This window comes from Mytilus californianus, unplaced genomic scaffold (genome assembly GCF_021869535.1).
Source record: "Mytilus californianus isolate M0D057914Y unplaced genomic scaffold, xbMytCali1.0.p SCAF_4, whole genome shotgun sequence".
NCBI lineage: Eukaryota > Metazoa > Mollusca > Bivalvia > Mytilida > Mytilidae > Mytilus > Mytilus californianus.
Window position 1 is genome coordinate 61,311,467 of NW_026262690.1, and position 72,089 is coordinate 61,383,555.

The 72,089-nt window shown below is 32.2% G+C and overlaps 3 protein-coding genes across 3 annotated transcripts; 1 reads left to right on the top strand and 2 right to left on the bottom strand.

Moving 5' to 3' along the window:
* Window positions 1–17,987: 17,987 nt before the first annotated feature.
* On the bottom strand, window positions 17,988–37,768 carry LOC127698577 (DNA repair protein RAD51 homolog 1). The gene is made up of 10 exons (XM_052202091.1): window positions 37,581–37,768; window positions 32,255–32,372; window positions 31,276–31,413; window positions 27,617–27,734; window positions 26,881–26,972; window positions 24,503–24,597; window positions 23,361–23,474; window positions 22,818–22,947; window positions 21,622–21,746; window positions 17,988–18,779 (listed from the first exon to the last, which is right to left on the bottom strand). The coding sequence occupies exons 2-10, from the start codon at window positions 32,342–32,344 to the stop codon at window positions 18,656–18,658; spliced, it is 1,026 nt and encodes a 341-aa protein (XP_052058051.1). The 5' UTR covers window positions 32,345–32,372; window positions 37,581–37,768; the 3' UTR covers window positions 17,988–18,655.
* Window positions 37,769–42,122: 4,354 nt separating this feature from the next.
* Window positions 42,123–46,942, top strand: LOC127698588 (uncharacterized). Its single transcript, XM_052202107.1, has 3 exons — window positions 42,123–42,206; window positions 45,614–45,763; window positions 46,797–46,942. The coding sequence occupies exons 1-3, from the start codon at window positions 42,164–42,166 to the stop codon at window positions 46,919–46,921; spliced, it is 318 nt and encodes a 105-aa protein (XP_052058067.1). The 5' UTR covers window positions 42,123–42,163; the 3' UTR covers window positions 46,922–46,942.
* Window positions 46,943–48,978: 2,036 nt separating this feature from the next.
* LOC127698584 (cdc42 homolog) lies at window positions 48,979–52,570 on the bottom strand. Its single transcript, XM_052202099.1, has 4 exons — window positions 52,312–52,570; window positions 51,496–51,554; window positions 50,002–50,199; window positions 48,979–49,673 (listed from the first exon to the last, which is right to left on the bottom strand). Exons 1-4 carry the CDS (start codon window positions 52,460–52,462, stop codon window positions 49,473–49,475), a joined length of 609 nt encoding a protein of 202 aa, XP_052058059.1. The 5' UTR covers window positions 52,463–52,570; the 3' UTR covers window positions 48,979–49,472.
* Between the last annotated feature and the right edge of the window lie 19,519 nt (window positions 52,571–72,089).

Consider the following 72,089-nt stretch of genomic DNA (forward strand, 5'->3'; position numbering starts at 1 on the left):
TTGTGTATCAGCATGAGACATAATATGACTAGTTACAATATGATCCAATAGTTTGCATGATATACAGGTGAGAGAAACTGGTCTATAATTAATTGGATCGTATTTCTTCCTTGGCACTTTCCCTGTAAGATATGAGCGGCGGAATATAGTTGTCAGGATTGGTGCTATATTTGATGCAAGTTCTTTAAGGACTCGTGGTGTTATATTGTTTGGTCCAGCTGCCTTGTTTGGATTTAGGTTTTTCAGAAGTTCGTTCACACTATTTTCTGTTATATTGATGTCGGAGATGTTTTGAAAGTTTCCGGACATGTTACACTGCTTTTGGAATTCTTGGTTTGATATGTCAGTTTTGTCTGAAAGGGCTTTCTGAAATTGTCCGTTGAGTATACCTGCTTTTTCTGTTGGCTCTGAGTGTAAAGTTCCATTTGATTTTAGGGGTTAGCAGTGTTTGGAACAGATACAGATGAGAAACTGGTTTCTTTAGAAGGGTAACTACTAGTATATTTTTTTTTAAGTTAAGTTATACCAATTATGTAATAATATAATAAGTACAATTAAGTACACATTGTTAATATTTTTTATTTATAATTTTAAAATATTATTCCTGCATCATACTCCTCATATCACATTTACTTCTAAATTATTAATTTTAACCCTCTTGCTGCCGGAAGGACAGATATGTCCATGTTTTAATTTATGCAAGCTTCTCATCATTGCTGTATCTCTTTCAAATAAAATATCAAAAATTAAACAGTGTAATATTTTTTCTTCAATGGGTGCATATTTTTAGAAGAATTGTGGGTTTGATGATAAAAGCATGAAACTTTGCACAATTGTAGATCTATATATGATAGTCAATTTAAGCTATGGACCCACTCTGAAAAATCCAATATGGTGGCCATTTTCAAGATGGCTGCCAATCAGTCAAAATTTTACCACCATGTATAAATGAAAGCAAATAATATTTAAATCAAATTTTTGAAAATCACATAAAATATAATCTTACGTTTCTAGTAAGTCATAGCGGTATATTAAGACTTTAAAAGTTTTTTTCAAATGGCGGAAAATTTAAAAATTGCCACCAAAAAGTGAAAATGAACTAAACTAAGACAAGGCTCTGCTTATATTCATTTCTTTCATCGGATTGCACTTTGCAGTTCATACGATATTTTAGGGATTGTGTTTCCATGATGCATTGATGCTGCTTGCAAGACAATTTAATCAAAGATCCCTTAAATGGAAACATTCGGACGTTTTTATGACGCGTTTAGGATTTGTTTGACTGTGTACAATCTGAGTCACAAATGATAATTTATATGTTCCACTTCTCCTTGCCACAATCATTTCTTTTTCATCACACCCTTCTGGAACTCCTGTGTTGACCCCTAGTTTTGATGAAAAGGAACTCGTGTTGTTTATGTAATCAATTTTGTGTTGTTTTTCTTTATTTTTCAATGTCTGTGTTGTCAACCAGTGAAAGACGTGTTTATTCATCGTACAGGCATGGAAAACCTTATTTCATTTCAAACTTTCACATCTAGTCAAGTTTTAGATACTTTACATAAACTAACATGTTTTAAATTTGGTGATACTGGATATGACTCATCAAGCTATTTAAACAATAGCACCTAGGCAGCTGACCCTTCTTGAGCACCTGAGATCATCCCCTGTTTTAGGAGGGGTTGGTGTTGCTCAATTTTTGGATTTTGTGTAGCAAGAGATGTCTTGACTGATGCGAGTCTTTGCGTTTTTTTTTATTCATGCTGTTGTCCGGTTTTGTTTTCTAATGTTTTTTGAGTGCCCAAGTGTCTTCGTCATCTTCTTTTATCATCTAAACTACAACATATTTTCACAGCAGTTTTCAAAATGTTTATTAAGGACAGTCTTTTAATCTTTGGACAACTGCTCATCACATTTTAAACAGCACTGTACATAACATCATTGTCCTCGCACATTTTTATCTACCGTTTTTATATCTTTCAACCACATTTTATTAGCTCATTCCAAAATACTGATACCTTTGTGATAAATGTCCAATAGAGTGTATGCCATCCGCATTCACTCGAAGTAGTACTCCGGATAAAAGGCCGAAACAGCTTTCATATGCTTATAGGGTGGATTAAAATTTGTTAATTACTATAGCCATTTCTGGACAAGACACCATAATTATATGCTGTATTTGTGCGATATTAACAGTCAATTCGATTGCCTAACCGTCTCCTTTCACAAGAGTGTAATTCTACTCACACCTTGATCTACATTTACATTTTTTTCAAATTACGTTTTAAAACTATTGAACTGTATAGTTAAATCGCATAATATCGCACACGGGTACTATAGGAGCCATAATGAGGATGGAAAAATGCAAAGAACTACTAATTAAGAAGTATAATGAAACCTATATACACCCAGAAGGAACATTCTCTTAATATTAAGATCTCACATCACAATGTCAAGTTCAATCTTTAATGTTACAGACCAGTTGTTGTAAAGTGGACTCAATGTCCCCTTATTATTTCATTTTTTGAATGTTACATAGTTCTTACCAGGGTCTCGTTCCTCAGTCAAAACTATGTTAGGATCTTTGTATAAGAATGAGAAGTACACCTACTGTAACATCATGGAAATGTCTTGTTCATGATGAATGAGAGCCTCTAAAAAAGAGTCTGTTCATGAAGTACTATGTTTCCTTGATTGGACACTTGTTCAATTACTATTTTCTAACCAATCACATAAGGTGCTCAACAATGTTATTTCTGTACGAATACCTAAAGCAAAACTTCTCTTTGTTGTGCTAAAATATGTTTGCCCAGTTTCACTGTTCCAATTTGGCAACAGCAAAAAAAAATGTTTGATCACAACTGATAATTGTTACATGTCTCGGAAAACAATCAACACATTGCTGGATTGTATTCATGGAATGTCGAATCGTAGTGACATATTTGATCCCTTCCTTGTTCAATGCGGACTGATACATAAAGGTGGATGGCCATTTGTCTTGGCTGTATATGCGTGGAATGATGTCCAGACATACTTAATGTTTTCGTAATCATCTGCTTCAAGCCATCTGTGTTATCATTTTGTTAATTTATGTATACTATGTAAGGATAGAGTTGCACAATTGACTAATCATACCAGGTTGGCAAACATGTATTTCTGGTTAAACAATTGACAGAGTGCATGTCCATCAAACAGTTATTACTAGATGTAAGTATGAAACGCATGGTTATATTTGGTTAGTGCTAGGATATATCTCTTATATTATTAGTTACTAAGTTATAGCAATAATACGGACAGTTTTGCTGGCTCGTAATATATTGGAGTAATAAATATAATAGTATCAGAGAATGTAAGAGAAATGCATATATTTCAAAGCATAAGTTATGACGAATTAGCCAAAATAGACTAAAAATATGTCAAAATATGGAAATGTTCGTACTATGTGACGATTTTTTAGCCGTAGTTGAACTCCTGTTGTTGTCAATATAGTCCACTCGCCGGCTGCTGTTGTAAAAGCACTAGGATTCGCGAAAGTATCCACATACTCAATACTGAATGTTTCATAGATGAAATCTTCTAGAACTGTAGATAAATGGATAATTGGATCATACATAAACGACCAATGTAAACTGTACATTTTGTCATTTAGTACCTCCTTTACTGGTCCTAGCATCTAGTAGAAGGGTCATATACATTAACAGATGGTTCTAGTTGAGTTGAATTTAGTATTAAAGAAGAATAAAACAGAAGCAACTTCGAAATGGATAGCGTCGTAATTGCCTCAATGGAATAATTCGATTGCATCTGAATATTTGCCCAAACGATAATCAAATAATGTTTTTGATGACTGTGGAAAAGAGTTTTACCTGCATCTTGTCTTTTGGAACTACCTGTATGTGCAGCTTATTCACGTATCGTTGTCATGCAAGCAGATTGTTGCGGTTTCCTGCTTAATTTCAACACCAAAATAATCATTGAACAGAAGAAGTAATCAACTGCCTTGTTTAGGGCATGGCAAGCCTCAGATTGCTGCAATTTTGTTTAGATCATTACTATGTCCTCTTCCACCTGATCATAAAGAAAACTGTTTTCATTCCAGTTAAGTCTAGCTTAGATATTGTAATAACGCCAGTATATATACGTGATCCCTCGTTGTAGACTACATTTCTGAAAGAATGGTACCGTAGTTACGATTTTCTATACCTTCTTCACTAATGTTTGGCTGTAGTATAAAAATGTGGTATACACTTGGTATCATAGGGCACTAAGTTTTACTGAAGGTACGTCAAAACAAAACACTTTGTTACCTTATATAAGGGATAGTTGTTGGTTTTGATATCGTATGGCGGCCATCTTGGAAAAAGCTGCCATTTTGAAATTTCAACTTGGGTCCATAGGTAATATTGTTCGAAGCATCCAGCAATACTAACATTCCAAATTGAACTTGTATAAGTGATATTTGTTGATTTTGATATTTTGAGACGGCCATCTTGGAAAAAGCCGCCATATTGAAATTTCAAGATGGGTCCATAGCTTATATTTTTCGAAACATCCCCCACTACTATCATGCCAAATTTGGCCTTGAATTTGTCCTTATATACATAGTTGATTTTGGTATTTTATGGCGGCCATCTTGAAAAAAAGCCGCCATATTGAAATTGCAAGATGGGTTCATAGCTAATATTGTTTGAAACACCCAGAACTACTACCATGCCAAATTTGGTTCTTTTATCATCAAACCCACAATTGTGTCACCGATCTGCCGGACTAACATATCGAATGACCGTCATTGTTGGACATGTAACGTCACAGACATCCAGCTGTCGTATTTTCTGGCACACGAAATGCAACCATTTAAAAATACCGGCAGCAAGAGGGTTACTACTAGTATATAAAATGTTTTGGATAACTTTGGAATGTCAAATATTAAGGACAAAAAAAAATTGAAGACCAGTTCACACAAGTATGTCTGTCTCAGATAGTTATTTTACAGAACTTTTTAAGACTATTTGAAATCTAACAACTATCTTAACAAAATTATTTGCGTGATGCAAATTTAAATGCGATATATTCACCAATATTACCACCAGAGACGGAAAATGGCAACGTTTGTACCGAAACGACTTATTTTGTCATTTCTTCGATTGACTCAAATCATATCAGTACAGGTGAAAAGAAAAATATTGTCCTATGAAATATTGTCCACCAAACAATATTTCATGATTATGGATGATAATATTTTGTCCCCTTGTATGGAATAATGTCCAGAAATGGACAAAATTTAATATGAAATTTTGTCTGTATTGGACAATATTTCATAGATCGATAGTAATGACATTTTGTCCCATTAACAAAACTTTGGGAGGTTATATTTTGTTGACAAAATTTCATGGATGGAGTGTCATAAAATTTTGTCTAAAGAAAGGAGGTTATAAAAATTAATATTTTGGACAATGATAAAAATTTTGAAAAGCCGAAGATTTTGAAAAGCCGATGATTTTGAAAAGCCGAAGATTTTGAAAGCCGAAGATTTTGTAAAGTCGAAGATTTTCAGACTTTTAAAAGCCGAAGATTTTATAATATAATAATCGGCGGTGAATTTTGAAAAGCCGAAGATTTTGAAAAGCCGAAGATTATGAAAAGCCGAAAATTTTGAAAGCCGAAGATTTTGGAAAGCCGAAGATTTTGAAAAGCCGAAGATTTCGAAAGCCGAAGATTTTGAAAAGCCGAAGATTTTGAAAGCCGAAGATTTTGAAAAGCCGAAGATTTTAGAATTGATAATAATCGGCGGGATTTTAAAAGCCGAAGATTTATTTGTATCCATGTATTTTTAAAAGAAAAATAATAATAATCGGGGGGTTCACTGTGGCTTTCCATAATTAACATATTCGACTTTAATCATTTATTTAAATGCAATTTTGAGATTAGCTTCTGATAAATATGTATGTTTGTTTGATACACAAATTACTTGCCTTACACAATATTTTCAGTTTTGAAAATTTGAATGCTTCATGCTTGTGTACAATAGATGAGAATTATTTGGTGCAGCATTTCACGGTAATAGTATACACATCTTTTTTAAAGGGGCATTAGCTGTCAAATTCATGTTCACCGATTTGACTCAAATTCTCATATTCGACTTATAACATATAATAAAACATATGTCCAAATTACAAAAATTCTAAAATAAACAATTTACGATGCATGGACTCGATAGTATGTATCAGTAGTTCGTGTGTATTTTAGTCTAGACGCCATCTAATTACCCATCGAGTTGACCTCCGAAGATTGCCGACGGTCATATAACCCTGTATAAACATAAACATAGATATAAATAGATAGCGAACGCGTGCAAATGGATTTTTCTAGGTCTGCTTGATTTCATATTTTTGGTTGAAAATATATGTTAATAATCGTTTTTTACCTGTATAAGAACGATCGAATCAGTCAACTAAATGGTTTACCCTCGTTTCACTTCCAATGTTGACATTCTTTTCTTTTAATAACTGAACACGCCTAGTTCATGCGTAACCCATCTCTAGCTAAGGCGTTCAATTGAAGTTCACATGAATATGGATTTAATGAGGTTGAATTATTCACTTGCAAATGAATAATTCATTAGCGATGTTTTTGTTGTTGTTTATTTTGACAAAACTGAACCAAACTGGCTGCAAAAGGCGAATTATTATGTGTTCACTCTTTTAATTTCATAAGTGATTAAAAAAAAAAAAAAAAATTATTTTTTTCTATATCTCGTAGCTAATGGGGGCCTCGGTGGCCGAGTGGTATAAGTAGTCGAACTACTATATCACTAGCCTGTCAACACTGATGCTGTGAGTTAAAATCCCGCACGGGGCAGGTGCACTCGACTCCAATCTTAATTGACTAGGATTGTCAGTTTTCCTACCGAAGGTCGGTGGTTCTCTCCGGGCACTCCGGCTTCATCCACCAATAAAAACTGACCGCCACGAAATAGCACAACAGTGTTAAAAGTGGCGTTAAACACCAATCAATCAATCAATCAATCAATCGTAGCTAATGCCCCTTTAAGAACAATATTTCAAAGATTCCAGACGCACTGCGAGTCACAATTTCGTGGAGGAGGATCCTCGAGGAAGACATAATTTCATGGACAGTATTTCACTGTAAAATATTGTCATGGAGAGAAACCGACAGTAGAAACATTGTCAGGAAGAGTATTTCACAGCGAAATATTACCCAGAAGAACCTTACAAAATTCCACAGAGAAGGACACTATTTCATCAAGAAATATTGTCCTGGACAAAATTTCACCATAAAATATTCTAAAGTATCAATCAGTATACATCCAACGGATTTTTTTTCACATTTTGTCATGCCGGGGCCTTTTATAGCTTAATATACGGTATATGTGTTGCTTAATTGTGGAAAGCCGTACAGTGTCCTGTAGTTGTTTACTTTGTCGTCCATTGGTCTTTTGTGGTCGATGATAGTTGTCTCATTGGCAATCATATCATATATAGATATAAGAAGATGTGGTATGAGTGCCAATGAGACAACTCTCCATCCAAGTAAAAATTTATAAAAGTAAACCATTATAGGTCACAGTACGGTCTTCAACACGGAGCCTTGGCTCACACCGAACAGTAAGCTCTAAAGGGCCCCAAAAAATTACTAGTGTAAAACCATTCAAACGGGAAAACCTCCTTATTTTCATATTAATTCGATTGCGTTGATAATATGGAAAGAAAACGATGAAAAAGATAACAATTTAGTTATCTCCTGGATTTGTTTATCAGAACAATAGAAAACCACAAACAAACAAATCAAACACATGAAAAAGTTAACAATCCCAAAAATTGGGATAGATAAAAAATTGCAACGCAAATATTTTGAAATTTCTAATTTTCAAAATAGGAAATTTAACAAATGATACAAAAAAGGTCAAACTCAAAGTATCGTCTAAAATGTTAAAAAGTGTCGAAAGAATGTCTATTGATCAAAACGAGTCAATTTGACAAGATTTGAAGCAAAAAAAAAAAGCTTAATCTTTCATCATTATGTATGTCACTGTCTGTCTAAAAAGAAAACCAACGGCCTTTGCTAAAAAAGGACAAGGCAATCATCAACCGACAACAACCCCTATATTACAAGCTCCTGACTTGGGACAGACACAAACAGAATGTTTTTGTAAGGGCGCTCAATTCATACCATAACTATGGCCAGTAGTGAAGCAACACAACATAAGAACAAACTATAAAAAAAGTTGGAAAATGCTTGACTCATCAGATCGACAATAAGCACACAAAAAACAATTCCAAAAAATAGTACCGTTAATGTTATTATCAACTCCACAAATCGGTTCAGTGTTTGTTGCTATTTTCTTTTTCTTTTTAGATTTATAGATCTTTAGACTAAAAAATGGGGCATTAGATAACCACAACGACAGCATTTTGTCTCAATATGTCTAGAGAAAAATCGTGAGTTGTAACAGGCAATAATTTTGCGCTTAATGAACCAATATGGATGAAGGCATTAATTGTAACTAAAACAAGTTGTTTGAAGCCATATATAAAATGTGTATCATTCACTGTATTTATTGCCCGCATACGATAGGTAGAGGCATTATGTTTCCGATCAGTGCGTCCGTATGTCCGCCTCATATATGTAAGGTTAAATTTTTAAAGTTGGTTTACCAGAAAGTTGTGGTCATTGTTAACTTGGAATATGTTTATTTCGTTGTGAACCTTTTAAAATATGTGCCAAATCAGGGTTTTGATCGTGATTTGGCGATTCAGTAAACATTGAAAAGTGAAAATGCGTGGGATATGGTGTCCTATAGGCAAATATTATTGTTTATATTCTAGTTTGTAAATAAGTTCCTTCAAGCAACATCCGATAATTACCTCCCTTACCGCAATAGTCACAACGTCATAGTTGTTTCAAAGGATTGTAGTACATTGGCAACGTCTTGCAAAAATTGGAAGCATTGTACACTTTGTTTTTGCTTCTGCTTAGATATATACTAATGGATTTCCTACTGGATCAAGTCCATCGTTTCTTAACTAGAATAGGACACAGGACAGATCTTGGTAATACTACATTATCGACTATCCTCGATGCATCCTATTCAGACTTTAATCTTGAATCGAAGCTAACAGCAGACGACTACATCGAATATGCAGCGACAGCGTTAGGACTATCAACAGCTGCATTCATGACTGTACTGTGTTTTAGATATATTTTGGACAAGTTGCCAAAAGCCAATGGTAAGTTTTGTTTTAATTGTAAGTTTTTGTTTTTGTTTTTGTCATTAGACTGTGACACTTTTTGGCCATAAATGAAAATATGTTTTAATTTAACAAAAAAAAAAAAAAAACAAACTGAATAAATGAAAGTGTGGTTTCTTAGATTTGATTATCATTATGTATCTTCGAATTTCTTGTTCAAAATTGAAAAAAAGAGAAATATCTTTATCAAGTGAATAAGGTATAAAATTGCATGATTGAATCAGGTTTTATATATATGTAGTATTAATGGTTCAATTTGTTGATTTTCTAGTTCCAGAAATTGAAAATGAGCCGACTGAAGCAAAATGTATAGATCAAAATCTTCCGATGGTATGTATTACTAATACCGGATTATTCTCTCTCTCTCTCTCACACACTTTATTGATAAATCAAAGGTTTTACTTGTAATTTTAAATCATATTAATATTATAATTTATAAGTATTTATGGAAATCTTATCATATATTCGATGGAGAAAACAGGCGATAAAGATATAGCTTCAATGTTTAGCATATTCTCCATAAGACACTTTTCGACAAGATTTATCATGCTTAGGACTATAAGCAACACTTTGTAAATTATAAAAGGAAGGTTAATTTGAAAGGTATGTGAAATTCTGAAACTAAAATTATCAAGGTAAATTGTAAAAAAAAAAACACAAAATAACTACACAGGAGCTCTGAAACTACTGCAACAGTCATCGGACTTGTGGACATGTCTTATATCCCCTTTCATCCCTCGATATGAATGTCGCATTTCCGAGTAACCAATGACACACATAAGTCAAATTTCGAGAAATCATAAAACACGACATTGGCGGTTGTGGGGAGTTCTTTCAATTGAATAATGTAATTTCAGCTTTTCAAATTCGTACATTTGTCAACACCAAACTATATATATTTTTTTTTAAATAGATATATGTATGAGAAGTGAAAACAGAGCTTACGTTGTATTGTTATTTAACTAACCGACTTAAAATAAAACTTACTTGATTTGGTTGATTTGAATATGGAGACAACATTCGAAAATAATTCATTGTACCGTTTTTTATGCATTGTTTGCAGATGCAAGAACCAAAACATGTAAGACCAACACATAAAGTAATAAATATTATAAAGTTATCGAGCAATGAACTAAGAAATTTTGAGAATGAAGCTGAACTTGAAAGTTTTTATTGTTGGCGTGAGAGTTTACCGCCTCCACTGATCCCAGATGAGATAGAGTCCGATGGTTCCGGAGAAATAGAGGAAGAACCAGAAGAACCAACAAACTATACAAGAAATGAAGTTGATGAAGATGAACCTACTTTTGACAAACTTTATCGACAACACTCTTATTTACCTCCATTCGTTAAAAATCATGCTGCTGTAGAAAGATACACTGAAACAATGCTTGCTGGGCTTGAAGCAGATAAAGAGAATCTGGCTATTCAGTATACAACAGACTCGTTAACATTCAACAAGTTGATACGGCTGTTACATAACGATGTCGTTCCCTTCGACATTTCACCAGAGTGTGTCACAGAAGTTGTTGTCAGAAATAAACATCTTTCAAACGAGGAATTGTTGGATATTCTCTGTAGAATATATGACCTGTGCATAGCAAATAAGGTAATATATAGTCTCCATGGAAATCTCAAAACACATTGTAATATATAGTCTTCATGGAAATCTCAAAACACATTATAGTAATTGAATGCCTAAAATCTACCTGTTAACAATGACATACGAAACATTTTGATCATTTTTTTCTTCTCCAAATTTAACATTTTGACTTAAACTAAGGTTCCACTTCCTTCTGAAAATTAGAACGCTGACGTTTATTTTTTAGATCGCTCGTGGTTCCATTACCCAATAATCTCCAATGTAAGATGTCTGCCCATAGTGCTCCTGCATAAGATAAATACAAGAAAATCACTTGAACTTATTAATGTGACTTGATCTATATTTGGGTCAATAATTTAGTAGAAAAAACAAATGAACACAGTGACATCTTGTGTTTTCAAAACAAACAAACAAAAATATGTAATTTTACTCGATAAATCAAAAGTACAGACTAGCAAACTAGCAAAACCATATAATCAATTGAAATTACTAGCTACATTAAAAATATCTCGTTGCTGCCCTACACGTTAATGGCGACCAGGACAGTAAATAAGTTAGTATTTGAAAATATAGCATACTTCTTTTTCTCTCATAGATAGCAGAATGGTCTCTGCATTACAGAAAAAGCGTCCAGCCATACTTTAGAAACAGACATTACAGAAAGTAAGTATAACAAACAGTATTTACACTCAATCTGACCACGACTTTCTATTAATGAGGAATAAAAATAGAATTAATGCAACAAACAAGATTCTTTCGCAATTCTCAAGCGTCAAAAGATTTTCTTGTGTATTGATTTTATGTATTGTTTAATTTTCTTTTTGTGGAATTAATTTTTTGTTTTGTTTACTTCAGACAATTCCAAACTCGCCCTGTCAATGATCTGCTTCAAGACATACAGAATTATTACAACAACCACGGTTAGAGTTAGTAGAAATCTACAGCTTCTTTGCAGCATGGTGCTGTGTGCTGATGGACTTAATTTCTGCATTTCTATTTAGACACTAATATATCAATAAAATTTTCTACAGTGTAAATGTTTCATTTTGTTCAGGTATGCTCAAGTATCTCAAAATAGTATATTCTTTCCATATAGAAGCCGACTATTTCGGTATTAACACATCCAAGCTAGTTTGCATTTCCAAGACCTATCCATAAAGTAGAACAGAACCGGTCTCGTTAGATTCGACATCAAGAATATGTTGTTAAGAGCTGCCAAAGAATCGATACAATGAGATTGCAATCCTACAACAAAAAACAATCAAAATATGTAGAAGTTATCATATAGTCTCTAGATAAAATAAATGAGTAAAACATTTTAAATATAACCTCATAAAATAAACTGTTAACACAGAGATATGTCTCGCCTATTTGTTATTTTGATAATGCAAATGTTGAAATTTAAATAGCAAAACTTTAACATGTAAGTTATGCAAATATTCAAAGTCAATGAACCATGACTGAAGGTAGAGGGCTAAACAATCTCCATGGAAATGAGATGTGCCAATGCTAATACAACTGCAAGCCAAATACCATTGACTTTTCATAAGTCGTTCCCTTTAAACAAACCTAAACACAAACATTAACTTGTAAACTATGTAAAAGTTTCAAAGTCAATGAACCATAATTAGGAGATGGGATTATATAATCTCCATGGAAATGAAACTTGCAAATGCCAATACATTTGTATACCGAATATCATTGACTTAACATTAGTGGTTCATCTTAAACTGAACTAATCACAAACTAATACATGTAAACTAAGCAAAAGTTTCAAAGTCAAGAAAACCATGACTGAGGGGTAGGGACCAAATATTCTCCATGGAAATGAGATGTGCTAATGCTTATACAACTGCATACCAATTATCATTGACCTACCACTAACGGTTCCCCTTAAACTGACCTAATCACAACACATGAAAACTAAGCAAAAGTTTCAAAGTCAATAGACCATGAATGAGGGGGCGGGGCCAAATAATCTCCATAGAAATGAGATATGCCAATGCTTATACAACTGCATACCAAATATCATTGACCTACCACTAGTGGTTCCCCATAAACTGACCTAATCACAAACTAATACATGTAAACTAAGCAAAGTTTCAAAGTCAATAGACCTTGACTGAGGGGGCGGGGCCAAATAATCTCCATGGTAATGAGATGTGCCAATGCTAATACAACTGCATACCAAATATCATTGACCTACCACCAGTGGTTCACCATGAATTAGACCTAATCACAAACTACATTGTTGACGCCGACGCCGGAAACAGCATACCTATGTCTCGCTTTTTGACTCCGTCAAGGCGAGACAATAATGTTCAAAGTTACTATAGCAAATTCAATTTTCTTATTTGTTCTGGATATGTGTGAAATAATTGACACTGTACGGTAAGCAAATAACAGACAGTCAATCAATCAATGTACTTAATTACTCTGTTAACCTTCTAACACTGTAATAATAACGGCTGTACTTTCCAGTTTTCATTCAAGAAAATTCTGATCTTGTGCAATACGTATATCTGTCATCTGGACTCTCCCTTGTGTTTTACTTTATTTTTCTGCTTATGAACTCTATCATGCATTGTACATTATGTAATTGCCATGTGTATTTATTCTTGCAAAATCATTTGGTCAGTGATGCTACTGGATACGCTAAAAGATCAAGAAGCCCTACCCACAAATATTATGATGTCCTATGCCCTTTTTTTCACTCCTAATTTTGAATTCAAACTGGCGCGTTGACACCAAATATGAAAACAATGGTGGGGAATATTTATGATAGGATCTATGCCTGGCCTACCATTGACCAAGTGTTAATGGAACTGCTGGAAGATTATGAAGTGTTTGGTGTCAACTTCTCAAGTCCCTCAACTTTTGTGGTCTCTAATAGTCTTGAGAAATACATTTTGAATACCAAACTAGCTCTTAGAGCCATCCGTACACATAAAAACAAAAGGTTATCTATTGGATATTATGATCAACATAATGATAGATTATTGATAAATAAGGCATCAACAATTCATCTTTCTTCTTTTGGGGAGACATACTTTAACAAAACGTTTGATTCTTCATTTCTTAAAGAAAAAATGTTTTCAGAAGAGAAGTGAAAAAGTGCGTTTTTATTCAAACTTTAAAAAAAAAAACATAAAATCAACATTGATTTGCAAGAAGAAATCTTGATCCTGTAATTTATTACATTTCTTTTTTATTATAGTTGAAAAATAGGTTCGAGAGCGAAAGATCATGCTCATAATACATTCCTTGGGTGATTGCTCGTGTATTACTTTAGATTTATTTTGTTGATAACGATACGTACACTATTAAATAAAGAGTTTATATTTGAGGACAACGAGAACGTACTATTATCTGTAGGGTTCACAATATCATAACTTGCATCTCTTTATTTGTACTAATTGTTTTTGATGCTGTTATCAATTTTTAAATCCTATTAAAAGCCAAAATTGTTTTAATTTTGAGAAGAAAATCCGAATGTCGAACTAGAAGTTAAAGCGACCAGTTGGATATTTGATACTGAAAAACGAACGACCAGCAGCTCATTTCACATTCATTAGTATCAGATGGAACCATTCATATTCTGACTATAAACTTTTTTACTGTCATCCTAAGACCCTAGCATTGGGTCATGACAACTGAAGTTCTATACGTTAAATGAAAATTATTTCAGTATCCGGAGCGATCTTGGGGTATTAAAAACAAAGCATTTTCCAAATTTGTAATAGATTCCCGTCTGATCATCTTTGGCCTGTCATCTATAAAACATCGACAATTACTAATGCATAAGCGACAAATTGTAACCATATAATCTACTAAAAATTGTAATAAAACAAATCTTTCTCCACCCCAACCAGAATACAAAATGGTAATATTGAATGTCATCATATAAATAGCTATGCTCTTGAACATGACAATCAGTTTATTCTAGCACAACTTTCACTCATTTCAATCATATGATATAACCTTCTTTAATGTGGTGTACATCATACAACTCTTTCAAATATAACTAATTGGTATCAGAGTGACACCAAACGTATCCTGTGTTTTATGGTAAATACATGTAATACACAATGTAAAGATGCATAATGGAAACCATTTGTGTTGGATGGATAGACAGACAAAGCAGAGACTATATACTGTTCTAGTTTATTTTCAAGGAATATAGAAATACACTTAGGGATTCTTGGAAGTATCACCCCTCCTTCAAATTAGACTTACTTACTTAAAGATTGAAAATCAAATAAAAGACATGAATCTTTTTTTTATACTAGTATACTTGATATCAAGTAATGTTTGTGTGCGTGTAAATAAGAGAAATATAGATTCTACCACTGCATCGAGTGTGATACGATATTTATCCACTCGAGACAGTTAAATTTTGAAATTTAAAACGCGAGGCTCGCCGAGCGTTTTAAATATTTAAAATTTAACTGTCGAGAGTGGATAAATATCGTATTACACGAGATTTGGTGGTGGAATCTGTTTCTCTAATGATTTTCAAACAATACGCAGGCAAATGTATTCCTTCTTTTCAAATGATCTGCAAAAAGATGTGTTCTTTCTATGTGACGTCATCAGGCATGGTCGCCTTTTTTCATGCCGTCACAATAGGAAATTCAGAGGAAAGCAAGAAAATTCGACGTCATAATCGGATTTTAACCAATGAAGAACTGAGATCAAACGAACCACACATTGATTAAATTTTTTTATACAATGGGTGCAGAAAGGGATAAATTGACGAAGAATTAGAGAAACTGTTATATAACATTCCGTCCAATTAGATGTTTGAATTAGGACTACCTGAACTAGATATCAGTTAATGTTTGTGTGTGTGTGTAAATAAGAGAAACTGTTATATAACATTCCTTCCAATTAGATGTTTGAATTAGGACTACCTGAACTAGAATGAACAGTTGCATCAGGATCGCATCATACACCTTTCTTTCTCATATTGAAAATATTACAAGAGCAAAAAAAAGTATTCAAAAGATTTTTTAATCAGAAGCCAAAATGACAAATTGTATGCACAAAACCCCAAAACAGTGAAAAGTTTGAAGTAATTTGTATATTTAGCTAGGGCATGACCTGAAAAATTACTGTAATATTCTTGGTTAAAGTCCAATATCTCAGGAATAAAAAAATAGAAATTTTCAAAATCAAGATAATACTCTAAATTGGCTTTAAACTGTTAAAACTTGTGTCTTGGTATGACCTAGAAACTGCTTAGAAATGGATACAGTATAAAGGATCAGTTGCAAGAAAGCATTGCCAATCATACCACATCTCCTTATTTTTATATGTGTCTTCAAAACTTAACTTAGTCTGGAAGCTCCAAGTGAGGACTAAATTGACATACTAGCCTCCTTTCAGGGCATACTATACAATTTTGATCCAACGGTGATTTTTTTACAAAAATTTGCATACAAGCAATTTTTTACCTTGAAAATTCAAATATGTAATAAAAAATATAGATATAAGAAGATGTGGTATGAGTGCCAATGAGACAACTCTCCATACCTTCAAGTGCTAAATTTAGAGGTAAATGGGGTAGAAATTTTGGACATTTACTTAAAATTTTGGTTTCTTGGACATTTCTATCCTTTGGACAGACATACTTAACTTTTTTGTTTCAAAAGACAAATACATGAGGATTTTTGTAAAAAGATTTGGAATATCTTCGTTACAAAATTAGGCTCTTAATTTGTGTAACAATTCTTTGTAAATTATTCATTTTTATTAAATTTTCACAATTTTAGAAAAAAAACAGCATTTTTTTGCTGTATATTTATCTAATCTAAAATAAAATCATCATTGATTTCTTCATAAAACTTGGAACAATCTTCATACCGTATCAAGTCAAATGTCATTTTAAAAAAGAGGAGTCCATGCACTCATTTTCAAGCTAATGATTAAAATCCTTTGAAAAATGAGTCTTTTCCCCCGATATGTTGCAGTTTGACGTCGCGAAAAATAACATTTTACGTTAGCAACGTCATTATCTCCCCTGTAACTGTATCGCATGCCCTTAAGGCAATGAAGCAACTGTATTTCTAGATTTTTTACCTAGAAAATTACTTCCTTAAAGCTATGTGAAGGTTTGTTTCAGGACATCATATATACAATATTTATTAATATTTAAAAGAAAAAAATTCAGATTTGAAAAACAACATATTTTTTCAGACTGTTGCCTCATGTCCATCAATCAAATACTCTTCTTCTGCAAAAGATGAATATATTTTGTCTTTTAAGGTGTAGAAATTTAGAATACATCCCAATGTCTAAGGTGAATTTTTTAAAAGTTGGACGTTTATTTCAGAGTGAATTTCTCATGATCAAAGTACCTCATCTGACTTCATTTCAGATAAAATGTGGCTTTAAAATAGAACGAACCTTTCAGTTGCTGTGTCCAATAATTTCCACGTCAAGTTTTCCTGTAATCATTATGATATACTGTGCCCTTTGTTAGTCTGTGTATTTGCAATAAGTGTAATGATATTGTCTTTTCTTGGACTAACTAATGACCATGATGACAGAATTTTAAGAATGGTAGTATTAGTATTCTTATATAAATAACTTATTACGGATGAAAATGCATTTTCAATTACACATATGTAGTGGTGTTCAAAACCCTTCTTTATCCTGCTGCTGTAAGATGTGATAACTTATTTCCCATGAAAATATTCAGGTATCTGTCAAAGATGAAGAACAGCAAAAATGATACCTTTTCTATACTTTCCAGTATTTTATAACAATATTGCATCTTGCATAATATTTTTCAAATCTTAATAATACAATTTAGACTAGAAGACAAAGAATCTAATTTTGAACATTGTTTGTAATAGAACTTTAACTATATCAGTAGCAGATTGTCTACCTTTGCAGCAAGTGATACCATTTTATTATATCAAATTAAAAATACAGCTAAGCTTTGAAAATCAGAGAGTAATGAAATATGATTATAATTAATAAGAGGAAATGGAGAAGCACATTAATAAGCTAGAAACCAAATAATAAATCAGAACATTATTTGTGTTAGCAATGGAGAAATTTGCTAATAACTATCTAGTTTGTAGTAAATAAAATAAGAGGGAAGATGATTTTCGTTCTTTTCACGTTTATTTAAAACAATTATATATTTTTGTGTATATAAGAACATGTTATAAATTTTTCACAGTAAAGCAATTTAAATGTTTATATTTTAACATATCTAAATGAGTTTTCTATCTAATTTATGTTTCTGTTCATTTAGATTTTTCAAGCAATTGAAATATATACATAGTCTTCAAAATCTTGACCTGCAAAGAGGTAAAATGGAACCCATAAATCCTGGACAAATAGAATGTTTTATACCGTGTATACAACTCTTGTAACATTATGGTTACTAAATACACCCAGACATTTTTTTGGATAAACGGAGGAAAAAAACATTTCAGATATATGGCACAATCAACAGCAATACACATTATCCTTACTCACAATAGTTGGGAACGATTACAAAAGAAAAATTCACAGTCTCTAATGAAAACAATGTCTTATGTATAACAGTTCATTTAAGTAAACATGACAATATTTTCGTACATCTCACTAAATAATTTTACTGATTTGATCAACACATCTCATGGCATGAAAAAATTACATTCAATCTTGTCATGCTGACTAATGTTACAAAACAGCTCTTTTCCAACTAGTTATTAGTGATTACATCACTTCCGCACTGTGATCTAGTTTGGCACAGACTATTTCTTTTTTTTTCCTGTTATGCATCTCAGTCTTTTGCATCTCCAACACCATCAGGATTAATTGCAAACATTGCTTCACCTTCAGGTAAGCAGGGCGAGTCATATATTTTACATATTCTGGTTTCTCCTCTGCCTTTTCTCAAATATAATCTGAAAGTAATAAAACAAAGGCTTATTTTCAAAAAGCATGATGAATTTTCTTTTTCATACTTTTTTAAAATCAGGCATAAGATTCTTCAGCTACTTGAATATTTTAACATATAAATAACTCTTTCTTTAAATTAGTTGTACATGTACCAATCAGGGCCTAATCTAGGATTTTGGAGAGGGAGAAGTGACTTCTCCTTCCATGAGAGAGAAGGGAGAAGTGGTCAATTTCTTGGAGAAGTGAGATTCCATTACCGTTTCGGTTGCATAGTGTTCTCGTGCTTATCACTAAGGAAATTGTTTTATATGCAATTAAAGAACCTTAGTGAGCGCGCTCACATACCCCACGTCCTCACATTGTCATTGGAGAAATAAAATATGTGTAAGAAAAAAAAATTGTATAAGAAAAAAAAATTGAATCATAATTTCCTGTCGATATGCACATCTACATAGTATGTCCTTATTATCTAAAAAGGTTTCATGAAATTCTGTTGTGTGGTATCAGAGGAGTTGCGATGACAAACTGTTGCTAGTACATTGAAGCAAATAAGTTCAAAGGGGCGTAACTCCTAGAAAAAAAATTGAACCGTAATTTCCTGTCGATATGCACATTTACATAGTATGTCCTTATTATCTAAAAGGTTTCATGAAATTCTGTTGTGTGGTATCAGAGGAGTTGCGATGACAAACTGTTGCAGTAGTACATTAAAGTAAATAAGTTCAAAGGGGCATAACTCCTAGAAAAAAATTGAATCGCAATTTCCTGTCGATATGCACAACTACATAGTATGTCCTTATTATCTAAAAAGGTTTCGTGAAATTCTGTTGTGTGGTTTGAGAGGGATTGCGATGACAAGAAACAGGACTGACGGACTGACGGACGGACAGACGGACGGACGGGTCAAAAACATTATACCCTCCGCAACTCGTTGTGTGGGGTATAATAAAAAATATACTTGCAGTTTTTTCATGTTATTGTACAAAATGTCTATATAGAAAGTTCTTAATAAAAAGGTTTAGACAATATAGTTGTTATTTATTTATTGATACCATTTGTACTGTCAACTTGAATTTAAGTTTAAATTAAATTTGTTGCTTGGGACATGAGGGAGTAGCCTAGTAATATTATGATGCATTAAATTCATGTGCATCTGCCTCAATTTATTTTTAAATGTCCAGAAAAATATGACTCCCAGTTTACCTGATAAATTTCACATGACTGGGAATTTAATTTATATCACCACTTGTCATTATTTTGTAAAACATTATTGAATGTCCAGGACATCATGTTACATGTAGTTGTAAATTGAGATTCTCGTTAAAGATTGTAAGCCTATAAATGAAAATATCTGTCAATCACATATTAATTAACCGATAAAGAGCAAATTCGATCATTTTTTTAAAGATATCTTCCCTATCAACGAAATGGTCATGAAAAAAAAAATCCACTGCTGATCACAGCTGGTCGAGTGTTGTACGGTACGTTTGCAATCACATTATCCATCAGCTGTCTTTCTACCTTTTATATTTCAATTTTTATTCAATGAATATAATAAATCTACCTTTTATTCCCACCCTTAACCTACCGAATAGTACAATTGATCGACTCGTAATAAATAAAAATAAAACAAATCAGCTGAGTGATTACGCAATATCCTCACCCGGCGAGATATAGCGATTTTCAAAATTCTTTGGCGACTTAAATCGTCATTTCGCCGGCAAGATTATGGCCTGACCAATGCAAATTGCTAAACAGCATCAAGTTTAAATAAATATTTTGATGTTCTGTTTTTTTTTAAATTCTGTTTAACCATGGCCAAAAAAGCCTGGAATCATTAAGTCATACATTTATAACTAGATCACAACACATATCAGAAATCACCACAACCTATTTTGGCGTGGCGGTGCGCCACCTTAAAATTCCCAGCGCCACGCTTATTTTATTGTCCGACACACTTGAAAATTCAATAGATTGAAGTTAAATTTTAGATATCCCTAATCCAATTATCATGTCAGTTGCAATTAAGAAATCTAATTATTTATTAAATATAATTCCATTACATTATTGTATTGGAAAAGAGGGGAGTTAATTTAATAAAATTTTACATAACAAATATGATTTTATAAACTGCTAATTAGGCTTAATTTTTGACTGAAATGACTGAAATTATGTGACTAAATATTTTTTTATGATTAATGTCTTTACCTTTTTTTACCATGTGGTTTTCCATAAGACAATCTAAATAAAATTTATCAGAAAACTCCTTAAAATAATAAAATTATATGTTGCATACATTATCACATGAAAAGCAATATTATATTTGGATCCCTCACTTTAATATTCCTGCAATCTGGGAAGCCACATCAGGTGTTTCCTCTCCCTGTTTAATATGTTCCTACGTGTGTTGACCACTTATAGGACCATCTACAAAATCTGTGTGAGACCCCCTTTCCAAATTAGCTATATATGACAAATACATGCAAGGCATATAATTCATAATTAATGCACAAAGAATCGATTCAACAACGCAACACAAAATCTCTGATTTGTTGAACTTTCTCCCCCACCCTTGATTTTCATTCTGTGGTGAACCCTGCATATTATGAGACTGATACTGTTTTTTGTATAACTTAATTATATACTGTTGCACGTTTTCAGTGAGTATTATCTGTAGCAAACAAAATATCAGAATGCTTTTTTCTGTTCAACTGGGCATGTAAAAACTTGTAAAATATAAGATTCCAGTTTTAACTATTGGAGGCCTTAGCAAAACTCTTCTATTGGTAATTTAAAAAAAAAGAATGCAATAAGGGTTTAAATATAAGGTCATACTGTAAATCATACCGGGTTGTTGAAGCGTGAGCAATTATATTTCCTCCAATAGGCTTCTTTGGATCTGCTGCAAACATTGCTGCTGCTCCATCAACCTGTGCTACAACTTGATTTGTGATCACCACTGCTACTCCATACTGAAAGAGATATTGAAAAAACAACTTTTGTACTGTCCTGCCAACTTTCTGGAATTTTTCAATGATTGCACTATAAGTATATAGATTGCCATTGATATGAGATACAGGCTCTTACTTTGAATACCTCAATATTGTTTATATTTTCTTGCAACAGGTTAGTTCTAAATTCAAGAGGGACTTTTAATATTGTTCAATACATTGAAATTAAAATTGAGCAGCAGAGACAGTTTGACTCAGGTGAAGCCACGATCTAAAAATCATCAAACAAGAAATGCAAATCTCAGAGATCTCCACATAATGTTAATAAACAGCTGTGAACAATTTCATTGCAATCTAAAGCATTCTGTAAGAAAACTGGTATTACAAAAATGATTTCTGAGTTTTTGATGATCAAAGTTTGATAACTCTGAACCTTATCAATACCAACAAAAGATATGACAACACCACATGATGGTAAAAAAAATAATGTAAACTTGCATTGCATTCCAGAGCATAATGTAGAATTGGTGCTAATAAGTTTTGGAGGAATTAGATTTTTAAGATCAATTTTCACAACTCTGAATCAGAAAATTGTCAAAAAGATATGCAAATCTCCAGATGATGGTATTAGCAAATGTGTAAAATTAAAATACTTTCCATTGCATTATGTAGTAGACAATTCCCAAAAACAACAATTTGATAAGTTTCTGTTTTTTTGACAATTATTAAGTCCATCACTTTATAACAATTATTCCATAAATTGTCAAAAAAAAACCAACAAAAAAATGCATGTCAGTATAGAATTACATTGCATTCTTAAGCAGACTGTAGGTGAAACGGTGCCCAGAAATATTTGTGGATGGACAGATTTACAAAGTGAAAACAAAAGGCTCTCTAATATAGCTTACAGGGTACTAATAATCATGTTATACATGTAGCTTTTTTTCAATATTATCTCCATTTTTACATTTTTTTAAACGGACAGATAATTTTGTGTCAGACATGAATTTGCATACAGTTTGACTGAATGTCAGACATGTTATCTGTCAATTTACTGGTAGATAAATCTTTGTCTACAGCAACTACACTTACCTCGTCAGCTAATCTCAACAACATTCTCAGAAATCTGGCTAAATGCATTTGTCTAGCTGATAATTCTCCTCGACCTGAATAATCTGTTCTGTATAGAGAGGTAGCACTGTCTACTATCAACAAAGCATACCTGTAATTATATATACATATTGGAAATTATCAAATGAATGTGAACAAGATCTACAAGTAAAATTTTAAAACTGTTACCTGCAATTTGTTGATAAAACATTAAATTTGCCTTCTTTAAAGCACAACTGTAGCATGATCAAAATTGAAATGAAATATGACAGTCTATTGGACAATAATAGGCACTGTAACAGTTGTTAAGTACACCATTTTGTTCTTTCATTGAACTGGTCCATCAGGTAAAAATATTGTCCTCAGATAAGTGGAACCATTGAAATTGTTCAGGTAAGCACAGGAAATTTTAAAGTAAACTGTCAACCAATCATACATAGCTTGTGGAAGCCAAGAGAAAAAAGTTTTAGTTTATGCACTGTATTTAAAATTGAGTGTAGCCATGCTTTTTTTTAAAAACCTTACCTAGATTCTGACATCATTGCAGCAGCCTGAACCAACAGCTGGGTTTGATGATCACTGTTGTAGGCTCTGGCATAAGCTACATTGTCTAAAACATCACTTCCAGATAAACCATACCTATAAGTACAATATTTATCTTATTTTATTTCTTGTTTAAAATATCTATTTACTAAATATGCAACAGCATCCATTTAAGGACATACAATACAGTAGCAGGGACAGAAAAAAATGCAGCCAAATCTAACACTTTGTTTTTGCCAAGTTGATAATTATAAATATCCAACTAACTTAATCTAATTGTTTGGATTATTTGAAAGCAAGTGCAAAGAAAAACCTGATTATAAGTTATATGGTTTGCTACTGACCCCATACAGATCCATAGAGGGTTAGTAAAATCCCTAGGGGATGAAGACAAAGGCCCAATCTCCTGTGGATTTTACTCGCCCTCTATGGGTCTCTAGGGGGTCAGTGGTGAACTGTATAACCAATTTATCACACACAGGACTTTTCCTGCTAAGTTATGTATAAAAAGAAGCAATGTGTATAAGTTTAATAGCATTTGGTTGAGGCAGTATAAGTTTAATAACATTTGGTTGAGGCAATCTAAAATTAGAGAATGGAAACCAATTTCGGGACGTACGTACATACAGGCAAGGGTAACACTTAATGCCCCCTCTGGTGCTGGCGAGGGCATAAAAAGTGTAAATCCATTCAAGGGCCTTACAATGTATCTAAAAATCCATGAGAAGAAGAAATCTGATAAATTCTTTACAAGGCATTAAAAAATCATGTTACCAGGGTTGCTGGTATAAATGTTTTAATCATTTCCTTCTAAAAGCAGAAAATAAACGACAAAATAAGAATATGTGTTTACAGGACACCATATTTCACTTAAACTATCACATTTCCATGTTCAGTAAGATGTGAAATCTTGGTCAAAACTCTAATTTAGCACATATTTCAAAAAAATTCTCATGATAACGTTTTAATTTCATGTAAACACAAGTTCACAGAAACAAACATAACCCAAAACTTCAACCTGAAATGGAAACTATTAGATAGGAAGATCAGATAGCATAATTCCCACAACTATTGTAGGTGAAGCATAAAAAGAAGCTTTTTACCTTTAGAGGTTAACACTTTACCTTTCAGCAACAGCTAACAATCTTTCTGGTCTAAAAGTTCCCTCAGAGTCTATGTACAAGGCTTTTCCTTCACCTCCACCCATATCAATAGGAAGCTGCAATGAAAATGAAGCACATATAACAATTTTAGCTTTTCAAAAAAAGCCTTCCTGGCCTAAGCAATTATATATAATTGGTATTGTGTAAGAAATATTTCAAATATTGTATTTCATATTCATTAGATGCATATCAATTGTAAATAGAACTCAAATATCTGATATACATATATAGAGAATGAGATTCAAACAACAATAGAAAATTTCTTAATAAACTTCTCTAATTATCATCTTAAAATAAAGCTTATCATATTTTAACAAGAGTGCACACGCTGAAATGTGTCGCCTTCTTTACTGACCATTGATTTATGTTAAAAGTCTTAAATTTAAAGGTTTTACTACAAGTATCTCATTCTCATAAACTTAACATTTTAAAAGATCCATGACAATGAGGTCAAAGTCAGATAAATCCTGTCAGACATGTACATGTACATCTTACAATCATTCCATACACCAAATATTGTTGACCTATTGCTTATTGTACTTGAAAAACCGACCAAAACACAAAAACTTAACATTGATCAATGAACCATGAAAACGAGGTAAAGGTCAGATGAAACCTACCAGACTGACATGTACCACTTACAATCATTTCATACACAACATATCATTGACCTACTGCTTATAGTATCTGAGAAACGGACCTAATCAAATAACTTTAACCTTGATCACTGATCCATGAAATGAGGTTGAGGTCAGATGAACCCTAGACATTGCAAAGAACCCATATACCAAATATAGTTATCCTATTAGTAATACTCAAAATAAGTTAGAAATTCAAATGACAAAAAGAATATAATCTTTTTTCAAGCAGTTGCTGAACCATGATTGAATGATTGATGATTAACCACTTTCAACACTATTGTGCTATTTCGTGGCGGTCAGTGTTTATTGGTGGAAGAAGCCAGAGTGTTCGGAGAGAACCTCGACCTTCGGTAGGAAAACTGACAATCCTGCCACGTGTGGGATTCGAACTCTGAGTGTTGACAGGCTAGTGATGCAGTAGCTCAACAACTTAAGACCACTCGGCCACTGAGGCCCCACTGAACCATCAAAATGAGGTCAAGGACAATGGATACCTGACAGACAGAAATTTTGTAACATAAAGTATCTGCATACAAGGTATGAAGCATCCAAGTCTTCTACCTTCTGAAATATATAGCTTTATACAAATAGTTTACACCACTGCTGCCGCAGGATAGTAATCCCAGACAATAAAGAACTTTGCCATGAGCGCATGATACATCTGTTGCAGTGGTAACCATTGACACAAAACATGATTAATTTGGCACTATAAAGGCTACCTCAAGTTTAACTAGGTTTGTGGCCTCCATTTTTGAAAGAATAAAATTATATAACCATCTAAAGTGGAAAAATCGAGTTTCCACAATTTTTCAACAAATAAAGTTCCCTAACTCTGCAATGTCATGTCAGAAATTTAAAAAACAAAATGGAACTTATTTCAATAGATATAAACAAGCCATCAAAGTTTCAAGGCATTGTCCCAAAACTGGAAAATCTAACCCTTTTTTATGAATAAAGTCCCAATACTCCAAAACAATAATTCAGAAATGTTTTAAAGTCAAAAGGAAACGTATGTCAATATATATATATATATATTTATAAACAATTCACCAAAGTTTCATGAAAATTGTTCAAAGCATTTTCGAGGTTAAAGTCAGAAAACTGGAAAATCACCAATTTTTTAATGAATAAAATCCAATAACTCGGAAACGCAAAATCTAAAATTTATCAAAATTGAAAGGGAGCTTACGTCAATAGATATAAACAATTCACTAAAGTTTCATGAAAATTGTTCAGAGCATTTTTTAAGTTATAGTCAGAAAACTGGAAAATCACCCATTTTTTGTGAATAATATTCCATATCTCGGAAACATAAAATCTAAAATTTATAAAAACTGAAAGGGAGCTTACCTCAATAGATATAAACAATTCACCAAAGTTTCATGAAAAATGATGAAAGCTTTTTTGAGTTATTGTCTGAAGTGTTGACGGACAGACAGACGGACAACGGTATACCATAATACGTCCCGTAAATGGGCGTATAAAAATAGGAAATTACACCTATATACTAAACTCTTCAGTATTCAAAAAATTCTCTGATGTTCAAAATCACTAGCAAAAAAAACAACTCTGAAGATCATTGAAAAAAGCAAAAAAACAAATGTAAAATGGCTCTCAATATGACTGATTTCATACAGGCATTTATTCATAAAAATTTCAGGCTTATACACCACATAATTTGTCTTAAAACATCCTTACCTGACAGGTAACTGCCAATGTGTGGGTCAGCTGTGTTTTACCTGTTCTAAACTCTCCAAATATTTCTGTAATTGACCCAGTCTCTATGCCACCTAGCAAAAGAAAATAACTTTTTTCCTGTAACATTTGTAAATTTTTAGCACTTTATACATTGTACAATCCATTCTTGATTTGGTTTCAGCTACTTTGAAATTATCATATAGTTTTATCATTTTTAGGATGAAAAAGGTATAAAATATAATTCTCAACTTATTCACATAAAAGCCAGAAAAATATGAATTTCAACCAAAAACAAGAGTGCATAGGCTGAAATGTTTCCCCTACTTAATTAATTTTATATCTTAACTGAGTTTGCTAGTTTTTGAGATAAAGCCTAAAAGGTATACCGTGTTTATCAAGAAAACCATAATTTGACCTAGGAAGCATCAAGAGTGAACAAGCACTTCTCTATAGATCCTTACCATTTCTGCCAGTCACCTTCAGAAAGAGAATGGAGTCTCTTCTCTTCATGGTTCAGAAGTGGTGTGAGCTGACACGTATTACTCTACAGACCGAATATAGCTGGCATAAACCTTTTAACCTAGGAATTGACTAGAACTGAAAAAAGTGTGACTCCTGTCAGAATCGGTAAAATGATTATATATAACAAATACAGATAAAAAGTCACCTTTTTCTCAGAGTAAGCTGGAGTTATATCAATGCAAAAACTTGTATGATATTATAATTGTTAATTTACCTTGCAATAGTTTATCCAATTCTTTAGAACCAGTTGTGATTTGAATAATTTCTGATCTTTTCTGATGAAATTCTGTTGCTGTTGTAAAACCCATAGGTACCAGTTTAGCAGCCTCTGCCTGAAAAAAGTTCATTTCCATCAGTTGTAACTGTTATTTTGTGATTTGTATTATAGCCAATAGAAAATATTCATATAACATAATCAGAACAAAATAAAGTTAATGCATTTGGTAGACTCATTAATACAGCTGGAAACCAATAATAGGAATTTGCTCACTATTCTTTCTATTTGTCCTGAAGGAATTTGAAAATTATAGTTAACGGGGGTTTGGAATCATTTTTGTTGTTGTGACCACGTGCAAGTGAAATTGTAAATTTTACTTGTCCGGAAGAAAAGTTACTTGCCCTGATTTCTTAATGAATTTTGGAATGAAGATGTATTTTACTGGTTACAAACGTGTATATTTCTAAAACCGTTTTGAAACACAATGAAAATGGTATTCATGGTCTTTGTTTGTATGTTAGAATGATAAAAAGATATGAAGAGTATACATCAATGAGATGGAAACCAACCAAAAAACAACTTTAAAGTAAAAAATCTAGAGGCCAATTTTGCAATGCTTTTCGCTGCTAGCTTACATGAATCTTGGAGATTATATCATAACTTACATTTTCTTCAATGTGAGCCTGTGCAAAGTTTTCAAAGTTAATGAAGAGATGAAACCAAATAATTGATAAATTATTGAATTTGAGATTTTTTTTTATAACTAAGAGAAAGCAAAACATTAAAGAACTTTAAAATCCTCTGTTCCGTTTATTTTCATAATATTTCATAATCCTTTGCTGCTTCTGATTTCCGTTTTTTGTCAAAACCAAGTTCTTGGCTAAACAATTTTATTTTTTATGAGGTGCCTCTTCCCCGTTGGTCAACTTCAGAGAGATGACCTATCTAAAGATGCTTATCCAAATTGACTGGTCATTTAGTTTTCATTCTTGAGAAATCAGAGCTCGAAATTAATAATGACCATTTCCGGTGTATCGGTGCTGTAACTGGATTGACGATCCCGTATGATATCAAGGGGAAAAAAAATTGCAGAATATTAAAGGAACCCGAGTCTGCATATTCATTTTTTGTTGTTTGATAATAGATCTTTCCTTTTCTTGATCACTGATGTTGTTTTACTTAAACACATGTAGCTTACGTCTTGTTATTTGATATTTTTTCTACTTTGATGAATAAATGTTGAGGACTTTTCTATATGAGTATATAAATCAACATTGTCAAGCAACTTTTTTTTACTTGTACACGGGCAACAAAGACGCAAAAAATTGAGTGCCCAGTCGGTCAAATGTACGAGTCAGCAAGTCACCCATAGCATTTCCACACCCCTTGTTAACCTCTAAGATACCGAAATTTCAAGGGCGCGTAACTCTATTTTAGAGTGAACTATTATGACCTGAAGCAATCGGTCATAAATCATTACATGCAATCATGCACAGTATTAATATACATGATAAAGAATAAAAATATATATATGAAATAAATTCATTTTAAACACAAAAAGCATTTATATCACAGTCAATTAAATAAGTCAAAATGTATATATAGTTCAAGAAAAATCCTCATGTTCTTCTGGGCCTTCCAATGCTGAACAGCTTCAGAAATATTTATTTCTTTACTCTCTGTTCCTTCTAGATATAGTAACAAGACAGTTTGTAATTTTGTTGGACAGCCTGTTCCTCAGTCTTTATCCTCTTTAGGGTTGAAAACATCATCTGCCTTTCACTTAACCCATTTCTTCTTTGCAAAGATCATGTTGATTCAGCATTAAAATTGATTATGTTTAAGATGTTTGGTATACAACTTTTTAAAACCAAAAAATTGTAATGAACCAGCTGACCAGTGTCCGTAGTTTGACATTACGCTTCCGTGTGTATAATTGTCAAAACGTTTTTTTGGCAGGTAGATATAAACGAAACTTGACAAATTTGTTAAAACCAGTGAAATTCTTTACTAGTGGCATTATACAAATGCTGCAGCGATTCGGTATATATATTTTCCCGATGGACGAATTTACGATCGATGTTTAAAAAATATTTCATTTCTGAAACGTGACAGTTGACAGACGAATTTTGCTTGCAAGCAACAATTTTTCATTTTCTAATAAAATAAACCACTCCTCGTTATCTTTAATAAAAGTTTATTTTACTTTTTTGATGTACAAATACTCTCAATCATAAATTTCATCGTAAATTTCTTTAGTAATGTGTATTCAAATTTATCACGTGTATTCATCATGTTCATTGGTCGTGTTTAAATAGATTCTTCTTCTCGACCAATGAAAAAATTTGTTACTTAAATGGCCAAGTATCGCAGACAGACGATGCGTAAATACAATGTATTTGCGATCTATTTCTTCAATTTTTGCGCTGAAGTTTTTAAAAACTTTTATTTTCAACTAAAAACATCTATCTTCTTCATGATCATTTACGCTGTAACCTGATTACATGGTCTGAAAAGGCTGGAACAGGTAAATCAGAGTCTTTTGCTAGCTATCAGTTATTGCGCAACATTGACCGACCTCTCAGCGGTAATCAGCAACTTGACAATTTTAACCAACATTCATAATTAAAATGTGAAAATTAACACGCTGCGGGATCAGGTATTAAGGGACAGCCGCCAATTAAGGCGCTGCGGGATCAACGAAAATATTTTGAAGGCGCTGCGGGACCGCAGCGTCATATCGGCCTGGGGAGAACACTGGTGATCAATACCTTTTAACTTGAAGAAACTTCAGAACTATGTGTATTAAGTTCATTTTAAAAAGTGGTAAAACTAACACATAATAGTATCAATTTTACCATACTATGTGTGCATTTCCACAATGTTTTTTAAGACCTGTACTAAAGGGATTGATAATTTTTATGAAACTGAATCACCCAGTCTCAGTCTCAGTGATTCAGCTAGACTTCAGAACAAAAGGTTTATTTTCATTTTGATAAATATATTTTCTTATAAAAAATTCAATTATAACTCACTGCTAGTGATAGTGTCATATTCTTATCTTACAGTATAATATAGACAAAGCATTAGAAAAATCTACATAATATTTAATTACTTTTTAAAATTAATTGAATACTTTATGTTTTGAATTTTCTCCAGGTCAAAAGGTATCACTTCCTGATTCAACACAAACAAGCATAGTTGTTTTCTTAATATAAAAATAAGAAGATGTGGTATGATTTCCAATGAGACAACTTTCCACTAGAGACTACATGACATAGAAGTTAACAACTAAAGTTCACTGTACAGTGTACGGCTTCAACAATGAGAAAAACCCTTACTGCACGATAGGCTATAAAAGGCCCCGAAATGACAAATCCACTGAATTACAGGCTCCTGACTTCTTAAGCTTGCTATCTAATAACCATAGTCAAAAACAAAACTGACTTCAAATAAAGGAATAATAAAACATGATGGATGGCTGAGCTCTTTTGGACTGAACACAATTTTGCCCCAAAATGACTAGACTATATTATGTTTTTTATCAACAAAATGTTTCCATAAATTTAACATAATTTGTAAGGATTGATGTTGTGTTGCAATTTCAGAGACCAAACAATAACTCTCTTCAAATATTTAATCTAGTAAAAACCCACCAATATCTTATCAGCTTTTGCTTCACTGATTCCTTTGATAGCTAAGAGACTCTTTTTTGGTGCATATGCCACAGCCTCTACTGTGAAGTAACCAGCTTCTTCTAGTTTCTTTATATCTGATGCACCAATACCATTTGCCTGTTTATAAAATACAAATATATATACACATCCAAACTGAGGTTACATATTGAATCAATAGATTGGTATTACTTTTTACTTGATGTCTGTTCATTGAAATTTCATGGATGAATAAAGAAAAACATCTGTAAATAGATGCATCCATACACGTTACATTTATTGTACAATTTGCAAAAGTGATGGCAATGACTCACACTGGTTGTTTTAGGGCAGTCAGGTGGGCTAAAATTGTATCAATTGGTAGTTGAATCCTTGGTTTCATTTTAAATGTATTCATCATATGTAGATATGAGACATGCATGAAAATAGGTAAACCATGAAATTAATTACAGAAATTCATATTAGTATAAAGTCATTACAAAAGTGTCATACAACTCATAAAAAAGTCATATATACATAAAGCACAGATGCACTTCTTGAGTAAAATTCTGCCAAGTCACTGCTTTCAATAGCTTAAAAATTACAAAATATCCATTCAATTATAAAATTAATGTGTTTAAGACAGAAAGACAGTCTGCAAAAACTGCAAGACCTGGGTTTGAGATTAATAATTCAAAAATACTCGAACTAAAAATTTTATATTCACAGCATGCATATACAATTAATTCTTAATATTTTTCGTAGAATGTTGAATTATGTACTATCATCAGAAACTTTAAAGCAATAATACAAAAAGTATAAATTTTGAATGTGGCAGATGTTGTTCTTATTTTTTTAAGTTCTGTATAAAAAAAAAATCTGTAATCAGGGTACTTGTACACTGCATAGGTTAAAATGTGTTGCCTTACTTGCCCAAATTTTAACCTTCACAAATATGATTATTTTACAAAAAGCTACAAACCTCTAATTGCTTTAAAGGTAATGGTCCAAATGTTTCTTCAGTTTCTTCTGCTTGCGCTGAAGCTTGTTGACGAGATTGTTGCATTGCCATTTTGAAGGTATAGACTGATTAAAAAATCCTGTTCAAAAGACAAAGATATTACATATGTATATACATGTAATCTTTTGTTTAGTAATGAGCAGAAATAATATAGCAATATTGAATTTTAATTGAATTATAAGTCAATTTTCCTAAACAAAGAAAAAAAATATAAACAAAGCCTCATCATAATAAACAGTTGAAAATCTAGTGGCCAAAAACGTCTACCGTTACCTTACAAACATGGATAAAGGAATCCTTTAATGTTCATCACAAAGACTTTACTGATTATAAATTCAAAAGAACCCATTCTAGTATATAATAATGAATAAAATTGATATAACAAAAGAACAAAGTTCCCATGTAGTACCCTGCTGATGCACATATTTTATCTGTCTAAGGGCAATGACTCTCAAATTAAGGTAATATATTTTTTGGAATTCTTTTAATTTTTCAACATTTTGAAGGCATGTGGGCATTACATGTAGATTGCTTACAATACAATTTTCGTTGCTCTTTGCTAATTATGGGATCTTCTAAGATCTTGATGATATAAACCTTTGAGTAAACCAGGAGTAATACTGCTTAGATAGATAATAATGTCGATAATTATTATACAAGGAACTTGCATACAAGACAAGACACACAAATCAAATTCCTGAGATTAAATTGTACTTTTATTAAGTCAAGATGACAAAAATCTCATTTATAGTCTTAATTATCAACAGTCAAGGGTATAATTTAAGTCATTCTGAGAAAATAACATCCATGTGTTATTACGGATATTTTCATGAGTTGTCTACTCTTTATTTCTAAAATGTTCTTAATCTATAGTAACATATGTTTGTTTATATTTGTTAAAACAAATCTTTGATATTTTACTTTTAATTGGGAACCTGGGAATTCTTGAAAGTTTGCACAGAAACTTAATAAATAGACTGGATAACTCATTTTCCAATTAAATCAAATCATTTTGATCAAACATGGTAAGTCAATGTTTAGTATGCATATAGACAATCATAATATCAATAGAACTTGTATACATTTTAACAAAACAAAGGATGTATACTGCCCCTTTGAAACATGTAACCCCAGTTTTTGGATTTTTTAGTCTACAATAACAAATGTATGTTATTTTTCTCTAATAACCTATCTACATGTAAGTTAAACCCTTGACTGATCAATAAAAGCAGTATTACACCATATCTCTGGTAATATCTCTCTGGTCTCGGGTCTACATTGAGTTTTGGGGATATCGCAGGAAATTGTTGTACTCCAAAATAGGCTCATATTAAACTAAATAAGACATCACATGACTTTGGCGACGTAGCAAGCCGCCATTTTGTGTCATTTTGTCCCATATAAAATGCATAGGTTCTTCAATAAAGTTCGATTTTCTCATTAATCTGACCCGTTTTCTAACTTTTGCAACTATATCCTTGGTATTCGAACATATTAATTCTACCTAAAAATGTTGGTTCTGACAGTTTAAGTTTTTATTAAATTACGTCCCTGGAGATTCGTAAAAATTATGCTTTTTCTCGTCATTTCCCTGTTGACTCAATGATAAATCTTACGACCCAATGTCAACTTGTACATCAAAATCACAAATTCGGTATATAAAAGTTATACTTTGAGAATATTAAAACATATATCTGGCAAAATATTCTACTTAAAACAGTTTAAAACGAGGGCAAATTACGTCCCACATCGATTTTTTAAAAAGTTATTTTTTTCTGGATTTTTCAAAATGGAGGATGGGTTTGGAAGTGTCGCATGTATTCTTAAATTTTTAACGTCTCGTATTTTTGATACAAAATTTGTGCTGTTTCTGTTATTTTCTTCGTTGATATTCTGGTATGTTTGATTTCTAATTTTCTTGATAAAAAATAAATTATTTCAAGTGTGAAGTAAAAAAAAATAGTTGCCACTAAAATTTTTTAAGAATTTTTTTTTAAAGATTTTTTCCCTTTTTTCTGTATAATTTATTAAAACATATATCTGGCAAAATATTCTACTTAAAACAGTTTAAAACGAGGGCAAATTACGTCCCACATCGATTTTTTAAAAAGTTATTTTTTTCTGGATTTTTCAAAATGGAGGATGGGTTTGGAAGTGTCGCATGTATTCTGTTATTTTCTTCGTTGATATTCTGGTATGTTTGATTTCTAATTTTCTTGATAAAAAATAAATTATTTCAAGTGTGAAGTAAAAAAAAATAGTTGCCACTGAAATTTTTTAAGAATTTTTTTTTAAAGATTTTTTCCCTTTTTTCTGTATAATTTATTAAAACATATATCTGGCAAAATATTCTACTTAAAACAGTTTAAAACGAGGGCAAATTACGTCCCACATCGATTTTTTAAAAAGTTATTTTTTTCTGGATTTTTCAAAATGGAGGATGGGTTTGGAAGTGTCGCATGTATTCTTAAATTTTTAACGTCTCGTATTTTTGATACAAAATTTGTGCTGTTTCTGTTATTTTCTTCGTTGATATTCTGGTATGTTTGATTTCTAATTTTCTTGATAAAAAATAAATTATTTCAAGTGTGAAGTAAAAAAAAATAGTTGCCACTGAAATTTTTTAAGAATTTTTTTTAAAGATTTTTTCCCTTTTTTCTGTATAATTTATATATATAGAAAAATAATGTATTCTTTTTAGAAAAAAAACCTTTTCGTCTTGAGAGAAAAAAACAATAGATAAATGCTCTGTACCTATTAAAGTTAATTAATGCCCCTTTAAAGTTTCTATGACCAATATACGAAATTGTCAGGTAATGTAAAGGAATTGTGTCAAACCAAAAGCCATCAGGTGACATCAACATCCAGTGTTCTCCTCAGAAATTTTTGAACCTATTGTGACGCGAAACAATCCTTCAGAAATACAATATGAATTTAAAAGCTTTACGACAGGCTAGGAGTTTAATTATGTATACTATCTGTAAATTAACGACAGGCTAGGAGTTTAATTATGTATACAATCTATAAATTATTATGAAATAAAATATAATCAATTTACACTCATCACAGTCCATTCATAAGAGTGAAAATTTAATTCAAGGAGTCCAAACTTAGTAATTTTAAGAGAATATTCTCCTGTTCTTTGAGCCTTCCAGTGCTGAATAGCATTAGATATTTCCATGTCTGGTGCATCAGCTCCTTCTAAAGATATTGTATTATCTAATTATTAAGCAGTTTGTGCTTTTTGGAATACAACTTTTTTTAAACAAAAGAATTGAAAAACAGGTGTTTGACATTTCGAGATCGTTTCCATGTGTATTTGGCACATTCTTTTCTTTGGCAAGTGGAAACCTGACAAATTTTTCAAAGTTAAGTCCAACAAAATATTTACTAGTGACATTATGCATATGCTTCTAAGTTTCCATTCCCAACTATTGACATCGAGTTGTTAATTGTCATAGTTTTCCGGTGCAAGGACCAAAAACTGACATAACTTATTTATTTTTTTGAACATAATTAAAGACAAATTTTATTTTGTATGCACAAAATGTCTCATTCTGACCCTACATGTAACTATTGATTCACATTTTTAATTTATCATAAATATTAGTTTACGTTGAAGTTTTTTTTACGTAAAACGACTTCCAATCATAAATATTTGTAGTTGTGTATTGCAAAGCTACCAAGTGTTTTCATCATGTTCATTGGATGTATTAAAATAGATTTCATTATTGACCGATGAGAAAATTCAATATTTAAATCAGGAAAGCCATGCGTAAAAACGTTTCATATTTGTTTTTCGATCTTTTCCCGTAATTCCAACCCTGAAACACTGAAAAAAGTATCCAAGAAAAATAATTATCTATTCGATGATATTAATCTATGCAATTATGTGATCTGATAAGGCAAATACAGGCAAAGGATCGACTGGGGTCGATCAATAATTGCGTAATTTGGTTTAATATTGATTATCTTCTCAGCTGCTCAGCGGCGATCTTAAACTTTACAAAAGCTATCAACAGTTTATAATTAAATATGAAAATTAACACGCTGCAGGATTACCTTTTAAGGCACTGCTTGCCAATGTTAGTGCTGCAGGGACAACAAAAATATTTGGAAGGCGCGGTCCCCATCGGCCGGGGGAGAACACTGACATCCTGTGTACACATGTATTTCTAGAGTTTAGTTTTAGTGATATACACAAAGTGTTCTCCTCAGAAATTTCTTATATCATCTTGATAAACAGGAAATTATGAAATACCATCTTGTTTCTAGAAATTATACCATCACATCCATAACACTATTTATAAGAAAATAATTTCAGATAGCATCAGATTCTAGCAATATAGCATCACATTACTATGATGCTAAAAGGCCCTGGCGAGAGCACTGTACACAAGTTTTCTAAAATGTACAAATATATAATTCTCTTTCCCATGTACTCTATCGAAGAAATGTATATCATAGAGGACTTTAAGAAAATGTGAACATTATGAAAAATTCTTTGATAAGTTGATTTTAATATTTTTTATGTTGCACAATAATTGTTTAAAAAAAAATACTCTAATTCAAATTTTATATTGAATAATTTTATTTTTTTCTTGCATAGAAAACAAGGAGTTTGACGACTATGTACTTGATAGAAAATTAAACGAGACTTCATTGCATCTGATTTTTGTCATTTATTCTTTTAATTCAATGTTTTAAGCAAAATCCAGGCATTAAAAAAAAATCAATATTGAAATATTAACTTGTGTACAAAAATATGTCATTGCATACATTTCAACATTGTATACCAGCCATTATTTATCGACGGAGTTATCGGTCCTGAATAGAACTGATATATTTTGGTATGGTAATTTAATCTTTATTACATTTTTTGGGGGTGGGGGACATGCTGGATACGCCCCATCTCAATCTCTGCCTGCACTAGATGATATTTTCATCATGGTGTGTTCATATTACTTGTTTAACTCTTACATGACCATGTGCTGTTTGTTCTTGTTTCAATGTTTGTATTTCTCGAGGAGCTATTAAATGTTGGGGTTGATGACAGTGTCAGTGATGTGGTTTGTTGTACCTTATATGTGTTGTACTGACCAATATTTTGATAATTCTTGCTATTCTTTCTTTTTCCATAACTGAGAGATGGTTACCCATTTGCCATTTTGGGAACTACAAATGTATGCCCAAAATTTGTGTGTTGTGTCTACCCAATCTGAAGATTAATAACTGATTATATCGTGATACATGTAACTGATAAAATTGATATGCACAGAAAACTTACACTAAATGCAACACGTTTCGGCTTGTCTAACTAATCTTTAAATTCAAGAGTAATCTTTAATAAGAGCTCGCAGTTTTAATTCTCTGTGTTTTGGTTAACCTATCAAGTCATTTGTCAAAGTTTTCCACCCTATGTTTACAAATCCAAAATCAGACGTCCCGCCACAATAATACGTCATTTCCTCTTTCTTCATAACTAATTACCCAAATTACGGTATAGACCAAAACGGCTGATAAGTTTATCTCCCTTGGTCTATATTTACTAAAAGCAGAGACATATAATACAATTGTATTATATGTCTCTGCTAAAAGGTATTGTTTGCAAATGTTAATCAGAATGTCATTTAATTAATACTTGATCCCTTTTCATTAATATATGAATAGATGCACGTGTTTTTATCTTAAACGGCAGTAAAGCTATTTTACAAATTCAGAAAACTGTATGATTGATTAAAAATGCTTTACAACATGCAAGGGGAGCTCAATTTGTTTCAGAACTATTTTGTTAGCAATACATTAGTTGACCCTATTTTTTCTTTCTATTTCATGGAAGCCTTAATGACCGTACACATAATACAATCATTTATCATATACATATTTTGTATATAAACAAGAGGCTCTAAAGAGCCTGTGTCGCTCACCTTGGTATATATGCATATCAAACAAAGGACACTATCTGGACAACATTGTAGACGAGAATAGACTTCATGACAAAAATCACTATTTTGTTTATCTTGTATTACTGATTTTTTAGTCTGTTTAGTTTCTCTCTATATCTTCTTTAGTTTTTGCTCAAAACACAAAAGAGGGTAAAAAAATCCTCATTTAAGGGCAATCACTCCTATGAAGAGTGACAGTCTACTAACTATATCGGCAAAATTTGACTTTTAAATAGATCTTGCCTTGCTGCTCATTTTTGTGATTTAAAGTGTCTATTTATCTATTATAATTTAAATCATATATAAGGCATAACTGAAAAAAATGTTTCTCTCTAAATATCATAGTTTCATGATAATAGGCAAAAATGAAAAAAATGGTAAAATTTTTCATTTATGGGCAATAACTCCTATAAGAATTTTTCTAACAGTTTTGACGTGTATGGACAATCGGTAGAGCTCATTATTCTGAACATTTTTGCTCCTTTCAGATTTTCTCTATTTATAATTGTTCAAAAAATAATAGACAAAACTTGCATTTTACACCAATGTTCTATTTTTAGCCATATCGGCCATGTTGGTTAGAAGGCGGGGTCATCGGACACATTTTTTAAAACTATATACCCTAATGATGATTGTGGCCAAGTTTGGTTAAATTTGTGTCAGTAGTTTCAGAGGAGAAGGTTTTTGTAAAAGATTATAAAAATTTGCAAAAAATTGTTAAAAATTTATTATAAAGGGCAATAACTCCTTAAGGGATCAATTGACCATTTTGTTCATTTGACTTATTTGTAGATCTTACTTTGCTCAACATTATTGCTGTTTACAGTTTATCTCTATCTATAATAATATTCAAGATAATAACCAAAAACTGAAAAATTTCCTTAAAATTACCGATTCAGGGGCAGCAACCTAACTACGGGTTCTCTGATTTGTCTGAAAATTTCAGGGCAGATAGATCTTAACCTGAGTGATGAACATTTTTACCGCGTGTCAGATTTGCTCTAAATGCTTTAGTTTCAGAGATATAAGCCAAAATCTGCATTTTACCACTGTGTTCTATTTTTAGCCGTGTCGGCCATGTTGGTTGGTAGGCAGGGTCATCGGACACATTTTTAAAACAAGATACCCTATTGATGATTGCGGCCAAGTTTGGTTAAATTTGTCTGAGTAGTTTCAGAGGAGAAGATTTTTGTAAAAGACTACAAAAAATTACGAAAAATTGTTAAAAATTGACTACAAAGGGCAATTACTCCTTAAGGGGTCAATTGACCATTTTTGTCATGTTGACCTTTTAGTAGATCTTATTTTGCTGTACATTGTTGCTGTTTTCAGTTTATCACTATCTAATATTATAATAACCAAAAACTGCAAAATTTTCTTAAAATTACCGATTCAGGGGCAGCAAGCCAACAACGGGTTGTCTGATTTGTCTAAAAATTTCAGGGCAGATAGATCTTGACCTGGTGAACAATTTTACCCCTGTCAGATTTGTTCTAAATGATTTGGTTTTAGAGATATAAGCCAAAATCTACATTTTACCCCTATGTTCTATGTTTAACCATGGCGGCCATCTTGGTTGGCGGGTTATCGGACACATTTTTTAAACTAGATACCCCAATGATGATTGTGGCCAAGTTTGGTTAAATGTGGCCCAGTAGTTTCAGAAGAGAAGATTTTTGTAAAAGTTAACGACGGACGACGGACGCCAAGTGATGAGAAAAGCGCACTTGGCCCATTGGGCCAGGTGAGCTAAAACTACTTTATTTATGGGCTGTAAAGAGTATACTAGTCAATATATTATGTCCCAGATGAGGGGAAAGGGGGAAGGGCTAATCTAGTTTCATAAAAGAATGTAAAATTTCTACTTTATTACATAGCCGGCAAGAAGAAAGTAGAGGTGGTATGTTTGCCAATGAGACAACTATATTTACAGAACAGTTCAAATAGCGTGAATTTAAACAATTATATGTCACCATATATATGGCCTTTAACAATGAGCATAACCCATACCGTTTTAGTGGATTAAACGTTACATGTATAAATATAATTACACGATTCTTAAGTGCCATCTTCTGTGGTGTCTCTTCCAGCTAAGAAACCAACCGAATGAAACATTTTATAACTTGAACTTTGATAGTTTAGACTAGAAGATAATCATATTTGTATGACTCTTAAAGGCATCTTCTCCCAGTGTCTGCTCCTGCTAAACAATAAACTCAACCAAACGGTTGCTTCCTCTGCTTCATGCTGCAACACATCATACTCACCTATACAGAGAACTTAACATTGTCCTTAAGCTTTTTTCGTTTTATGTCGGTTATAGTGGTGAATATTTCAACTTTGTTATGCATTGTTGATATATATTGACAAAACTGTAATTGTATTGTAATGCATACTGACGGAATAATCTAAATAACCGTAAAGCAAGTGCGAACACACCAGATATTAAAACAGTAAATCGGATTTTCTGTTTTGAATTGTGCCACATTTTGCCATGCCTGAGCCTGTTATAGCTTCCTACTATTTGATATGGGTTTTGCACATTGTTGAAGGCAATACGGTGACCTATAGTTGTTTACGTCCTCGTATATCCTCTACCCTTTGGGTTCTGTTGGATACATGTCTCATTTCAATATTGACAATCACACTATACATCCTTACTTCTATAATACTTATAAAATGATATAGATTTACCTACAACGCTTATGTATTTTAAAAGAACCGATTGATTGTAAAACTTAGAGTTATATATTTTTTGTACTTCATCTGTTGATTTCCAGTACAAAGGTTCCTCTTCACCAGACTCATACTCTATTTGTTATACTATTATTATTTCCGTGACTTTCGGGTATTGTTATAACATAAAATGTCCAAGGATTGTGTGCGGTCGTTAACACTACATGATCACATGGAAGGAGACGGGATCATCAAATGAGCCCAAATCGACCAACTATTTCACATTGCAACCACGAAAACTTACACGAGGTCATTCATGTCAAGCGCTGCATGTTAAGAACCGGGAATCAAGGATTTTGTTTTAATAGTTATTTCCCGGCCTCATGTTCTAATCCACTTACGCAACACTATTGTGTAGAAACTAACTTAACACAACTATACTTCATTTAATCACTCTCTTGTCCGGAAATTAAAATGTTTTTCAAACGTACCTCATTCAGGAGACAACTTGGCAGTGGTACGCTATATGTACGAAACATAATTCGATGTCTAGTGATCATATTTTTCTCAAAAGTAGGTCAACAAATGGGGCCAACATTTGTTCTGTAATAAGCCTACGTATTCGTATTCCAAATTCTAGTCGAATAAGGCCAAAAGTTCCCCAAACAAAATGAACACCATTTGTGATCTGCGATTCCTAATCAGTAACAAATATCAGCTCGATGTCTGCAAAGAGAGATGACAATGGTTGGCAAAACGGTCATTTTCATGAAGTTTCATTCCCCTTTGTAAGGCGAGCTCATAAAATGAGAGTTGGAGGTATTCACCAAAGAGATACAAATACTGTTTTAGATTAAGTCAAGAAAACGAGTATTCAGGATTTAAAAAAAAATATTTGTGGTTGAATGTATAGCGGTTGAGATTTTACATATTAAAACATGAGATGAGATGGGGTAAACGAGACAGAAACCCAACAACGTATAAACACAAAAACACATATAAAAAGACTTTTATTACGGATTAATGTTTAAATTTGTGAACATTTCTTTAGATGTAAAATGTAGAAAATGAGTTGACGTGTATCAATCTGTAGGTTTCACTGGGTTATTCTATATTTATATTTTTTTTTAAATAATTGATCCTCAGTATACCTTATCAGTTTCAACTAAAGATAACAAATTAATATCGTAAGACCCGTACTGGATCTAGAATTTCTGTCAAGTAAAGATAAGACCGATAGAAGTTAGACATGAAGTTCACGCTTCTCATTTTATTAATTGCACTTTTATGTGGTAAGTTTTTATTCCAATATAAACTCGATTTCGGAAACAACGAGCCTGGTACTCTGTGCCTGTTTGTCTTTCTTTTATTTTCTACTGTGTGTTCTTCTGTGTTGTTACACCACTGTCCCAGGTATCGGGAGGATTGAGCCAGCGCGCTAGCTCCACAAATATGTTAAACCCAACCATATTCTTAATGTGCCTGTCCCCAGCCAGGGACCTGTAATCCAGTGAAAATTGTTTTTTGTTCTTTGGCATATTTGTTTTCGTTCATTGTTATAATATAAACCAGGTCGTTGGTTTTCTCGTTTTAATTGGTTAACAGTTTTGTCATCCCTGTACCCAGCCAGGGACCTGTAATCCAGTGAAAATTGTTTTTTGTTCTTTGGCATATTTGTTTTCGTTCATTGTTATAATATAAACCAGGCCGTTGGTTTTCTCGTTTTAATTGGTTAACAGTTTTGTCATCCCTGTACCTTCTTATAGCTAACTATACAGTATGTGGCGTTTTGTCATAGTTGTCATTGTTCTGATCTTTGTCCTTTGGTCTTTGTGGATAGTTTTCCTCGTTCCTCATACTACATTTTGTTATTTTTATAAAGTTAATCATGCAGCTTTCGTTTTTTTTTTGCAAGTCTGGCATATTTTCTTTTAGGGGAACGTATTCATATAAAAACCGTATTTCGTGGAAACTTACGATCCATATAACGTTTGTATGAGACTAGTCACGACCAGCTTGACAATCTATCAAAAAAAACCAAAAAAACCTTTAGTAGAATACCAGTTGTCTTTTTCTACCATTAGAATGATATTCCAGTCATTTCTATCTATAAATGTACATAATATGAGGAAATAAGAAGCCGCACTTAATGTTCGGTTTATTTTAATTTTTTGCAATAGACTGTTGTCTTGCCAATAGTTTAAAATAGTGAAGTCAAAGATTAAAGACAATGCTGACTACGATAGAAGCATTACGATAAGAGAATGTTGAAAAGTGTGTGTATATTATTTGGGACATAGTATATTCTTAGTATAATAGTCCCAGATATTATATACTCATTCATATATAACCTTATATAACGGAAACAGTGTGGGATACAGCAAATAGGTAGAAAAAATTAAAGCAAGATGTTTTCTGAGGAATCTGAACATTGTATCAAAATTTGTCCGTCGTCGTCCTTCGTAACCTTTAAAAAAGTCTCTTCTTAAACCAATAGACCAATATTTCAACCAAACTTGGCTTGATTTATCTTTAGAATGTTACGAATATAGTTCGCTTTTTTGTCTCTTCAACCATGGAAGTTCAATATTACTTCCATGCTTCAACCAACATAACTGCCATAGAAAAAGACCGAACAAAAGGATAAATTCAAGTGAGGTTATATCTTAAAGAAAATCTGACAGGATAAATATGCCCAGAATGTCAACATCTACATAGTCTCCATTTTACGAATAGTTTCAGACGAATCCTTACATAAAGTATGCTATCAAATTAATATTTCCGTCAAATTCTATCGATCTTGTCTTTTACTCTAAACTGCCTTTTACTCTGAAGACTATAGTAGTTAGCAATACTGGCAAGATCTGTAAAAATATCAAAATGACTAGAACCATTTATTGACTCCTATAGCAGTTATTTCTCGAAAGTAACACATTTCTGATTGTGTTAAGTGTCTCTTCCTATTTCAGAGCTGGAAACGGCTTATTAAAGAGAATTCAAAAACTGTAGATCCATAAAAATACCAATATTACTGAAACCATCAATTTACTCCTTATAGGAGTTATTGACCTTAAATGGCTATTATTTTCATCAATTTTAATGTTTTGCATATAATATAAAAACAGCAAAACAATATCACCAAAGTAAGACAGGCAAATACGTTCAATTGGGTGTTTATATGAGTTATTTCCACTTGGATAAAAAACAAAATATTTCTATTTTTTTCTATTTAAAGATGATAACCCTATTAACTCAAGCTAATCTTAGTGTGGTCCTCAAAATAAGTAAGAGGTACCTGGTAAGAAAGTATTTTTAGTAACATGCTGTATGTCCTGTGCAATATGCTGTTTTTGACATACGAAAAGCTAAACAACAGTATTGGAGTGCAAACTGAGTAAATACAAATGCACATGTGATCAAGTTCTAATGAATCACAAATCCTTAAAAATATTCGATTAACATATCATCTAAAGATCAGCATGCAGTCTCAAATAAATTTAGAAAAAAAAACAAGTGTCTATACTATTTGTCAGCTTCCAACCATTCCGAGTCGAAAAAAGTTCTAAATAAATAAAACCTTTTAACAATTAAATGGGATGCCATCAGAACCAAATTTGCAAATAAAAAAACCCCATTAAGATATGACTAAAGACAACTTCCGGAGAGGTTCCTGACTTGGGAAAGGCACATAAATATTAGGTGCTGTTAAACGGGGTTTTTGATATCTCATCCATCCCCCCTTTTAGCTAAAGTATACTAACTATATTAATAAGGTTATTTTATAGACGATATTTCAGCCGTTTCTTCTTTAGGTAATTGTCGGTCTTGGACAGAGTTAAGGTCACCTGTAACAACATGGTCACAATGACAATTGTGGATGGATATATCGCTGTTTAACGTCCAGTAGAAAATTAAATGCATATTCAGGACGAGAACATTTTAGTGCGATATAAATACAAATCCTCATTTGTACTAGACCGACACCCCGAGCCGGATTTTTAAGGTGATTGTTCACAAGGTAATAGTCCACAGGAAGACATATCACCCTACCCGCACACATTATTCTGACTCCGAGCCGACAAGTCTTTGCTCTTATTTCTATATACGCGAATACTTAGCGGAAAAGAATGAGCCTCCTCATGGGGTTTTTGATTATGTGATTACTTGGCCGTTTATATAGTGATAATTTGATTACCAGACCAAATATTTCATGATTATTTGATAATCTAGGACTGTATTTATGATTAATTGATTATCTTGTTTAAACAAAATAATTAATGATTATGTGATTATTTTGGCAAAACAATGTGATTATGTGATCACTTGGACACCCCCATGAGGGGCCTCAAGAATCAAATAGTAATTTCACATTCTTTGGTTTCACCTGGCTTGTGTTCGAACACAAGACCTGCGCAATCGAGGCGAACACGCTACAACCAGACCACCGAGGCGGTTAAAAGACAATGATCGTACTCATTGTTTGCATTTTTGTTACAAAGATATTCACCACTGAACCAATTCAAACCGAATTTGAAGGTCGGATAGAAAAAAATGTGCTAAAATATGTAGGTTATAAGGAGGCAGTCCCCTCGCGCCCTGGATACGACCATGCAGCATCAATTGATCTCGATACGATAAATAATCGAGCCCAGATTTGTTAGCATCTTATCAAATTGAAACTTGTTGTTATTTGTTCCAGGTGTAGGTAATGCCTATCCCGATAGAAGGGGCATATGTTTAACATTTTGTGGTATATTCAGTAAACATAAATGTCCCCAGGGGTATGAATGTCGGAGTAATGGGTGTGGACACGAATGCTACAGACCATTGAATTTTCAAGTTCCAGCTAGTGAGTATAGTATCGAAATATTAAAGCAAGGACATATATGTCTCAGATTAAAGTCACCTCACGTAAAGATATAAAACAAACAAGCTTAAGTGCGTACATCGACAAACTATTTATCATATACTTGCATCCGGAAGGTGTTTTCTTCCGATCTGCATTATCTTGAATCCCCTTTGTTACAAGTAAACAAGTGTTTTTCTTACAACAAGGATGTACGACAGAAATATGTCAATTGGTGTTTGACATCAGGTCAGACGTCAAATAGTACTGTAGGATGCGCATTCCTTTTGTGCGGTTAGAGCAAGTATAACCACGAATATAGTAGCTTCATTTTGCGTATCTACTAGTATATAAAAATAAGAAGATGTGGTGGTATTGCCTATGAGACATGCAACTGAATTTCTAGAGAGCAGAAATATAAATTCTAGAGAGCAGAATACGAATTTCTAGAGAGCAGAAAAAGAATTTCTAAGAGAGCAGAAAAAGACTTCCTATAGAGCAGAAATGAATTTCTAGAGAGCAGAAACACAATTTTCAGAGAGTAGAAATACAATTTCTAGAGAGCACAGCAAGAGCTGTCTAGTGGTTGGTAAATTACTTTCTTATTACTGAACACCAGGGTTACATTAAATTCATTTATTAATAAAAAATATTCTTACATCACGACATAACAATAAACCTGAAAATTAGATGTTGTAGACGATTATTTGGCTTATCCTAAAAAAAATCTGAAAAACCTAAATCAAAGAAGAATATTGATTCCCAGTGATCAAGTTTAAGCTAAATGTATTGCCTTAATATCAAGCTAAATATATTGCCTTTATATCAAGTTAAATGTATTGCCTTAATGTCAAGCTAAATAGATTGCCTAAATATCAAGCTAAAGGTATTGCCTTAATATAAAGCTCAATATATTGCCTTAATATCAAGCTAAATATATATAACCTAATTTCATTTGATTATTTAACTTTCATATCCCTAAATTGTAAATGTAAGCGAGTTAAATATAAAATATTTTGAATGAATCTGGTTGCAGATTGTACAGTACTGTCCTGTGAAGGTCAAAGTCACTGTCCTGTAGGATATAAAGTGGATAATAATGGTTGTGATACTTGTGAATGTGACTGGTCGGCTATGAAGACGTACTCTCAACTTGGATAGTGAAATAAAAAATCGAAACTTTTCAAATGACCTGTTTTTCTTAACTATTTTTTTTCCTTTGAGTGACTTTTTTTGGGGTGATCATGTATACATGTATATATAAAGCATGCGCTTTCTATTATTATCTTTTCATCCTGCTCGTAGTACTGTTTGGTGTGACATTTCAGAACCATGTCATTGTTGTAGCCTAGAGTAGGAAAACACACATGCGGTTACAAACAGATCAGCTACATTTACGTATATAAATCCCAAATCTATAGGGCGTATGTGTTAGATGTTTATAAGACCGACTACAACATACACATGTTTTGTCACCAAAAATTTAAAGAAGGAGAACCGATTTTCATTGTACACGTTACACTCTTAGAATCAGTTTTAGCCATTTGATAAAACCTAGTGGAATTTGAATATTATAGAAACTAAATGATATATGATATCCTCAACATCTAATCGTTTTTTAGCCTAACACATTGTCGGACATTGAAGGCAGTCTTGATATAAAGGTACAATTTGATATTTGAGGGGGGAATGGAGGTTTTTTATTTACTTGACCATTCATTTTCATCTGTGTACACAACTGTTTTCCTGCATTTTATGTTGCCGAATATTCATTTTCGTCCTGTCTTATGCCAGGTTATTTATGTTCAGCTCTTACCAAGCTATGATATTCATTTTCAAATTTCAAAATCCTCCTGCCCCCCCCCCCCCCACCCTCCCCTAAAACAAAAAATTAAATGGTCGTTTGCCATGGATTAACTTTCGGTAAACTTTTGGTTTTGAAGGTACTTCCTCTTCAAATTTCAGATAAATCTCTCAACAGTTTTACGCGATATATGCAAGTATGAATCAAAGTCGATGTGAGGTATACATCAATGAGGCAGCAAACCACCAACACAAAACACACCATTGGTCAGCATACGGCCTTCAACAATAAGACAACTGTACTACCATATTTCAAACTCGTAACTGTCAGTCTAGACATACGATGAATAAAATTAGCCCGAGTCTACCAAAAAATGCTGTCATCAACAACAAATTCACTAGTAAGGGAGAACAAATATTAAGATGTATCAAACTAACGACAATCTGCGAACAAGTTCCTGACCTGACCTGAAACGACAGAATTTAACTTGTTCTTTCAGTACTCAATTCTTCCACAAGCAATATTATAACTATCGAATGTTCGGAAAGATTACATATTTTTTGAACCGTTCAATTCATATATCATACTGTGCATTTTAATGCAAAGTAAACGTTTCCTGCTGAAGCTAATACAAGGGATGTTGGTCTTTTCCTGTATACATGGAAAAATACCCTAATGATTCCGGTCATCCTGGAAAGTGTCGCAATGTTACTGTTTGTTTCTTGTACAACACACAATGAGTACACAAGGTATGACTATCTGTCTGGAAATTGTATCTTTTTAGGCGGAACGTATCAAATTTAAAGCATAGTTTTTTTCATATTTTCTCGCATTTTTGTTTGTTACCTTGTCTATCTTTAGAGTATTTCATTTGAATTACAGCATCTTCATTCATATTTTACTTTACTATTTCTGGTATTGGTGATACAAATACTAAAATTCTACCAAATTTGCAGTTGTAAAGCAGGTGTAAAGCATTCACGATTCAATCAAATATTCAGAAAAATGGAAAAGTATATTGATATAGATTTCATTTATGAGACATAAGACACCTACTAAAGTAACCATTTTGTCCTGAACACGAATGAAATATTTCCACTAGACGTTAAGCAAACAACAATCAATCATTTTCTAACTGTCTTTATTTTAGGTATTCCGGGCATATTGTATTTAAAACTGCACTTGTGATAAAAATCGTCCTGATACTAGTAATAAGCATACAACAATCAACCAAATAATCATAAAAACTATTGCTTTTTATTCATTGAAATATCCGACTAGGAGAGGCAAATGTTAGTTTTTTAATTAACAGTTGTAAATAACTAAGTTTTAAACCCGTGATGGATTCAACAATGACAGGGAAAGATACCTTTCAAATTTAATTATTTTTTTAAGACATGAAATACCACAAAACTTCAGTCATGAAATTTGATTTTATATAAAAAAAAATAACAAATATTAAATATCAATATCCTATCACAGTCATAATTTCAATGAGTAAGATAACAGTGAGACATTTTCAAAGTGACTCTGTGTCACTTAATGAATATACATAAACCACAAAATCGTTCTATTAATCTTGTGACTTTAAGCAGACAAAGTCCACTCAAGCATTTGATGCAGCCAAGATTATTGCTGTACATAATAGTTCTAGCACCAACGTCAACCAAAGAGCAAATAAAGTAACGGTAGCAAATAGAGAACTGGTGCGCTGTTCACATACATGTATAATAATTGTTATATACAGGACTGTTCATATATGATAAGTCACGGTAGCTCATCGCCTGAACACAACCAGTTCACCAATAGGCAGTAACGTTGTAATGTCAAATTACGCTGCCAATCTACCATATGGATTGGAAAGAATAATTGAGAAAGCTTGGGTAGCTTTCAGGGCACAAAGTTCTTTCATATAATTTTACATGAACAACACTGAGACTGTTTAGAACACCTCGACTCCATTCCCATTTGAGATGCCATGATAATATCGCTCTTTAGTGCTTCTAACCCGTCGTCTGATAAAGCTGAACACTCCACATAACTAGCAGCACCTATCCTATTGGCAAGGTCCATTCCTTGTTTCGATGAAATAAATGATGTCCTTACAACCTAAATTAGAGAAAAGCATAATGTTTATCACAGCCAATGTTTGAAAGTTGTTCATTTTCAAAATAATCGAGTTTTAAAAAAAAAAGGCTAAAAAGATACTAGTATTAAAAGAGAGCGTAACAACGAAATATCCTTGACCTTTTACTTTGTATTCATTTTCTTCGAAATATTTCTAAAGTGCTTCCGATTTGGAAATAGCAGTTGTTATTTTTCCACTTTTCGTTGTATTAAAAAAATCATTATCTACTATAACACAAGGTTTATTTGCTTGAGAGTTTCTGAGGAGAAACGGAACCTCACTTTCCATTTTAATGGAAAAGTAACTTACCCCTCTCTCCATTTTGTCGTGTCTAACATCTACTTGTGTTCCTACAAGTATAAATGGCGTGTCTGGTATATAATGACGTAGTTCTGGTACCCAACAGTCCTGGACATTCGTGAATGAATCGGGATTAGCAACAGAGAAACAGACCAAGAAAACATCGCTGTTGATATACGATAATACTCTTAACTTATCAAAGTCTTCCTGAAATGGAGAGAGATAAAAAGTTATTATAAATGCAATAATAAAGACATAATGAAATTTGTCAGGTAGTTGCTTTAATATTTTATGTAGACGAACAAATTTTTTATTTATATAAAGCTGATGATGTATTTCAAATCTTATATATGTAGTTTTAAAATTATGTAAAATATTGTAAATAATAATTAATCTAATAGTCTCTCATAGTTCTATATGTTTTAGTATTTAAGCTAATGATAGTTTACTGTTAGTTTTAATATACTATATGTTTTATACATGTATTCAAATGTTTTATGTTATACAAGTGGTAAAATACTGAATCTGAATATATTAAAAGTGGCGTTAAAACACCAAAAATCAAATCAAATCTGAATCTGAATATGAAAAAACGTTAAATGTTCTATAGCGTACGAGAAAAAAAAAATCCGAAAAAATTGGACATCTTTCAATTTTCCCAGTTACTATTTTTTTCTGTAGTCTACATAAAAGAGCACAATCCTGTTACATTTTTCACAGGTTAATAGCTTTCCCTTTAATGCATATGTAGGCGTGGATGATGAATTACCACTATACAAGATTTAAATAACAAAACAGTAAATCCGGACGGATCTATAGTAATCTCAAGGTAATTGTTTCACGATACATGAACATTTCCCCCAGCCTTTATCATAATTACTGAATATTTATTGTTTAATTTTGAACAGTTCATATAAAAGTCGCTCATAAAGTTACTGGGTAATATTTTTTGGAAAAATATCGATTTTTGTTGAAATGATAGGACATTTTTGAGTGGGAACTCACTTTTGTCTACTTTCTAGTTTAGTATTTCCAGAGACATATGCACATGTGTATATATGTCTCTGGTATTTCTGCGAGAGACAAACAATTAATTTCGTGCTTATTTCTCTTTGGTGCAAGAAAATAAATAGTTGATTTTTTTTTTAATCAAATCATAGGCACTATCTTATTAGACAACAAAATGACTAATCATTCAATCTTTATGACCACATGATCCATCGTTTAAACTATAACGGGGTCGTTCTTTTTGGTTTAACTTATATGGTGATAATCTAGAGGCTCTGAGTACAACCGTTGAAAAAATTGACCCCTCCTCCTCACTATAATGTTTGAAGCATTGCCTATATTAAACTTCTTTAGTATCTTTTCTGTTATATAGGCAAGAAATTCATTCCAATTAATAAACTAAATGTTTTCATTTATGTATGCGTTCACATAGTCTCGAACTGTTGAATATTCAACACGGGTAAAAGAACTCAATTCCAAACAAAAATAACTTACTTTTCCAGCAGTGTCAAACATACTAAGGTGGTAAGGCATACCATCAACTGATATTGTTGCTGCAAAAGAAACAAATATAGTTTATTTTGTGTCATTAAGGTTAAACTTTTAACATTAAAATAAATAATTCATTATAAATTAATTTAATAATGCTTAAACCAAGATAATTGATAAAATTAATCTAATAGTGTCAATATTAGTATTTATCACCCCCCCCCCAAAAAAAAATCAAAAACAAAACATAGATATAAAATAATTAAATTGTTCATAATATCTTTTGTTAGTAAGGTGTAGCAATGATTCTGCAGTTGATGCAATAGGTGTTGTCCAAATAGAAATCTAGATAACTATTCTTGCAGGGAAAGTCTTTTAGTATAGACTGTCCCTGATTCTTGTGACAAATATTTGTTTATTTGTCTGCCATAACATATGACCTAGGGCATTATTCTCTATTTCTGTGTATTATCTTAATTTTTTTAACTTATTTTGCAAGTTGTTATTTCTTTATTTTCGACATGTTTTTTTTCCATTTCAACAGAGAAAAATATTACTACTGACTCAGCTTTCAATGTGTCGTTCACATTCCAAAAAAAAATTATGAAATCATGAAAACGTTAGAAATGGAAACTTTGCAAAGTCAAATATGTTCTACATTTTGTAGTAATCACTACTATATTCCAATTTTGTTTTTATAACTTAACGTAAAAAAAAGAATGCTATAAAAATTATTGCATGAAATACAGAAAAAATATCATCCTTAAAAAATATATATTCCCATTTTTTTAAAGTATAACTTTAAATTTATAATAATCTTACCAGCAAAATTATCAAACACTGTTGGTTTATATTCCTTTTGAAATGGTCTAGATGATAATCGCGATGCTAAGCTACTTTTTCCAACTCCAGTATCACCAACAATAACTAGTTTCAAACTGAGTTTATCTATAAATTCGTACTTTTTCTTCATCTTGTATTCCTTCAGAGTTAAACAATACAAAAGATTAAGACTTTACAACACTACTTCTTCCCTTTCTAGTAAATTATGATCATAAATACGGAAATGATACACTCCTTTTATATACGAATGATTGACAGACAAGGTCGATGTACTGAAGCGTGACCAATAGGTGTAGGAGCTCTTGTTTATTTGTCAATATCCTTTTATGATAATTGTTATGTCATTTAGTGTAAAATCGATCTTTAAACACAGGATTATGAAATGTTTATGATTTGTAGGGTATTTAATTTTTGTGTAAAGCCACCTTTAAATTATTAACCTGACAAGATGTTAAATAAAATATTGAATCTGTCACTGGAACGCACCTGTACATATTTGTATGGAGTGAGTAGTGTTCCGCTAAGACAAATCATAAATATTTCACACTTTAATGTTTTTGAAGAATCCCTTTGATCAATAATTAGGCCAACCGTCCTTGGTTCAACTTTACAAAAACGCAGTAATAACGAAAAAGACCAATTTAATTAAGATTAAATCCTTTAATTGCTCCCGTTCCGTTCTGATATATCGCGCATCAAGGCAAGTATGCGCGACATACAAGAAAGGGGGAAAAAGGGGGGGGGGGTCTAAATTCCCCGGGCAATCAATGGATTTAATTTTAATTAAAATGGAAAAAGACCATGTAAATCCGAGAGAGCTGAACTGTACATATAATTTTGGTATTTGCAGTACATTTTTATATAGAATATAGCACATATTTTATTTTCCATTATGGTGACAAAGGGATAGTACGTATACAAATGTGTAATGTATCTTGTAACGGAGAAAGGAAGATAATAAAAGTACTCAACTCCCCCATTCTATTTTCTGTGAATAAATCTGAGACCAATAGATACGTGAATTAGTTTGATGTGAACACGGACAAAACAATGAATATGATAAATTTATAAATGACTTCAAGTTAACTTGATATATTAATCATATGTATAATCAGAGACAAAGTCACATATGAAAGCGACGGACATCATCTAGAAGATATTGAGAAAAAAAAATACATCAAGTATTTTGCATCTTTTTATTGTGTGTTTATCAGAGATTTCAATAGTTCTACTAAATAACTGTAATGTTTTCTTTGGAATCCCTGTTTCACAAAAATGTTCGATAAAATTTAACCCAAGACAAACATAGATTATTTCGAATATCACATAAGATGGACTAAAATTGAATTGAATTAAAAGTAAAATAGACGGTTATATTGAAAATATAGCAGTGTCTACGCAAACCTTTCCTGTGCATATACGGGAAATGAAAAAATAGGATGCTTCGTCACATTTATCTATACAAAAAAGATATGTGATGCAAGTTTTGTTTATTTGAATTTGATGCGACGACAGTTCGTAACTTCTAGCACGTACACATCCGCAAAATGCTAAAACTATGTACTGATTGTGTTTAGTTTTGAATCTTCTTCCTTCCGTGTCATTATCCTGTATTAGTATCTAATCGATTACAATAGTACAATGCCATGAAAGGGCTATCCACCGATATAACCAAAGAAAGGGAATGATCTTTGACATACATTTACCGTTTATTAAGAAATTCACCTTAAGGGTGAATACACACATTTCATAGCAGTTAATCACAAGATTTATGGTATAGAACTAACCACATTTTCGAGATATGAATATATCAGTCAAATATGTTTTTCTCAAGTGTGATAATTTCTAACAGATAATTACCAGAAATAATTAAACTTGGCAACTGGAACTCAAACAATATATATACATACAATTTCTGACATTTTTTATAATGTACCCTTTTATTTATTTTTTTCCATTTCATTTTCATCGCCTCGATATATATTATTAAAAGTAAACGTTAATGAGACAGCAACCCAACGACACATAAAACCATAAAAGACGGATTACTTTAAGATATACAAGATATATAGTAAAAATCAGCAAAGGAAAAACAGTTATTTGTATAGGCCCTATGGAATAATAGAAAAAAAACACAAGTACAAACAAAACAATAATAAACGATTGCCGTTTTGAGATCTTGGGGCATAAAATATCAACGATCAATCCTTTATATAACGAAACAAAAAAAATTAATGATGCATGGTAAAGCTATGAAATTTTAGTACATGACTGTAAAATTAATACCACATTTTTTCGCAAAGCCAAATTTTGTATTTGTAGAAACACTTAAAAGAGAGTCGTTACTTTCTGCTATTCAATATGCTACCCCACGATATCATATAAAACCTTACAGAATGAAATAAAATTACACCGTAAATTAACATCGATATGTTTCAAATGAAATAGATCGTCGACTCATGACAGTGTTCATGCAATACTAATCTGAGAAAATTAGTCAATAAGTGATTTATTAATATACTCTAAGGGATACAATCAGGCAGAACCATAGAATTAAAGAGAGCATCTATATACTAAATTGCAAGTTTACGAGAGAATTTATAAGAGTTTGTCATATTTTTCATTTGAAATGAACTCATTCGAGCATAGTACAATATCAGTAATTTTTAAGACAAAACAATAATGGTTCAAAATACAAACAGTTTGAACATAGATCATGTGTTTTAATTTTTTTAGCAAAGTGACTTGGGGTTCGTGTGTACCTGACATCAATATGTATTTAATATGTCATTGAAGTATTCTGTTTGAACACAACCGATTTTAATTTTTTCAACTAAATAACCTTTTTAGAGTTTTTATTTTGGACTAGATATCTCCGGTGTACTTTTATTAAAACACTATCATTCACTAAATACTCGTATGTGATGTCGTTTCCTTTTTATAAAATGAACTAAATTCTAGGAGCATACAGTGCATAGCAATTATGATTATTACATTGTATATTAATATCATCTTCTTTGTTTGTTACATCACATTGTCATTTGTTTACAAACAACACCCACTGTTTACAAACAATACAAAAATGATTTTTTAGTTCAACTTTATAAAGAATTAAAAGCAAAGTAAATTTAAGACCGAGGCTTGCAGAAAATGGTATGGTTTGGTCAAGTTCTATATTTTCCATTTCACGAACAGAAAAAAATAAGATGTCTCTTGTCGTTGGGTCGCTGTTGCAAATTCTCTATATATATCTTTAATTTATATAGAAATAAACAGCTGCGCAATGAGCGCATGATACGCCCGTCGTCTTGTGTGTGAATTTTTATGCAATAATCATAAATAGTTTCTGACATACGGCGCGACATGCGAAAACCCCCCTTTTTTTTTTACAAAAAAACTCAATATCTCTAAAATAAAATTTTGAATCAAAACCAAAAAGTATACAGATCTTTAGATTAATATGACTAAGAAGTGTGTAAAATTTTAAGCAATAATCATAAATCGTTTTTGAGATACGGCGCGACATGTGAAAAACCCCTCCCCTTTTTTTTACAAAATACTCAATAACTCAAAAATAAAATTTTTAATCATCACCAAAAAGTATACATATATTAAGATTAATATAACTAAGAAGTGTGTAAAGTTTTAAGCAATAATCATAAATTGTTTTTGAGATACGGCGCGACATGTGAAAAAAAAACACACACCTGTTTTAGTTACTACGTCCCGTAACTCAAAAAGTTTTAATATTATTTTCACCAAAAAGTATACAGATCGTTTGACCATCATAAGAAACAACTATGTTAAGTTTCATGAAGTTTGGATAAGTCGTTCTCAAGTTACGGTGCGACATGTTTACGCCGGACAGAAAAACGGACAGACGGACAGACGACATTTGTATACCAAAATTTTGACGGGCGATAAAAACGACTCGCATTCGCTTTTTATTCATTCCATATACAAGGATTTACCTCTCCACGCTTTCTCGCATGCCGATCACAAGAACATGCAGTGATTTGCGGAGATAACCCACCAATAAAGAAGTTAACCAAAGAAGTATGCACTGTTCCTTTGCTTTTTGTGTGTTTTTTTGCTGTGCATATACTGATCTTTGTGTCATGGATGGATACATATTCTTTGTTTTTCTATTAAAGATAGAGATCCAGAAATTTGAATTATGGATTGATCTGTGGTACTTGAACAGAAACGTGCGTTATTATGGTAAAAATGTACTCTTTGTCAGTTTCTCATTAACCTCTGATCAACATTACACACGTGTATGCTTGCGGTGTGCTTACGTTAAGTTTGACGATTATGATGGACAATATGACTTGATCAGGTTGCGTCTTCCTTTGTTATATATGTAGCTACGGAACAGACAGAATACTTGAGGTATGGATCACTTAACTTTCACAGGAAGCACGCGCATACATGTGTATCCGGATGATAAAACCGATGGATACAAAAGTATACACGTCTAGTCATGAGGCAAGTTCAAACCAGACTTTTCTTCCAGAATCAAATGTCCCCTTACTAATGAAAAATTCATATAGTGAATAAAAAAAAATAATAAATTAATGATGTTCCCGAATATCAAGTATAAGTATACAACAGTTCCTTATTTGAAATCCGATTTGATTTTTCATATAGTAGTATCTATGGTTGTCTTTAGTCATATCCTATTAGTATTTTTGTTCATTTAGGGAATTTGTTCTTGATAGCGGGTATTTAATAGTCTCTTTTATGTAATTGTAACAGTAAATTTGGTCCGGTAATAAAATTTGCCCGCCAGACTTTTTTCCTAGTTAATCAAGTCCATGACCATTAATTTTATTAGGAATGTAAGTCCCAGGACAACTTTTCCGAGGAAAATAAGTCCATAGCTAGTAAATTATGTCTCAGTCTGGCACTTATTTTTCTAGGAAAAATTGTCCTAAGAATTGTTTTTCTAGTAATTTTCATTATATTATAAAAATTATTGAAAATAAAAAAAACAACATATTTTCTTAGTTAAGATTGGAAAGTTTCATTAATTTTGTCCTATTAGAAACAAGGACATGGACGTTATAACATAGGCATGTTAATGACATGGACATGATGTCCCAGGAAAATTAGTCTGGGGACATAAATTTTATTAAAATATTAATACACAACTCTAAAACAATATTAAAACATAACATTTAAATTTACCTTTTAAGATAAAGGGCATGGACGTTTTTACCTACGAATATTAATGATAAGGGCATGGACGTTTTTACCTACGAATATTAATGATAAGGACATGATTTCCTAGGAAAATTAGTCTGGGAACATGCATTTTATTAAAAATATAAATACACAACTCTTAAACAATATTAAAACATAACATTTAAATTTCTATTGTTTAAATGTAAATGATTTGATTCATTAATATTTTTCCTATAAAAAAAAAGGACATGGACATTTTTACCTAGGAATATTAATGACATGGACTTGAATTCCTAGGAAAATTAGTCTGGGGACAGAAATTACTAACATCGGACTAAAAATACTAGTAAATTCTGTAACCGTGGACTTTTTATCCTAGTAATATGTGTCCGCCCGGACATATTTTACCAGGACAAAAATATCTCTTACATGTTTACTATCCCTTTTTACTCGTGGTGACTTCTAGCTAAATGTATTGTATAGACACTTCTGTTGTTTAAGACCGTTGACCTTTTTTGTCTTGATACTCTGTGTCGTTGGAATGCTATTTATCTGACGAATTCCCCCGTCTCCTTTAATTCAATAATAAGTAATTGGATAATTCGAAAATGTTAATAGAGAAGGATTCTGAGATTTATGAAACGTCCAGTATCAAATTAAATGCCGCGATGATATTCAGGACGAAAAGATGATAATGTAATATGAATATATACCCTGATATGTACTAGATCGACATGCTGAGCCGGATTTTTAACGTTCTTGTTCACAAGGTTACAGTCCGCAGGAAGATATATCTCCCTACCCGGACACATGATTCTGACTCCGAGCCGACCAGTCCTTGCTCTTCCCCCTAAATGCTGCGTGCTAAGCGGAGTAGCAGCAAATACCAATTTTCAGTCTATGGTTTGACCCGGCTGGGGTTCAAACCCTTGACCTTCTGCACTTGAGGCGAGCACGCTACCACGAGACCTCCCTTTGTACTCTTTGATATCCATCAAGTATTTGTTGATTTTGTCTGTCTTATCATTTAAACTACTAGTACTTAAAGTTTCTCTCTATTTATTATAGTTTCAAGAAAATAAGCTAAAACAAGAAATAATACAAATCGTCATTTAATTTATATAGTATCATAGCTGTGTACTTTATGTTGCGATGGAATCATGACTGTCAACTGACTTCTACGTCAGACATAATTTATTCATTATTCATTAGAGAGAATAAAATATTCAATCAGAATTTACGATATCAAGTGCCATTCAAAGGCAAGGAGATCAGAATACGACCTTCTTGGTCGAATTAATTTGTTAGTTTAACTATAAGTAATTTATGTTCCTTTATAGCAAGTATTTATTGGTTAATTGTACTATAGCAAGTCGTTTAGGGTAGTAACATGCAGCTTCATTTAGTAAACAAAAAAGGTTGCTCCTTTTATTTGGCGTAAGTGATGACTGCATCCTTGTTGGTCGTAATCTAGGGGTTACTGAGAGCAGAAAACATCATATATAGATCATGTCCTCTCTGTATAATATTTCAAAATTTGGTAACCATGTAATCTGCATTTATCACATGTGCTAAGTTGAACTTTAATTAAAAGGTACCGCAGATACAGCTATATTTACTTTATACTTAACTCGGGTAAAGTTGACCTAAAATAAATTTGGTTATTCTTTTCATGTTCGTTTTAGTCGTATATAATAGCTCCTAACGTTTCTACGCTGGCTTCCAAATGTTTGGGTCAGAGCATTCCCGATGAAGGAAATTCAAGAAAAACGCTTCGGACGCACAATATTTATATATTATTATTTTCATTCATAAACTTGGCTGAGAATTAATCTTGCGACAAAAGAGATGATTTCATTTTTTTCAATTGTGAACGTTTCATTTCTTAGTAGCAATGTTTCATCAGTACCTGCACATGGAGTGTGTTCAACCCAGTTGATTTGATATTCCAGCCATTGCGTTTCCTACCACAATTTCTTTGATAAAGGATTGCTGCTTACGCGAAAGCTTATCCGAAGTTATCTCTTTGAAAGTGTTATGAACGCCATCATGATTTAGTAGACCGTTTATATGAAATATCTGTGTCACGCATAACCAACCAATCATAGTTACATTTTCGTAGCCACAATCCTGTCCTCTTTTCCTCGATCCAAGGTAAGAGGAAAAAGTGTGTGTGTGGGAGGGGGGGGGGGGGCATAATTTCCATAATAGTCAAAATATTGCAAATTGTACCGAGGCGAAATATTTTGACGAGTTTATGCCAACTTGAATGACATTTCTTCCGTCCACTCTTTGGGTACACCATTCTGAATCTGCTACTGAGCTACACGATTTGTGCCACAAGTGGAGTATATAATATATTTCTTGCGCTTCTGAAAAACATGTTTAACCCTCGGTTTATGGTGGGATTTGTGTTGCTCGTTCTAGGATTTTTTGTACAATGTTTTGTGGACTTTTTGTAATTTTTTATGACTATGAAATGTTTTGTTTTTTTTCGACTTGCGGTTTTTCTTGTATCTTTTCCCCCTTTTTATTACTGAATGCAGAAATCCAATTTTCAAACAGGCACTTTTTAAGCTGCGAGTATTTAATCTGTATCGGAAAACAAGAAAGACTTTGTAAAAAGGAGGCGGAAGATACCACAAGGATATACAATCTCACGACGTCATAGCCTAAAAAAACGAAACAACTGTCTACAAAACACAACACAAAAAGATAAGGACTGAGCAACACGAACCCCACCAAAAACCGGGGGTGATCTGAGGTGCTCCGGAATGGCTAGCAGATCCTGGTCCACATTTGACACAATTCGTGTTTCTCCTGTAAATACACATTCAGTGATACGTCTTACGGGGATGTCATTTTAGAGGAAATGAGTACTGAAATGTTGTTACGACAACTGTAACATCTCCATTGTCATCTGTGAAAACAGTTGTCCAAAAACTGTCAACCAACTCGCGGTGGCGTCCGTGAACTGTTTGTAGGGATGACTTCAACATTACCACATTGAAATTATTTAGTTTGATAGCTTCATTGTAAGCAGCAATCCTCTTTTAAGAAAATTATGATAGGAAACGTAAGCTTTGGAATACTAGTATCAACTAGCACAAGCTGCTGAAATGTTGCTTTTATACAGAAATGGAAAGTTCACAATTAGGAAGCTGAACTCATCACTTTTGTCGCAATGTTTTGTTTTCAACCGATCCTCATTGTCAATTTCTAGATGTAAGTCAAGATATGACACAGACTCATATATCTATATCTGTAGTATCCTTTATTTCTATTTCGATGGAGAAAATGCGTTCAACATAGTCAGCAAACTTTGATTTTAGTGAGAGGACATCATCTATATAGCGGAACGTGAAGTTTAAGTTAAAAAAACCTTCCTGTATGAAATCTGATTCAAATGAATAAAGGAGAAAGTCGTTGAGAAGAGGAGCACAGTTGTTTCCTATAGGAATGCTGATTGTTTGTTGAAAACCACGTCCCCCAATCATAACAAATATTGAATCAACCAAGAAATTAAGCATCTTAACAATACCACTTTCAGGGAATTTGTTGTTTGGTTCGGTGTTTTTTTTATATAAAGTATGATTTATCCCTCCCCAAAACAGCATGTTTGTTTTTACGTTGCCCATTCTTTTTATGAAACTAAGTTGGACCGATTTTCTCGATCTATCTTTATGCCATTTATGATATATTCGAACATTAATTTTACTAATACAGATGTGTATTTTATTCTTTAGTATCATGTCAACAAAAATAGAAAACGCAGAATCTGCACTTATTATTTTTTAAAGACAATATCCGTTGTTTATTTAAAACATCGGAAATGTAAGAAAAAATCATCTTAATCTCCGGAAACATCTGTTTATCTGAAACCTCAAGAAAGGGCTGAATATTTCCTCATTACGTCAAGTTTAACGGAACATACTAACCGACTTTCCTAGTATATAATTTCTTAACGAAAAAAATAAGTGTTATTTAAGAAAAGGGAATTACCAAAACTTTTTTGATATAGCGATCGTAGCATACTTACTTAATGTTACTTAATGTTGTTTTCTGGTACAGGACCCTCACGGTTCCTCTTCACCAGACTCATTTGTTGTGTTTTGATCTCTATTATTTCTATTGCTTTTCAGCCTTTTGAGTACACTTAAGCGAAGATTAATTAGAATATTTCTAAAATAAACAATTAGAATGATCTTAAAGTTTCAGATTTTACACAAAATTGTAACACTTGACCAAATGTCTTTAACATTTTATATATTTTTCATTTTGACAATAGAATAGAAGGAGGCTCAAATGCTAAGTCAGTTATGCTGCAATTCTACAGAATATTTAGTTTTCGACGGAAAACAATCTGAATAAGGGCATGATTAATCTGACAATACCAAATCATCATGGACAATTTTCTATTTGTTAAAGAGAGTCATATACCCTTTTAGTTGGTTCTTTAAAAAATATATGGTATGAATTTTTTCAGTATACATTGCAGGTAAACGAACTTTGGCAGAATACACAGAAACTACACAACAGTAATAGGCGATAATATATGCCAATATTGCATGACCAACTATATATACATTGTATACAAACTGATATACATGCACAGATTTGTTTAAATGTATTCATAGAGTTGACCATTCTACATAAGACTATGAAAAAAGCAACAGAACCAAATACTTAAAATCGCTGGTGAATATTGGATATAAGGTATAAAACCACTAATTCATAGCCCATTGCTTTCTATGTTAAATTCTGCAATTTCAAGCATTAATGGCTACTTTGTCTTAAGTTCAAATAAAATGGCAGTTATTTTATGTCAAAACTGTACCTTATCCTGACTTGTGCTGAAAAAATCAACATACCTTTAATTGCATATTAGAGCGTACTGCGTGGTTCCCGAAAGTTTGATAGTACAAAAACAGGAACTTCTGATCTGAACAACAGGCCAAATGAGCCCTCCTATTAAAATTTCATATACTTCTTTATTATTCAAATTAAACTTTCAACAAGGGTTCTAAAGTGATCCCAAGTCCCCAAGCTTTCATTTGATACTAAAACAACCCAAATATTCCCACCATTGACAAAGATACAGCTATGCGTAGGAATTATTTTGTTTAAAATATGTACTACTTTTGTATGTTCTTTCCGACCGGGCCCGAATTAGTGGTTCTATACCATAAATATACTGTAGATATTTTTTTTACGAACACGTTGGATAAAGATGGTCTATAGTAAGTTCACACGGTCTGAGAGGGGGGATGTAGAAAAGATAATTTTCTGAAACTGATACTGTAAAGATGCTTACATTTTTAAATGAAGACATATTTTTTACGTCTAAAGTTTTAAATGACCACAAATTTGTTACGTTTTGTGGACGTCTTTTCAAAATCAAAGTCGGCATTTCTATGAGAAGCAACTATGCTCCGCCTCTAGTCGACTAGTTCCTTCATACACACGATACATTCATATCTTCGAAACGAAAATGTACTAGCATTGTTCTTTATCTCCACTTTCCGCTAAATAAATGACGTCCTCTCACTGAATAATTCGTTGCATATATACACCATTAAAATTGAAAAACTTGAAATAAAGGATACAACAGGTGTATTTCATTTCATGACTTGCATCTAGGAAAAGACCATGAGAGTTGCTAACTAAAACAAATTTTCAATTTTACAATTATGAACTTTCATTTTTATGAAGCAACATTCAAACAGAGCCTGCATATGGAGTATTTGTATTTCAGTTGATACAACAATCTAATTGAAATAATGACCTCTGATTTCATGAGGCTTATGAGGGTAACGAAATCAGAGGTCTATATTTTAATTAGATTGGTTGATACAATATTCCCGCGCTTAATTTTTCCCATCGTGACTTCCTTGATAAGAGGGTCGCTGCTTACAAGGAATTTTTATCTATTGAACCAAAGGTTATTAACCTTTTCGCTGCCATCATTTTTCAAAAAGCCAAAACAATAGGTTAATAGGAATATTCTTATTAGTAAGCTTCGTTTAAGGTGGCATGGGAGCATAAACAAAAACGATAGATTTTTGTTCATACTTTGCCAAAATGTAGTATATATTGTGATATTTTAAAAATGAAAAGTCACCGAGCTTGTTCTAAAGCCGTAGGTTGTGAAAAAATGACACATGCTGTACGGATTACACAGAGAAAAGGCATGATCATAATGTGAATAGAACTGAATGATAGAATTTTAAAACAAAATATGAGAAGATTCCTCTTATAAATTGCTTTCAGAATATCAAAAGGAAATATGGAACCACTGTACGTTTTTCCCCCTGCTATAACAGGTAATAGAAACACTTCTTGAAGATTCCTTTACAAAAGATACTTTTCCTGAGTTACCTCCCCTTAATAGGCAAAGTTTAAAAACATTTGAAATCAAGCAATAATATTGTAAAAAAATGAGAGATAATAACCTACGATCACATTAATTAGTTCATTTGGATGAAAATTCTAATTAGTTAGTTTGATTCCTGCATCGAAATTTGCTGACCTAATTAAAATTCTAGACCTATTGTGTTCTGTTATTTTACAATCCAAGATGATGGAAGACACCATACTACTTTAAGGGCAACAACTGTTGTATTATTTAAAAAATGAAATAGACAAACTGTAAACAACAAAAATGATCAGACATAAAAAATCTACCAAAATTTTCTATTTGACTGAAATGTTAAATTAACCTCTAAAATTATAGCCATTATTGCCCTTGAATAACACATTTAAGCGTGTTTGTCTTAATCTTGAAAACCATAAAAGATAGAAACAAATTGTCAACAGCAAATAGGACCAGCAATACAAAATCTAAAGAAATATTTAATAACTATGTTTTTCGAATGTTAGCTGTTTGCCATTTATTTTGAAAACTATTATAGGCTTGAAGACAGAAACTTTTTAAAAAAGGCAAAAAATGATCAGAAATTACACAATTGAAAATTATTAATGGAAAATTTTGAAAATGTCTTTCTACTTTGATTTTTATTTTATATCAATATGGCATATTTTTACCATATGAGCGATTCAGGTTCGATCTTAAGCCTTTAGTTTTTTCCATTAAAATTAACTATTGAAAAGACATAGCGAATATCCTTAATCGCTATGATCTAATGTATGCGTCATTTAAGAAACTGATTATCATTATATTTTATTGCCTTAATAAAAGGGACATTAGCTGTCAAATTCGTATTCACCGATTTGACTCAAATTCTCATATTTCATCTATAACATACTAAAACGTATATCCAAATTATAAAAACAGTCTAAAATAAACAATTTACAATGCATGGGCTCGATAATATGTATCAACATACACACATACATACGTGTATTTTAGTCTAGACGCCATCTAATTAACCATCGAGATGACCTCCGAAGACTGTCGACAGTAATATAACCCGATATAAACATAAAAATAGACTATATAAATAGATAGCGAACTCGTGCAATTGGATTTGTCTAGGTCTGTTTGATTTCATATTGTAGGTTAAAAATATATGTTAATCGTCCTTTTTACCTGTATCAGAATGAGTTTTTGTGGATCGAATCAGTCAGTCAAATGGTTTACCCTTGTTTCACTTTCAATGTTGACAGTCTTTCCCTTTAATAACGGAATACGCCTAATTCATGCGTAACTCATCTCTAGCTATATAAGGGGTTAAATTGAAGGTCACATGAATACGGATTTAATGAGGTCGAATTATTCACTTGCAAGTGAATAAATCATCAGCGATGTTTCTTAACTTATTTTGACAAAATTGAACCAAAATAGCTTCTAAGGGACGGTGCAATATTTATCAGGCAGGTGGGACCGGTGCAAATTCTGGTTATGACAAAACAAGTGAATGTCCTATACTGATTTGGGCTGTAAAAACTCAATGTCCTATTTCACTATTTCACTTTCATTAATGATTGAACAAAAAAAATATATTTTCTTTTCATTTTATATCTCATAGCTAATGACCCTTTAAGAATAGCTATAATAAATGTTTTCACTTTTTGAAATTCATGAACATTCAGCATGTTCAGTTACTTTCATGCATGGTCGAAAATCAACTCTTTACCGTATGTGCAGGTTTCTCTAGAATTTTCTTTGCTATCGAAGTATCCTAGTCTGGTTCCCGGTTAACATTTGCATATTTCACTAGAATATTTACATAGGGAACCATCATTAAGTATCCGAATGTGCAAAGCAGACGATCTTGGCAATGGAATTTATTTCCATGCAAGAACTGATAGAAAAACTCTCTCCACATGATAAATCAGCCCTCATTCATGTCGTTGAAATCCACGATAAATATTGTCAACAGTGCACAAAACACAGAGAGCTAAAAAATGAGTGTACTGATCAGTATGTTTGAATCAATCATGCAGTGACTTATTTTCATTTAGTCCAAATAATTATGACGTCTTGAAAGGCTATTTTATTTTTTTTCTGTGACGCCTTCTCAGAAAAAAAAATAAAATTAGCCTTTCAAGACGTCATAATTATTAGGACTAATTTTCATAATGCTATTTTCTGCTGTTAGTGATGCAGAAAAAAGCTAAGCAGAAAATAAGCCATTCTAGAGTAAAACACAACATATATCAACAAACAATCTTTAAACAGCATTCTTAATATCTTAATATAAGATCTTAATGGCAAGTTAAAAAAAATACTATGAAAAAGAAACTTAAAAATTGATAAGTTAACAACTTGCACTTGTTTCAAAATGGAGTGTTGATTTTGTTCTTTAATTGATCTTTAATCAACTGTAGAAACTATCTATGGTTGGTACATTCAAACTATTTAGGTCCATGCATCTTTTTAACCTTCTCTAACTATTCAGTCAGATACAGAAATTGTATCTGATGTGATCATTTTAACCTTTTTATAAAGGATATCAAAGATACTAAGTTTGCAATGTATGATTGTTAAACATAACAAGTGTTTGTGTCTTTATATATCAGGTATAAATTCCAGTGTTGACGGTCTCAAACTCTGTTTATATAGGTACTAAAATCTAAGTCCAAATATACAAACTATCTCCAGAATATAAATTTTGAACCACCTCAAAAGGATATCTATATAGATTGCACTCACCACAAAATGACTAGATCTAGTATTTGAATGTAGACTTGAAAGGTCAAGGTTATAATGTAAGCGTACTTTCATTCCACCATGTATTTATTCCGGGTAACTGTTTTTCACTAGAGAATGTTGGATGTAAATAGTGTGAAAGTGTCGATCTTGATATTGTTGTTTTGTTTATATTAGACCGGTTTATTGTTTACATAAATAAATGGGTTAAAATTAAAATAAGGAACCAGTTTAATTAATCAGAGTCAACCTAGTAAATAATATTGATGATGACGAGGAGGATATTTTTATAACTCAAAATACTTTATCAATGATCAGGACATTGAACTTGATATAAACCAAATTTAAAGAGCAGATTTGTTCTTACATAAAGTTTCAATTATAGAAGCATCCTTTGATATCGACAAAGAAGATATGATTTTATATCCAAGTTGACCGAAGAGCAAATACACAGAAAAACTTCGGCAATCCAATAAATATAAATATTACAATTAGTGACAATTTAAAAGCATATGATTTTATAGATTTGCGTAGAAAAATTATTTAAATCTTATTCGTTAATAAGCACTATTGTGTTATCGTGTGTTCAAAATGAGTACTAATCACTTCAATGTATGAATCTAAAGCACAAGTGTAATTAATCCCGGTATAAAATAACTAGTGCTATCATTCCGGTACAAAATCACTAGTGTAATCATTCCTGGTTCAAAAACACTAGTGTGAATAACATTCCTTGGATGAAAACTCTCCACTTTTTATATAAATCAGCTATGCTAGTTTCAAATACACTAAAAACTATTAAGCCACATTTTATATATATTTCCCCTTCAAAAAATCCTTTTTAGAACTTTATAATGACTGGTGGATGTTTTACACTAGACCCGGATAGAAAAACCTAGTGAATTTTTGTTGGTGGATAAAAATCACTGGGGATTTTCTTCCTCCGGATTAAATACACTGGCGGAATCAAACCACTGTTACAATAACTTTAGTTGATCTTCAAACAAAGTATCTGTAATCATCATTTAAAACTTTTGATTTCTAAGTAAAAGTTAATGTTTAAGTTTTAGAGTTTTATTTAGCAACTCATAAAAGTATTTTAGTAAATGAAGTGAAATCCGTCATGGAGGTAAAGGTCAAACATAAATTTCTTACAAGATGAACCATTTCAAATACATAACATTTGGAAATACATAATGTCCCTTTTTATCATAGGTATCATGAATGAGATTGAAACGACAGATTGTAAGGGTAAGGTTATTTACTTGGATTTTATACTGGCCAGTATCTAAAGCCATCTAAAGCTGTAGAATTATTCCAGTTAGGATGAAATTATGCACTAGCTAAATTCAAAGGATAATTGATTCATAACAAAAGAACAGTGATATTTATTAAACAGATTTTGTTTATTTCAGACATGAAGTACAGTTAATTGATACTACCACAGACCACATAGAAGCTGCATCTATCATTAACTGTCCAGACCATGGTTCGGACAAGGCAAGGGAAGAGAATGGTTTGTAGATAAAAGAAATATTTATAAACTTATAACTGTTGAATATTGGATCTATTTTCCTGTATAAAAAGCTCCTGATCTGAAAAGCCAAGATTGACCAATATTTGATTGATTGATTGATTGTTGGTTGCTTAACGTCCAGTGGCAAATATTTCATGCATATTCAGGACGAGAACAAATTAACTATAAATACAATAAGTAGGTTCTGTAATAGGGGCCGTCCTGGATTAAGGTCGGAGGAATTTAGACTGCCACCAATATTTGAAGCAGACTGAGGAAATAATTTGGAGTCATTGTAGCCCTAAATTAAATCAATTTGACAAAATTTGTCAAGTTTTATTCAGAATTGAATGTTGGATTTCAGGCTGAACTTCAATCGAATATCATACTAATAGCTTAATTGTTTAAAACATTTCCCTTTAACAGGTTATACAACTGAGAGGGAAATTAAGTCTAAAAAAACCCTCCTTTGCAATCACTGTCAGATACACAGAAGTTTTATGCATAATTATTGGTTCTTTGCAGTGAATTGTAAAGATCAAGATCCTTATAATGATAAATCACCAGAAAACCAGGGATGGAGTGACACACCTCTTTGTATGGATGGTGAGACATATTGTTATATTCATTAATAAATATGATAAAATCTGAAAAGACCACTGTTTTGATATAATTAAAGAGAGCAGGAACAAATAAACTCTATTGTTTTCTGATTCGATATGTTTTTAATTTGGTCTTTTTAAAAAGGAGAACTTTGTTCAGTGAACCACCTCCTTGTCCCATTGTAAAATAAAAATTCTTCTTTTAAAGTAAATATCTCGCAATGCACTTTATAAAAATCATCAATTACGATTAAATTCCATTATTACCAGTACTTGATATTTAAGGAATGACTGTAATATTTTTTCTGTCTATGAAGAAATAACATAAAAAATGTGGTGCACACTGTACGCAGGTTATTTTAAAGTGTGCACCCTATTTTTTATGTTATTTCGAATAGACAGAAAAAAATATTACAGTCATTTCTTATAATTTAATTCTAAATTCCGTTTCAAACCGAGTAAACCATGAAAAAACGTTGATGATGTCACGGTCACATGACAAAATTATGTCTATGAGCTGATAAACAAAACAACGTCAGCCAATCAGAAGACGCGTTACATCCAAAATTAAATTATTGCCAGATACATTTCATATTCATATATTGCTGTCTATAAACAAAACTGCAGTTTGAATCATTTGGCAAGAAATTTCACCAAACTGTTCAATGAAATAGCTGCATATAGGGAGTACAAACACTACAGCCAATATGCCACATTGAAATGCTTCAATTTTTTATAAATAATTGTGTACATTTATTATTGCAATTCATGATGAAAGGACAAACGTGTAACGATAAAATAATGCAACTTCCGGAAATATTGCATACAAATAATTTTAGTATTTGAAATGTGAATATTAATTAAGACAATACTAACACATTAGCAATAACAAAAATGTCATGGAGTCTGCTATCTAATTAAACCAAAGACTTTAAAACCGGCATTTGCAGCCTTTTTGCAATGCATACAACATTTTGGAGTATGAGCATAGACTAATTGACTCAAATAGAATAACATGTCTTAGTAATGGGACATGACATCCCCTGAGCTGCTACCTTTTGAGTAAGCAAGTTAAAAGTCTGAATAGTTGTTTTGGTCTAGTACAAAGGAAAGACTCATATTTCATTAGCATGAATATGCATGTAATATATGCCGCTGAAAATGAAGCAGACATCATTTGATTAATCAGTCAGTCAATCCAAGCCAAGTTTTTTTATTGTTCAAACAAAAAAGTTCATCATTTAAAAAATAAAGAACAAGATCACAAGCCAATCAAAAACTAACACAGCAGCTAAATAAGTTGAGTAATGCAGCAAGATGAAGAGATACTATCAAAGCAAAGAATTATTTTCATATTGTTAAATCCCATTGGATATTGGATGTGTACTGATTGATATTTGAGTCTCAGATACATGATTTTTGTTATTAGTTGTTATATATTGGCTTTGAACTAGCTGTCAGTAACTGTGAGCACTGTCAGATCTATACTTTGTGTCTTTTTTTGTTATTAGGGATGTATAAATACCCTGCCACTTCAGGTCTGTGTTTTTGTGAGATGTTTTACTGCTTTGTATCAATCAGATGAGTAAAGCCCTTTTCACCTTATTTTTATAGTTTATCCTTATGTTGTGCTGTAACACCACTGTCCCAGGTTAGGGGAAGGTTGAGTGCCTATCCCAAGGCAGGAGCCTGTAGATCAGTGATTGTCGTTTGTCCATGTCTGTCATGTTCAATTTTCATAAATTGTTTTGTTTAAATATTTTAAGTTTTCAAAACTGAATTGTTTCATGTCGGGGCCTAATATAGCCAACTATATGGTATGGGTTTTTCTCATTATTGAAGGCCGTACGGTTGCCTATAATTGCTTACATCCACTTCATTTAAACTTTGGTGGATAGTTGTCTCATTGGAATCATACCACATCTCCTTGATTTTATATAAATATAAAAAAAAAATGATACTATAACTTGGTTTCAGAAGCCAGTTGAAATTATGAGACAACATTTGATGAAATTGTTTTAGTAAAATTCTTACTCATTTGTCACAAGTGCCTTTTTCAGAAGTCATGAAATCTAAACTGGTATTGTTCAGGTTAAATTTGTACTTGGTGTTCCTATCTTCAATTACAATTTATAAAGTGGTTTCCAACTTCAACATCAATGCAATCAGTCCAGAAAAAAAAAGAAGTCTAACTTGAGAAGCTAAGAATTTGACATTATCATTATTTTGAGAAATTAGCTTTGTATTTTGAATCTTTTTTTTTTAAACATCATGTTTTCACTCAAGATGAGTTGGATAATCAGAAAAATCTGAAATTGGGTACCATCTCAGTAGATGAATAATTCAATATTACCAAGAAATTCTTGCTGCTCGGTTAGCATCTTCATTTTTTTTTAATTAAATCCTTGTTATATTTTGGTGAAGGTTTCTTTTACTAATCAAAACGGCTGATAAGTTAAATAATCAATATCAGTATTAATTCTTATTGCTTGAATAGGGACTTCATTTCTCATGGCACTTCTCTCAAGTTTGATTTTTAGATTTCCATTCATCAAAACTTTGCATGAGTTCAGTTTTCAAAAAAAGAAAAGAACTAACTATGCCGATAGGGCACTATAAGCTCTTCCCCTTTTTCAATAAGTCTATTAAAAATGGAAAGGAGAATCTGGACAGTTTAATTTTTTAATACATGTTTGTAAATTTTGTCAAACATAACTGCTTTCTTCGTGCATTATTGTATTTTTTTATTTTGAGGATTACCCTGGTAAGCAAAGCATTCAGGACCTACTCTTTTGTTAATCAAATGACCTCTAAAGTGGTACAATTCATGTCCTAAAGACCTGGGGAATTGTTTCATAGTGCATACTTTTCTTTTCATGTGAGTCATTTAAGATTGAATTGACAATTTTCAGTTGATAATGAAGAACAAAGTGATGATTCCAATCTTCAGAATAAAGGTACAGATTGTCCAGAGGTCACTAGAATTGTGCAAAATGGCAAGTTTATTATAATAGAGCTCGTACCTTTCTTAGAATGAAAAAAACAAACTATCCACAGTAGATATTAAAGCCAGCTGCAAGCAGTATAAATACATCATTAAGACATAATCATCTGAAAAAAGATCATATGGAATAATAGTGTATTTGATGCAACTAAGTCTTGTCTCTTTGACTAATAAAGCCTAATACGGTGTGGGTGACATTGAAATAACCTGTGTCTGTCTGTTCAGGTCTTGTAAGTGCTCTCACATGTATAAATCATCCAAATTTTGAGTATATTCAAATCAAAAGTTTATCCTAGCAATGTCTTGGAACGAGTTAAAATCAGTGCCGATCATCAG

Excerpts from the sequence above, each read along its gene's own strand:
- LOC127698577 (XM_052202091.1), bottom strand. The coding sequence starts at position 32,344 with ATGGCAATGCAACAATCTCGTCAACAAGCTTCAGCGCAAGCAGAAGAA. Across the intron at positions 27,735-31,275 it reads CAAAAGCTGATAAGATATTG|GCAGAGGCTGCTAAACTGGT; the intron begins GTGGGTTTTTAC and ends AACTTTTTTCAG. Across the intron at positions 18,780-21,621 it reads GCTCACGCTTCAACAACCCG|ATTATATTTGAGAAAAGGCA; the intron begins GTATGATTTACA and ends TATTACTTTCAG.
- LOC127698588 (XM_052202107.1), top strand. The coding sequence starts at position 42,164 with ATGAAGTTCACGCTTCTCATTTTATTAATTGCACTTTTATGTG. Across the intron at positions 42,207-45,613 it reads ATTAATTGCACTTTTATGTG|GTGTAGGTAATGCCTATCCC; the intron begins GTAAGTTTTTAT and ends TATTTGTTCCAG. Across the intron at positions 45,764-46,796 it reads GAATTTTCAAGTTCCAGCTA|ATTGTACAGTACTGTCCTGT; the intron begins GTGAGTATAGTA and ends ATCTGGTTGCAG.
- LOC127698584 (XM_052202099.1), bottom strand. The coding sequence starts at position 52,462 with ATGAAGAAAAAGTACGAATTTATAGATAAACTCAGTTTGAAACTAGTT. Across the intron at positions 51,555-52,311 it reads AGTGTTTGATAATTTTGCTG|CAACAATATCAGTTGATGGT; the intron begins GTAAGATTATTA and ends TTTCTTTTGCAG. Across the intron at positions 50,200-51,495 it reads TGTTTGACACTGCTGGAAAA|GAAGACTTTGATAAGTTAAG; the intron begins GTAAGTTATTTT and ends TCTCCATTTCAG.